The sequence below is a fragment of the Calonectris borealis genome, chromosome W (genome assembly GCF_964195595.1).
Source record: "Calonectris borealis chromosome W, bCalBor7.hap1.2, whole genome shotgun sequence".
Taxonomy (NCBI): domain Eukaryota; kingdom Metazoa; phylum Chordata; class Aves; order Procellariiformes; family Procellariidae; genus Calonectris; species Calonectris borealis.
The window spans coordinates 28,954,430-29,026,518 of NC_134351.1; positions in this window are offsets into that span (position 1 = coordinate 28,954,430).

Below are 72,089 nucleotides of genomic sequence, written 5' to 3' on the forward strand. Positions count from 1 at the left end.
CAGCCGTCGTCCAGGCGAGCACATTGTCACCTGGCTGCTCCGATGCTGGCATAATGGGGCCAGTAGCCTGGAATTAGAGGGGAGGGAAGCCAAGCAGCTGGGATCCCTTTCTAGGGAAGGGGGCATTGACAAAGCAATTGGACAAGGGGCACAAGTCCTCAGCCTCTGGAGGCGACTGCTGTCAGGCGTGAAGGAAAGGTATCCCTTCAAGGAAGACGTTATATGTCACCCAGGCAAGTGGACTACCATGGAGAGAGGTACCCAGTACCTGAGGGAATTAGCTGTGCTGGAGGTTATTTATGATGACCTGAACAACGAGCAGTTGCGCAAAGATCCAGATGAAGTCCAGCGCACGTGACCCATGTGGCGGAAGTTGGTATGGAGTGCACCAGCAAACTCATTGCAATAATGACCTCGAGAGACGGAGAGGAACAAACAGTGGATGAACTGGCTGACCAACTCCAGCAATATGAAGAAAGTCTCTATTCCTCCCTATGGTCCTGCATCTCAGCTGGGGAGAAACTGCCGGACATGCTAACCGAGAAACTGCCCCGGGAGTTCCAGCGTTTCAAAGACAACATTTCCTCCTGCCCACCTGTACAGACCAGTATCTCAGCCATTAGGAGTAAGCGTCCGTCTGCTCAAGAGAGAGGATATAGAAGGTACACACCACGGGGCACACTGTGGTTTTACCTGCGTGACCACGGAGAGGACATGAGGCAGTGGGAGGGAAAATATGTATGAGAAGCATGGATATAAACAGAAAGGTGACTAGACCAGGTGTGCTTGATTTGTGGCAAGTCCACCGAGCACCCAGGCCTGAATAAAACAATATCTCTCCTGAGCGTGTGGAATTGGTTACTTGCACGCCGGGCACGAATCCGCTTTTCGGACAACAGTTTTTGGCGACCCAGATGGGACTGCTGTGAAGCCTTGCCCGGATCGACTCGCCGGCTCTCGGTGGGGAGACCCTGCTCTCCGGACTCCAGCGCGCACCGACCTTTTGATCGGGGACTCCGTGAGTATTCTCCCCAACCAGAGCAGGTGAGCGACTCAACGGTGCAACGCTAAGGTAAATGAGATATTGTTCTGGGGTATAAAATTGTGCATGCATTTGGTAAGGAATTGTGGCCACAGGTAAAGAGGTATATTCATATGCGTTTGACAGTGACGACTGGAGTATATGAAGTTGTAGGCGCCAGGGGTAAACCAGTATATTCATATGTGTTTGACAGTGACGACTGGAGTATATGAAGTTGTGGTAAAGAACATTCTTTTTTGGTAAAGATATGGGAGCTCAACCATCAAAAGTAACACCTTGTTCCCCCTTAGGATGCATCATTAAACATTGGGGAAAATTTGGGGGTGATCCTTTGAGAAAGGATAAATTAATTGAATATTGTACTAAATGGTGGCCAATGTATAAATTAGAAGATGAGGAAAAATGGCCAGAATTGGGAACCTTGCAATATAATACTATTTTACAATTAATGTTATAAGGTACCTTATGTAATTTGTTTTTTTTCTTTAAGAAATGATCATGAAATTTGGAAAAAATGTAAACTTCTAGAGTTAGATTTTAATGTGGTGATGATGATGATGGAAAATAAGGAACCAAAAGTGCATTGTTGTTCTGCTTGTAGCATAGGAAAATGATGTTTAAAACTAAGAGAATAAGAGAAAGATACACAAATGTTAGTACCACCAAATGAAAATGAAACTTCTGAAACCGAAGCAAGAAGAAGCAATACTTTTAGTCCAATAGCTGGCAGGACTAGAACCCAGCAAGGGTCTGTATTGTTAGCACCCCTTCGCCAGGCAGTGGGCCCAAGGGGGGGAGCCAGTATTTGTGAAAGTACCATTTACAACTTCTGATTTAATGAATTAGAAAGAGTTAGCAGGATCATATAGAAAGAATTCTGAAAAGGAGTATAGACCTTTTCAAACAGTTATTGAAAATCATAATCCAAATTGGCAAGATATTAAAATTCTTTTGAATAATTTGTTTACTCCTGAAGAAAAGAGGGTAATATTAGAAAAAGCAAATATAGAAAATGAGAGAATAAATGCAAAAGAAGATCCTGCTCATTTTATGCTAACTCAAGACCCAAATTGGAATCCTAATAGTAATGATGGGAAATTGATGATTAAACAGTATCAACAATTAATTTTGTATGGAGTAAAGAATGGAATATCCCGCCCAAAGAATTTGGCGAAATTGACTCAAATAATTCAGGGAAAAACAGAGGACCCATCCACCTTTTATGAACGATTATGTGAGGCAGCTAGGAAATGGACAGACTTAGATCCTGAGAGTGATGAGAAAAGAGCAATATTTACTACTTTGTTTGTAGGGCAAGCTGCTCCAGATATTCGAAAGAAATTGCAAAAAGTGGATGGGATTACAGGAATTACTATATCACAGTTAATTGAAATTGCTTATAAGGTGTATAACAATAGGGAAGAGGAGGAAAAGAAAAATCAAGAAAAAGAAAAAATAAAGAACAGGAAACAAAAAGCTGCTATTCTAGCAGCTGCTTTTCTAAAAGCCCAAGGATCAGCTGGAGGAAGAGGTAAAAGATATTTGAGAGGTAGAAGTAGAGGGTATTTGAGAGGCTGTAATTTGGAATACTTACTCCACGTAGCATCGGTTGCATGATGTGTAGAGGGGACGCTCCCTTTGAACATCCAGCCCAGCACCGGCAGTCGGGGTGCCAGGAGGAGCTGTGCTTCAGTACCAACCACTTCCGAAGCAGCTCGAACCCCTTCATATGCTGCCAATATCTCCTTCTCAGTTGGAGTGTAGCGGGCCTCCGATCCTCTGTATCCCCGACTCCAGAACCCTAAGGGTCGACCTCGAGTCTCCCCTGGTGCTTTCTGCCAGAGGCTCCAGGTAGGACCATTCTCCCCGGCTGCAGCGTAGAGCACATTCTTTACATCTTGTCCTGCCCGGACTGGCCCAAGGGCTACTGCCTGAACTATCTCTTGTTTAATTTGTTCAAAGGCTTGTTGTTGCTCAGGGCCCCATTTGAAGTCGTTCTTCTTCCAAGTCACTTGATAGAGAGGGCTTACGGTCAGGCTGTAATTTGGAATATGCATTCTCCAAAAGCCCACAACGCCTAAGAAAGCTTGTGTTTCCTTTTTGCTAGTTGGTGGGGACATGGCTGTTATTTTGTTGATCACATCCATTGGGATCTGACGACGTCCATCTTGCCATTTTATTCCTAAAAACTGGATCTCCTGTGCAGGCCCCTTGACCTTACTTTGTTTTATGGCAAAGCCAGCCTTCAGAAGGATTTGGATTATTGTCTTCCCTTTCTCAAAACTGTCTTCTGCTGTGCTGCCCCACACGATGATGTCATCAATGTATTGCAGGTGTTCGGGAGCCTCACCCTGTTCCAGTGTGGTGTGGATCAGTCCATGGCAAATGGTAGGGCTGTGTTTCCACCCCTGGGGCAGTCGGTTCCAGGTGTACTGGACGCCCCTCCAAGTGAAAGCAAACTGTGGCCTGCACTCTGCCGCCAAAGGGATTGAGAAGAACGCATTAGCGATATCATTTGTGGCGTACCACTTGGCTGCCTTTGACTCCAGTTCGTATTGGAGTTCTAGCATGTCCGGCACGGCAGCACTCAGTGGCAGCGTGCCTTCGTTCAGGCCATGATAGTCTACTGTTAAAGGGTGAGCGAGTCTTGCTGATCACTCCTTGGCTCTCCAGTTGACGAATCAGCTTATGGATGGGAATCATGGAGTCTCAGTTGGTGCGATATTGCCTCCGATGCACCGTTATGGTAGCAATCGACCCTCAGTAACCCCATAACAGAAGGGTCCTCTGAGAGACCGGGCAAGGTGGACAGCTGTTTAATTTCCTCCGTCTCCAAGGCAGCTATACCAAAAGCCCACCGGTACCCTTTTGGGTCCTTGAAATACCCTCTCCTGAGGTAGTCTATGCCAAGGATGCACGTAGCCTCTGGGCCAGTCACAATGGGGTGCTTCTGCCACTCCTTCCCGGATAGGCTCACTTCAGCCTCCAGTACAGTTAGCTGTTAGGATCCCCCTGTCACTCCAGAAATACAAATGGGTTCTGCCCCTTCACAGCTTGATGGCATCAGGGTACACTGTGCACCGGTGTCCACTAGAGCTTTATACTCCTGTGGGTCTGATGTGCCAGGCCATCGAATCCACACAGTCCAGTAAACCCGGTTGTCCCTTTCCTCCACCTGGCTGCAGGCAGGGACCCTCTAGTCCTGGTCATAGTATTCGTTACCCACTTCTTGAAAGTATGAATTAGAAGTGCCTTTGTTAAATTTGGAAGTGACATCAGCCCTTCTACTCTGTCTGGGCAACTGTTCAATGGAGACTGGAGCAGCATTTTTCCTGGGAGAACCCCCTTGTGTGATTGTTTTCCCTTGCAACTCACGTACCTGTGCCTCTAGGGTCGAGGTAGATTTCCCATCCCACTTCCTCATGTCGTCTCTGTGGTCACGCAGGAAAAACCACAGGGTGCCCTGGGGTGTGTATCCACGACATCCTCTCTCTTGAGCAGAGGGATCTTTACTCCTAATGGCTGAGATACTGGTCCGTGAAGGTAGGGAGTAGTACGTATCCTCTTTGAATTCCTGGACCTCCATAGCAGAGACACAGGCCCGTAGGGAGGAAGAGAGACTTTCTTCATATTGCTGGAGTTGGCCAGCCAATTCATCCACCGTTTGTTCCTCTCCGCCTTTCCAGGTCATTATTGCAATGAGTTTGCATGTGATGCTGGTGTGCTCCGTACAAACTTCTGCCACATGGGTCACGTGCGCTGGACTTCATCTGGATCTTTGGATAACTGCTCGTTGTCCAGGTCATCATAAATCACTTCCAGCACAGCTAATTCCCTCAGGTACTGGATACCTCTCTCCATGGTGGACCACTTGCCTGGGTGGCATATCACATCTTCCTTGAAGGGATACCTTTCCTTCACACCTGACAGCAGTCACCTCCAGAGGCTGAGGACTTGTGCCCCTTGCCCAGTCGCTTTGTCAATGTCCCCTTCCCTAGAAAGGGATCCCAGCTGCTTGGCTTCCCTTCCCTCTAATTCTAGGCTACTGGCCCCGTTATCCCAGCATCGGAGCAGCCAGGTGACAATGTGCTCGCCTTGACTACAGCTGAAGTCTTTTCGCATATCTCGCAGCTCACCCAGGGATAGGGATCGGGTGGTTATCATCTCATTTATGGCTTCTGCCTCTTCCTCCTCCTGTTGTCGTGATGGCCCTGGTTCATCTTCATCCCTTAGTAAACGAGCTGATTTTCTTGTGCATTTCTTCTTCTGTATAAGGGCGACTGATACCGGCACAGGTTAGTCCTCTGGTTCAGCTGCAGTGACTGTTGCTTGGGTTTGCTTAGGTGCAGTGCCTGTTGCGGGGGTTGGAGTAACTGTAGTGACTGTTGCCGGGGTTTGAGTGGCTGCAGTGCCTGTGACGAGGGTTGGAGTACCCGCGGTGTCTGTCGCCGGGGTTTGACTAGCCGTAGTGCCTGTCGCAGGGGCTGGAGTAGCTACAGTGCCTGTCGCGGGGGTTTGAGTAGCCACCGTGTCTGTTGCCGGGGTTGATCTCTGGACGGTATTCCTGAATAGTTATTTAACCCTAAACAAGACCTGAACCACATTCAGGAGACATAGCAATATGAGCATACTTGCTTGAACATCCCAAGGATATTCAAAATTCTCAGGAACTGTTGTGGAGGGCTTCATTAAGAGGATAGAAGAAAAAGGAGTTTCTGAAGATATGGAAGTGAAGATGAAGAAGTGGGGGAAAATGTCCCACCCTTTCTCCCCCCTAAATTCATTTTCTGAGGAGAAAAAAGTGTAATTACTAATAGTTTCTAAGAGGTGGTTCATGAGTTACAGAGATGACGGCAATGCTGAGTTCAAATACCAGATTGGATTCACGATCAATGATTTTATCATATCATGAAACAGTGTTACACAGTGCAGCAAAATGATAACCTTGACCCAGCTCCGAGCAGTGATAAACAACACAACAGGGAATATATACTGCAAGTAAGGTATTACATAACCCAACATTGAGAGCTAGCCCCACAATTTTGAGAGCCAATAAATAAACATTGTGACCAGCGACTATTAAACCAATATAATGAATGCTTATAACCAGTTTTGCCTTAACACTCTTTGGTCAGATCTATCATTATCTCAACCCTTCGAGCCCCACGTTGGGCGCCAAAAAGGACTGTCGTTGTTTATCCCGGCAGGCAGCCAAACACCACGCAGGCGCTCGCTCACTCCCTGCTCCCCCAGTGGGACGGGGAGAGAATCGGAAGTGTAAGAGTGAGAAAAACTTGTGGGTTGAGATAAAGACAGTTTAATACAACAGAAAAGGTAGGGAAAATAATAATAATAATAATAATGATGATGGTGATGATGATGATGATGATAATGATAGAATATACAAAATGAGTGATGCACAATGCAATTGCTCACCACCTGTGCTGACGGATAACCAAGTAGCGATTGCTACTTTCTGGAACACGCCTACCATTCATATACTGAGCATGACGTCACATGGTATGGAATACCCCGTTGACCAGCTGGGCCAGGTGTCCTGGCTATGCACCCTCCCATCTTCTTGTGCGCTTGGCAGAGCATGGAAGCTGAATGTCCTTAACTAGCAGGGCACTTAGCAACAACTAAAAACATCAGTGTGTTATCAACATTCTTCTCATACTAAATCCAAAACACAGCACTAGGAAGAAATTTAACTCTATCCCAGCCGAAACCAGGACACGCGGTCAGCGGTCGGTGAGCAGTTGCATTGTGCATCGCCTGCTTTGTATATTCTGTTATTGTTGTTGTTATCATTGTTATTATTACTGTTCTACTTTTTTTAATTTCCATTATTAAACTGTTTTTATCTCAACACGCAAGTTTCCCTACTTGTGCCCTCCCGATTCTCTCCCCCATCCTACAGGAGGCGGGGGTGCGAGCGAGTGGCTTCGTGGTGTTTAGTTGTTGGCTGGGGTTAAACCACAACACCTCCGCAAGGTATTCGGCGGAGGAAACAAAGAATGGCACCTTCACCACCATCTTTTGTGTGGTATATGTTTTCTCCCTCGTGCCAATAACTCTTCAGTATCTTGAAAAAATATGCCTATTGCTACTTCTCAAGTATATTGTTTTTGCTTTTTCTAAGGTTAACCAACTATTTAGGAATATCACCCAGGGTTATGTCCAGAGGCAGTGTGGTTATGGGTGGCAAGGCATGTGGGAGAATATGGGCAGGTACCTAGAACAGTTGACACCTCCGATGGTCTGGGACTTCACTCCCAAACAAGTGTGGGATCCTGATGAAGTGACGGAATGTTTGGTAAAAGGAGGCCCTGGCTATTCCAAAGAAACACAACTTATTGCACTGTGCTGGGGCCTGGCCTATGCCTACCGAACACTGTTCAGCACTATTCAGCACCCTGATGGAGAAGAGAGGGTCTCTGGATCTGAAGACATAGAAACAGACACTGTGGCTAAACCAGAGACTCAGCCCTCGACTATATCAGATGCCCCTATAGTCAAGTGAGGAGGATGTGAGGACTCTTTAACCCACCCATTGGCTGATTCCTAGCCAGCTAGTCCTCTAAACCTTTCTACCTCAGGCCTACTTTCTCATACAGGAACTGACATTGTGGCATCTGGTCCAGTGGTATAAGTTCATTTCATACGCACATCATTTTTTTTTCCCACACTAGATAAATGAGAGATATGTGCCAAAGGCTCATTTTGGTTATGCATAAAGATGAGGCCTTGTGATCTAACCTGTAATTCAAAAATGTTACTAAGTAGTACTAATCAAATCTGCTATTTATACAAGAAAAAAAAAGTTTTAAAATTATCCACTAGTAAAAGCATATAGAAATAAATTCCTAAGCAACCTGACTCGACTGCCAGAGCATAATATTACACTGATATTGCATTATTACTCTATTATTCTAGAAAGCCTTCCATATCTACAGCTACAAATCTGTCATAGTTTCTGTTGTTATCCCTTATTCTGAGATATTTGCAGCTTAATAGTTAAAATTTGCCTATGGCTAAAACTTGCCAGTCTGAGAAAAAAGGACATTTTTTAATAGTGAGAAAACAATTGAATAGGACGTCTCCTTGGCCCTGGCACAGCATCTCTGCCGTCCTTTGGAAGCACAAGACAGCTATGACACTGTGGAAGGATGGGTGTAGGATTTCCATCACTGCACTCACCCAGCTCTACAGCACAGAGCAAGTAACTGAAAAGTCTGCTACGCAGGCAACCAAGGGTAAATAAGAATAGCCCTGAAGCACATGTAAGGGTGTGTTGCACATTACTATTCCTTCAGCAGATCGCTCAAAAGCAGTTTAAATCATTCTTGACACCCTGTCATTCCCCTGCCCTGTGCTTTTCCCTTCTGCTCTTCCCACCCCAGCCCAGGGTTTGCCCTCTCAGCTCCTCCACAGTGTGAGGCCAACTGGGCTAACTGGGTGGCTCTACCCTACCTCCAAGCTGGGGAAGGATAGAATCAAACCCCCCCCCCCGCCCCCAACTCCTCCCCCCATCATATCATCACATTTGGGAAGGTTTTATTAACAACCACAGATCTCCTTTAGAGTTTGGCCATGCTGACAGCTGAACTGGGATATCGAGCCTCCGGGAAAATCGAACGATACAATGGGCTGCTAAAGACTACGCTGAGAGCAATGGGTGGTGGGACATTCAGGCATTGGGATACACATTTAGCAAAAGCCACCTGGTTAGTCAACACCAGGGGATCTGTCACTCGAGCTGGCCCTGCCCAATCAAAACTTCTGCGTACTGTAGATGGAGATAAAGTCCCTGTCGTGCACATAGGAAATATGCTGGGGAAGACGGTCTGGGTTACTCCTGCCTCTGGCAAGGGAAAACCCATCCGTGGGATTGCTTTTGCTCAAGGACCTGGGTGCACTTGGTGGGTAATGCGAAAGGATGGGGAAGTCCGGTGTGTACCTCAAGGGGATTTGATTTTGGGTGAAAATAGCCAATGAACTGAATTGTATGATGTTAATTGCTATATAATACTATATGTCATCACTACTAAGGTTGCTATCAACAGTATTGCAGTAAAAATCACCCAGATTAATGAAGAATGAACTCCGATGAAACTAAGCAAAGAGCAACGATGATAGAACCGGACGAGCGCAGCAATACTGGAATCAGAACTGGCTTCAGGATGCAACAGTCCAACACCACACACCATCTCTCCTGCCCTGAAAGACTGTTATGACAGATGGAGCCCAAAGTCATGGACTAAATGAACTCAATGGACATTTTAGAGGGATGGCCCATAGACTAAGGGAATGATATCTCTGTGTGTATATATCAAAAGGCAGGAAAAGTGGTGATGATTAATTGGAATGTATTGGAAAGTGTGAGACCTGGGCATGACATAGATGGTGTAGAATAAGGGGTGGATCCTGTCCTGGTTTCGGCTGGGATAGAGTTAAATTTCTTCCTAGTGCTGTGTTTTGGATTTAGTATGATAAGAATGTTGATAACACACTGATGTTTGAGTTGTTGCTAAGTCACCTGCTATTCAAGGACATTCAGCTTCCATGCTCTGCCAAGCACATGAGAGGCTGGGAGGGAGCATAGCTGGGATAGATGGCCCAGCTGGTCAATGGGGTATTCCATACCATATGACGTCATGCTCCGTATATGAATCATAGAATCATAGAATCATAGAATCATACAGGTTAGAAAAGACCTCTAAGATCATCGTGTCCAACCGTCAACCCAACACCACCATGCCCACTACACCATGTCCCTAAGGGCCTCATCTACACGTCTTTTAAATACCTCCAGGGATGGTGACTCCACCACTTCCCTGGGCAGCCTGTTCCAAGGCCTGACCACTCTTTCAGTAAAGAAATTTCTCCTAATGTTCAATCTAAACCTCCCTTGGTGCAACTTGAGGCCATTTCCTCTTGTCCTATCGCTAGTTACTTGGCAGAAGAGACCAACACCCACCTCGCTACAACCTCCTTTCAGGTAGTTGTAGAGTGCGATGAGGTCTCCCCTCAGCCTCCTAGTCTCCAGGCTAAACAACCCCAGTTCCCTCAGCCGTTCCTCATAAGACTTGTGCTCCAGGCCCTTCACCAGCTTCGTTGCCCTCCTCTGGACACGCTCCAGCACCTCCATGTCCTTCTTGTAGTGAGGGGCCCAAAACGGAACACAGTATTCGAGGTGCGGCCTCACCAGTGCCGAGTACAGGGGCACGATCACCTCCCTACTCCTGCTGGCCACACTATTTCTGATACAGGCCAGGATGCCGTTGGCCTTCTTGGCCACCTGGGCACGCTGCCGGCTCATGTTCAGCCGGCTGTCAACCAGCACCCCCAGGTCCTTTTCCTCTGGGCAGCTTTCCAGCCACTCTTCCCCAAGCCTGTAGCGTTGCATGGGGTTGTTATGGCCGAAGTGCAGGACCCGGCACTTGGCCTTGTTGAACCTCATACAGTTGGCCTCAGTCCATCGATCCAGCCTGTCCGGGTCCCTCTGCAGAGCCTTCCTACCCTCGAGCAGATCAACACTCCCACCCAACTTGGTGTCGTCTGCAAACTTACTGAGGGAGCACTCAATCCCCTCATCCAGATCATTGATAAAGATATTGAACAAGACCGGCCCCAATACTGAGCCCTGGGGAACACCACTCGTGACCGGCTGCCAACTGGATTTAACTCCGTTGACCACAACTCTCTGGGCTCGGCCGTCCAGCCAGTTTTTTACCCAGCAAAGAGTGTATTTGTCTAAGCTGTGAGCCGCCAGCTTCTCTAGGAGAATGCTGTGGGAGACAGTGTCAAAGGCTTTACTGAAGTCCAGGTAGACCACATCCACAGCCTTTCCCTCATCCACTAGGCGGGTCACCTGGTCATAGAAGGAGATCAGGTTGGTCAAGCAGGACCTGCCTTCCATGAACCCGTGCTGGCTGGGCTTGATCCCCTGGTTGTCCCGCATATGCCTTGTGAGCGCCCTCAAGACAAACTGTTCCATAATCTTCCCTGGCACCGAGGTCAGGCTGACCGGCCTGTAGTTCCCTGGATCCTCCTTCCGGCCCTTCTTGTAGATGGGCGTCACATTGGCAAGCCTCCAGTCGTCCGGGACCTCCCCTGTTAACCAGGACTGCTGGTAAATGATGGAGAGTGCCTTGGCAAGCTCCTCTGCCAGCTCCCTCAGTACCCTCGGTTGGATCCCATCCAGCCCCATAGACTTGTGAGCATCCAGGTGGCGTATCTGGTCGTTAACTGCTTCCTCTTGGATTATGGGGGGTTTATCCTGCTCGCTGTCCCTGTCTTCCAGCTCAGGGGGCTGAATACCCTGAGGATTATTGGTCTGACTATTAAAGACTGAGGCAAAGAAGGCATTAAGTACCTCAGCCTTTTCCTCATCCTCCGTGGCAACGTTCCCCCCCGCATCCAATAAAGGATGGAGATTCTCCTTGGCTCTCTTTTTGTCGTTAATATATTTGTAAAGACATTTTATGTTCTCTCTTATGACAGTGGCCAGATTGCATTCTAGCTGGGCTTTTGCCTTTCTAATTTCCTCTCTGCACGACCTAACGAGATCCCTGTACTCTTCTTGAGTTGTCTGCCCCTTCTTCCACAAGTGATAAACTCTCCTTTTTTTCCTGAGTCCCAGCAAGAGCTCCCCGTTCAGCCAGGCCGGTCATCTTCCCGGCCCGTTCTTCTTACGGCACATGGGGAGAGCCTGCTCCTGTGCCTTTAAGACTTCCTTCTTGAAGAACATCCAGCCTTCCTGGACCCCTTTGCCCTTCAGGACTGTCTCCCAAGGGACTCTCTCAACCAGTGTCCTGAACAGGCCAAAGTCTGCCCCTCTGGAAGTCCATGGCAGCGGTTTTGCTGGCCCCCCTCCTTACTTCACCAAGTATCAAGAATTCGGTGACGCATGCTGAAGAGGCCCCACTGTATAATAAACTACCAGAAAATGAGAAGCAATATGCCCTGTTCACTGATGGGTCCTGTCGCCTTGTGGGAAAGTATCGGAGGTGGAAAGCTGCTATATGGAGTCCTATACGCCAGGTCGCAGAAACTGCTGAAGGAGAAGGTGAGTCGAGCCAGTTTGCAGAGGTGAAAGCCATCCAGCTGGCCTTGGATATTGCTGAACGCGAAAAATGGCCAGTACTTTATCTCTGTACTGACTCATAGATGGTGGCAAATGCCCTGTGGGGGTGGTTGCAGCAATGGAAGCAGAGCAACTGCCCAACAAGGTATTCCATACCTTATCATGTCCTGCTCAGTATATAAACTGGGGGGTTGGCTGGGGAGGGGCGATCGCTGCTCGGGAACTGGCTGGGCATCGGTCGGCGGGTGGTGAGCAATTGCATTGTGCATCACTTATTTTGTATATTCTATCATCTTTATTACTATTATTATTTTCCCTTCTTTTTCTGTTCTATTAAACTGTCTTTATCTCAATCCACGAATGTCATGGTTTAACCTGGCAGGCAGCCAAATACCACGCAGCCGCTCACTCACTCCCCCCACCCCCAGCGGGACGGGGAGAGAATCGGAAGGGTAAGAGTGAGAAAAACTCGTGGGTTGAGATAAAGACAGTTTAATAGAACAGGGAAAAAAAGGGAAAATAATAATGATAATGATAAAATAGACAAAATGAGTGATGCACAATGCAATTGCTCACCACCCGCGCTGACCGATAACCAAGTAGCGATCGGTACTTCCTGGATCACGCCTACCCTTCATATACTGAGCATGACGTCACATGGTATGGAATACCCCATTAGCCAGCTGGGCTGGCTGTCCTGATTATGTTCCCTCCCACCTTGTGTACCTCGCTCAGTCAGTAGGCATGGGAGCTGTCCTTGGACTAGGAGGGCACTTAGCAACAACTGAAAACATCTCTGTGTTATCAACATTCTCCTCATTCTAAATCCAAAACACAGCACTAGGAAGAAATTTAACCCTATCCCAGCCGAAACCAGGACAGCTGAAGGTGAAGGTGAGTCGAGCCAGTCTGCAGAGTTGAAAGCCATCCAGCTGGCCTTGGATATTACTGAACGCGAAAAATGGCCAGTACTTTATCTCTGTACTGACTCATAGATGGTGGCAAATGCCCTGTGGGGGTGGTTGCAGCAATGGAAGCAGAGCAACTGGCCAACGGGGTATTCCATACCATATCATGTCATGCTCGGTATATAAACTGGGGGGTTGGCTGGGGAGGGGCGATCGCTGCTCGGGAACCGGCTGGGCATCGGTCGACGGGTGGTGAGCAATTGCATTGTGCATCACTTATTTTGTATATTCTATCATCTTTATTACTATTATTATTTTCCCTTCTTTTTCTGTTCTATTAAACTGTCTTTATCTCAATCCACGAATTTTACTTTTTTTTTTCAATTCTCTCCCCTATCCCACTGTGGTGGTGGGGAGTGATCAAGCGGTAGTGTGGTGTTTGGCTGCCTGCCGGGTTAAAGCACAACTCCTGTCGTCTTTGTTTTCCCTATAAGCTATAGTAAAACCTGCAGCCATATATTCATACCGTTTCCAACAAAAAAAGCACCATGAATTGCTTAGCAAGTATATCTAGCCTCAACAAATGCCTGCTAGTTCTGGAATGAACTTGAGCTGTGAAACAGTTAACAATATTGCTAATTAAGTGGTCATAATTAGACTTCACAGTTTAAATCCCATGTATGGGAGAAATTCACACTATTTACTCTTGTTGTTTCAATCTGTTTGATTGCCAGCTCACAAGATAGAAGTGCTTCAGTTTGCACTGTCATCAAGGACAGATGAAAGCATTGAGAGGTAAAGGGCTTCACACAGAAAGTTGCCCAAATATCTGTGGCAGAGCTGGCAAACAAAGCCAGTTTTCCCAGCTGCCAGTCCAGCATTGGGCACTAGGGTGCAGAAGCACTAGAATAGAAATGTATCAAATTATGTGGGACCTGAGCATGATGCATATGGAATGGAATAAGGGGTAGAGACTGTATTGGGTCTGGCTGGCATGGAGTTAACTTTCCCCATAGCAGCCCTCATAGTGCTCCGTTTTGTATTTGTAGCTAGAAAGGTGTTGATAATACACCAATGTTTTGGCTACTGCTGACCAGTGCTCACACAGCATCAAGGCTGCCTCTTCAACATTCCCCCCCACCCACAAAGGCCAGTAGGCTGGGAGTGGGCAAGAGGTTGGGAGGGGACATAGCCAGGACAGCTGACCCAAACTGATGAAAGGGCTATTCCATACCATATGACATCGTGCTCAGCAATAAAAGCTAAGAGAAAGGAGGAGGAGCTGGGGGGCATTCATTATTAAGGCATTTGTCTTCCGGAGCAACTGCTAATGTGTTCTGAGGCCCTACTTCCCAGGAAGTGGCTGGACATCACCTTTTTGCTTTGCTTTGCTTCCGTGCATGGCCTTTGGGTTGTTTTTTTTAAAATTAAACTGCCTTTATCTCAACCCATGAGCCTTTCATCTTCTTTTCTTCCCCTGGCCCGCTGAGGAGGGGGTGTGAGAGAGCAGCTTGGTGGGCACCTGGCAGCCAGCCAAGGTTAACCCACTACAGGGTGCAAGGCCATAGATATGAAAGTCTGCCAGAAAAAGTGGGACTGCATTCCTGTGCAGGTCTTCTGAATTCACTCTAGTAACAACCAGTACATTTCTACTTTTAAAAAGTTGTGGATCCATTTCCTTAAATAACAGAAGCTTTCTCATACCCTGATTTTTAGTTATTTTCTTAGGGGAATCATTGTTACCAGCTTCTTTTCTACCTGTGACTATTTGTTATTGATAGAACAAGTAGGCATAGTGTGTTCTCAGCATCCCTTAGAAGCCTTACATTTCTTCAGGCCTTAAGCTTCCTTTTCCACCTATTTTTATACTGGCTGGTTTGCAGTTAGTGGAAGAACTCAGCAGCAGTTTTAATAAACATTTATCAGCATAAAATATTTCCCCATCTGTCTGCACGCTATTGTGGGGGTGTGCATTCCATCTGTAATTTAGACATACCACAGAAGATCTGGTTCTTTACCATTTTGTGCTTTCTGTGGATATTTTGATGAGGACAAAGCAAGAGTAAAGTTTGATACTTCTCTTAAGCAGCTCCTGCCTCCTTATTCATACTCCTGTGCTCCTATCTTACTTGTGCCATTGCAGCCATTTGTACAGTCATGCAAATAACTGATTAGAGTTAAAAATAACTGGTTTTACCAATTTATTTTTAACCTGTGTCAATTACTTGACCTATTTTAACCTGCAGCCCATAAGCAATTGTACCATCAAAACTGAAAGGTTGACATGGGACAGGAACAACCGAAAGGAGAAAGATGAAGGAGGAGAGAGTCTCTTTAAGACAATTTTACTGCTGAAAGAAATGTTCATCCACTTATGGACTGAACAAAAAGCATAGCCATTTTGATGTGGCAGTATATGCCCTACCTTTGGGTAGGTATAAATAATATTAGAGCTTCAAAAGCCATCTGGACATGGTCCTGGGCAACCGGCTCTAGGTGGCCCTGCTTGAGCAGGGGGGTTGGACAAAATGACCTCCAGAGGTCCTTTCCAACCTCAACCATTCTGTGCTTCTATGAGTGCATTGCACTTTGTATTGCACTGGATAATCAGATCTGCAGCTGATTATTTTTGAGCAAGTGTGGATCTATGACTGAAGAGGCTCCCAGTACAATGATCACTGAGATTATGAGCACACCAAGGGGTATCCTGAAGCAAAGTAGGGATAAATATTCTGGACAAACCTGCACTGTCATAGTTTCCCTTGCACAAGCTCTTGTACAGTAATCCAAGGTAACATACTCCCTAACTGCAAGAGGGATGAGTTACCTCATATATAATGACAGGAAAGGGTATGCCATAGGCAATTTTCACAGAGTAGTTGATTTACTAGAAATTCACATACTAACTTTTGTAACAATAACCCATTCATGTACCAGTACCCTCACTGAGCAGCAGGCAGTATAGCCTAAGGACATCTCTACACATGAAGGTAATTTTAGAATATGGCAGTGTATGGAAATAAAGTAGAATAGCTATATCAAATTGATTCCACAGGTCCCCCTCATTCCCAGTAAAAATGCCACTGACGTTGTTCACTGAAAAATGAATTAAGGTAATTTATGACGGAACATTCTTATTGCACATTAAGAGTCTAGAACCAGATTTTTTTTCTAAGTTGTTATGCAATTATTTTTTTTGTGTGTGAAATAACCTAAGTTTCAGGAGGTATTGTGCTTTCCAAAGTTGTGAGCATATTGCAATATCACATTTTAGAAGGGGGATAACCGACAGCATCCAGCATTCAGATGAATCAGATTTGCCTGCTTGATGTCTAGAAATATTTGGAGGAAAGGGAAAATGAGAATGGATCTGGCCCGACAAAGCTGTACTTTTCCCTGTTTTCATATCAGCTCAGTACAGATTGACCTAGGCACTGAAAAATGTTAATTCATTGCTGAGAGTTAAGGCAGTAAAACCATAAACATATGGATACAACTGTGGTTAGACTTGAAATGCAAGACTGCTTTCTTTTTCTCTGTCAATGACCACAGATCTCATTTCAACTTTATTTAAGCAGATTGCTAAACAAACACTCTCTTCCTTTTACCTATTTAAAATCAATAGCTTAATTGCTGTTCAACTGTATCTACTAATTCCATTGAGAAGTAACGCAAAGTTTTGTTCACAAGTGTTGTTTACTTTGCTTCGCAACAAAAAAATACATGTTTAACAGGTAGACTGCACGCTGATTAAGAGTAATTAGTCATCAAGAAGTCAGAACGACATAATCACAGATAAGAAAGCTGCCATTATAGAAAGACAGCATTTTTAGCACAACTTTTCCCTGCTAAGAACATCATGTCCCGTGCCTCCATACTTTCAGTTTAAAAGGTGATGGGGAATAGAGTTCACTGAAATTATTTAATGAATATCTTGGGAACAGATTGTTAAATTTCTTAGATTCTTGGGTTAAAGAATGGCTCTTTCTACAGTATTCAATAGTGACTACTCAAGAAGTGGCCCACATTTAGCAAAGACATTATAATAGATCCAAACAGCCTGAAAGCAAAACCTAAAGAAATAGAGTGGGAACGAATTCTGATGATATGGAACAAGACTCATGTAGTCAGTTAATCTTTTTTCCTGTAGGACTCACTTTAACCAGAAAAAACCACTTCCCTCAGGAGCTCTGAATTAATGAATTTTTGATTGTGACCTGTCATTCAGAGGAGAAATGGACGAGTTATTTTCATCATTATTTAATTGATCTTAGCTAAACTCTACCTACAGAAGTTTAATCACAACCTAGTAAAGTCTGTGGTTGCTATCAGCAGCTGTGACTTTGCCTTCTGAGTCATGACTTTTGATGTTAATTAGCACCAAGTTCAAATAGTAGCACACCTTACAGATTTGTTTCATGTGCCTTTAGCAAACACCTACTGTAGTTTAAGGCATAGCAGCTCACAGTCGCTTTTGTTACCATTCTCATTATAGAACCCTCAGAACAGAATGCATGTCTCTACCTTGACCAATTTAGCATATGTAGCAAGCAGCTGTGTGGTGCTTAGTTGCTGGCCGGGATTAAACCACGATGGTCCTTTTTAGTGCCCAACATGGGGCTTGAAGGATTTGAGATAACGACAGATTTAACCAGAGCATATTAGAGGGAACTTGTAATTATTATATCTGTTTAACAGTCGCTGTTCACGATATTGACTTATCTGTTCTCAACATTAATTTATCTGATCTGTGCCATGCTCCCTTTTTCACTGTACATGTTAAAGACCGGTTTTGGCTTTTGCAGTTTGCTGTTCGCTGTAGCGCTTAGAGTGTATTGCCTGGGAGAATTATTATAAAAGCACTGGCCTTGAGCTTAATCTGGTATTTGGGCTCTGCACTGATGCCATTACTGTAGTTCGGGAACCATCTCATGGAAACAATTAAAAATTACACTTTTTCCCTTTTCTCCTCCTGTCCTGGTTCTGGCTGGGACAGAGTTAACTTTCTTCCCAGTAGCTGGGGGGGTGTGTGTGCTGTGTTTTGGGTTTGGTATGAGAGGAGCGTTGATGGCCCATTGATGCTTTGGTTGTTGCTGGGTGGTGCTTGCACCGGGGACTTTTCGGCCTCCCATACTCTGCCAAGTGCAGGGGAAGCTGGCAGGGGTGGTTGACCCAGCTGGCCAATGCGGTATTCTATAGGGTGTGACGTCATGCTCAGTATAAAAACTGAGGGGGGGGGGGGCGAGTCCCCCCCCAGTTCACGACATGTGGTCAGCGGTCAGCGAGCAGTTGCAATGTGCATTGCCTGCTTTGTATATTCTGTTATTGTTGTTGTTATCATTGTTATTATTATGGTTCTACTTTGTTTTATTTCAATTATCAAACTGTTTTTATCTCAACCCACGAGTTTTCCTACTTGTGCCCTCCCGATTCTCTCCCCCATCCTACCGGAGGAGGGGGTGTGAGCAAGCGGCTGTGTGGTGTTTAGGTGCTGGCTGGGGTTAAACCACAACAGTCCTTTTTGCCGCCCAACGTGGGGCACGAAGGGTTGAGATAACAACAGATTAACTAGAGTGTATTAAGGATTTATATCTGTTAACAGTTGCCGCTCACAATATTGATTCATCTATTCTTGATATTAATTTATCTGATGTGCACCATGTTCTTGTTTTTGCTGTACCTGTTAAAGATTAGTGTTAGGTTTTGCAGTCTGCTGTGCTCTGCAGTGATTAGTGATGTTTTGCCTGGGAGATTTGTTATTAAAACACTGGCATTGGGGGTTATTTGGGATTTGGGATTTGTAATGAAGCCGTTAGTGTATTTAGGGTACCACCTCATGGAGACCATTAGCAATTATACCTCTTCCCCTGAGAGATTTTTTATGGAGGAAATAGAGAATGGCACCCTCACTACCTTATTCTATGATGTCGTCTCCTTCGTTACAATAACTTGTCAGTACCTTGAACATCCCTGGGTAGTTAAGATACATCTATTGGTACTCCTTGGGAATATTGTTGCGGTTTTATCCAAGGTTAGTAAGCAATTTAAGAATGTCATCCAGAGATCTGCCCCAAGGCGGGATAGTTATGAGTGGCAGGGTGAGTGGGATAGCATGGGCAAATGCCTAGGACGGTGGGCACCCCCAATGTTTTGGAACTTCACCCCTGAACAAATACAGAATCCTGAAAAACTAGTAAAATATTTGGAAAAAGTATGCTGTCACCCTGGCAATTCGAGGGAGACACAAATCACTGCAATGTGCTGGGGCCTGGCCCATGCCTACCGAGCCCTGTTTAACACCACTCAGAACCCCCAAGGTAAAGAAAAGGTCTCTGGATCTGACAACAAAGCAACAGGCCCTGTGGCTACCCCACCCCCCACGGCAGGCACTGCGGCTACTCCACCTCCTGCGTCAAAGAACCAACCCATGCTGATATCAGTAACCCCTATATAAAAAAGAAAATACACAAGAAAATCAGCTCGTCTAGTAAGGGATGAAGATGAACCAGGGCCATCACGAGAACAGGAGGAGGAGGAGGCAGAACATGTAAATGAGATGGTAACCACCCGATCCCTATCCCTGAGTGAGCTGCGAGATATGCGAAAAGACTTCAGTCATCGTCCAGGCGAGCACATTGTCACCTGGCTGCTCCGATGCTGGGATAACGGGGCCAGTAGCCTGGAATTAGAGGGTAGGGAAGCCAAGCAGCTGGGATCCCTTTCTAGGGAAGGGGGCATTGACAAAGGGATTGGACAAAGGGCACAACCCTCAGCCTCTGGAGGCGACTCCTGTCAAGTGTGAAGGAAAGGTATCCCTTCAAGGAAGATGTTATATGCCACCCAGGCAAGTGGACCACCATGGAGAGAGGTATCCAGTACCTGAGGGAATTGGCCGTGCTGGAGGTGATTTATGATGACCTGAACAATGAGCAGTTATCCAAAGATCCAGATGAAGTCCAGCGCACATGACCCATGTGGCGGAAGTTTGTACGGAGCGCACCAGTGTCACATGCAAACTCATCGGCAGTAATGACCTGGAAAGACGGAGATGAACGGTGGATGAATTAGCTGGCCAACTCTGGCAATATGAAGAAAGTCTCTCTTCCTCCCTACGGGCCTGCATCTCAGCTCTGGAGAAACTGCTGGACATGATAGCTGAGAAACTGTCCCGGGAGTTCCAGCGATTCAAAAAGGATATATCCTACTCCCCACCTGTACGGACCAGTATCTCAGCCATTAGGAGTAAAGATCCCTCTGCTCAAGAGAGAGGATGTCGTGGATACACACCCCAGGGCACCCTGTGGTTTTTCCTGCGTGACCACAGAGACGACATGAGGAAGCTGGATGAAAAACCTACCTCGACCCTAGAGGCACAGGTACGTAAGTTGCAAGGGAAAACAATCACACAAGGGGGTTCTTCCAGGAAAACTGCTGCTCCAGTCTCCATTGAACAGTTCCCCAGACAGAGTAGAAGGGCTGATGTCACTTCCAAACTTAACAAAGGCACTTCTGATTCGTACTTACAAGAAGTGGGTAACGAATACGATGACCAGGACTAGGGTATAAAAACTAGGGGGGTTGGGGGCTCGCCCCAACCCGTTCGTGACACATGGTGTCGTGGTTTAAACCGACAGGCAGCCAAACACCACACAGCCGCTCACTCACTCCCCCCCGCCACACACAGTGGGACGGGGAGAGTATCAGAAGGGTAAGAGTGAAAAAAACTCATGGGTTGAGATAAAGACAGTGTAATAGAACAGAAAAGGAAGGGAAAATAATAATAATAATAATAACAACAACAACAATAATAATGAGATAATATACAAAATGAGTAATGCACAATGCAATTGCTCACCACCCGCGCTGACCGATAACCAAGTAGTGATCGGTACTTCCTGGAACATGCCTACCATTGTGGTGAACGGAGTAAAATCCAGTTGGCGGCCGGTCACGAGCGGTGTTCCCCAGGGCTCAGTTTTGGGGCCGGTCCTGTTCAATATCTTCATCAATGATCTGGACGAGGGGATCGAGTGCTCCCTCAGTAAGTTTGCAGACGACACCAAGTTGGGCGGGAGTGTTGATCTGCTCGAGGGTAGGAAGGCTCTGCAGAGGGACCTGGACAGGCTGGATCGATGGGCCGAGGCCAACTGTATGAGATTCAACAAGGCCAAGTGCCGGGTCCTGCACTTCGGCCATAACAACCCCATGCAACGCTACAGGCTTGGGGAAGAGTGGCTGGAAAGCTGCCCGGAGGAAAAGGACCTGGGGGTGCTGGTTGACAGCCGGCTGAACATGAGCCAGCAGTGTGCCCAGGTGGCCAAGAAGGCCAACGGCATCCTGGCCTGTATCAGAAATAGTGTGGCCAGCAGGAGTAGGGAGGTGATTGTGCCCCTGTACTCGGCACTGGTGAGGCCGCACCTCGAATACTGTGTTCCGTTTTGGGCCCCTCACTACAAGAAGGACATGGAGGTGCTGGAGCGTGTCCAGAGGAGGGAGAAAAGGAGGCTCAGGGGAGACCTCATCGCACTCTACAACTACCTGAAAGGAGGTTGTAGCGAGGTGGGTGTTGGTCTCTTCTGCCAAGTAACTAGCGATAGGACAAGAGGAAATGGCCTCAAGTTGCGCCAAGGGAGGTTTAGATTGAACATTAGGAGAAATTTCTTTACTGAAAGAGTGGTCAGGCCTTGGAACAGGCTGCCCAGGGAAGTGGTGGAGTCACCATCCCTGGAGGTATTTAAAAGACGTGTAGATGAGGCCCTTAGGGACATGGTGTAGTGGGCATGGTGGTGTTGGGTTGACGGTTGGACACGATGATCTGAGAGGTCTTTTCTAACCTGTATGATTCTATGATTCTATGATTCTATGATTCATATACGGAGCATGACGTCATATGGTATGGAATACCCCATTGACCAGCTGGGCCATCTATCCCAGCTATGCTCCCTCCCAGCCTCTCATGTGCTTGGCAGAGCATGGAAGCTGAATGTCCTTGAATAGCAGGTGACTTAGCAACAACTCAAACATCAGTGTGTTATCAACATTCTTATCATACTAAATCCAAAACACAGCACTAGGAAGAAATTTAACTCTATCCCAGCCGAAACCAGGACAGGATCCACCCCTTATTCTACACCATCTATGTCATGCCCAGGTCTCACACTTTCCAATACATTCCAATTAATCATCACCACTTTTCCTGCCTTTTGATATATACACACAGAGATATCATTCCCTTAGTCTATGGGCCATCCCTCTAAAATGTCCATTGAGTTCATTTAGTCCATGACTTTGGGCTCCATCTGTCATAACAGTCTTTCAGGGCAGGAGAGATGGTGTGTGGTGTTGGACTGTTGCATCCTGAAGCCAGTTCTGATTCCAGTATTGCTGCGCTCGTCCGGTTCTATCATCGTTGCTCTTTGCTTAGTTTCATCGGAGTTCATTCTTCATTAATCTGGGTGATTTTTACTGCAATACTGTTGATAGCAACCTTAGTAGTGATGACATATAGTATTATATAGCAATTAACATCATACAATTCAGTTCATTGGCTATTTTCACCCAAAATCAAATCCCCTTGAGGTACACACCGGACTTCCCCATCCTTTCGCATTACCCACCAAGTGCACCCAGGTCCTTGAGCAAAAGCAATCCCACGGATGGGTTTTCCCTTGCCAGAGGCAGGAGTAACCCAGACCGTCTTCCCCAGCATATTTCCTATGTGCACGACAGGGACTTTATCTCCATCTACAGTACGCAGAAGTTTTGATTGGGCAGGGCCAGCTCGAGTGACAGATCCCCTGGTGTTGACTAACCAGGTGGCTTTTGCTAAATGTGTATCCCAATGCCTGAATGTCCCACCACCCATTGCTCTCAGCGTAGTCTTTAGCAGCCCATTGTATCGTTCGATTTTCCCGGAGGCTCGATATCCCAGTTCAGCTGTCAGCATGGCCAAACTCTAAAGGAGATCTGTGGTTGTTAATAAAACCTTCCCAAATGTGATGATATGATGGGGGGAGGAGTTGGGGGCGGGGGGGGGGGTTTGATTCTATCCTTCCCCAGCTTGGAGGTAGGGTAGAGCCACCCAGTTAGCCCAGTTGGCCTCACACTGTGGAGGAGCTGAGAGGGCAAACCCTGGGCTGGGGTGGGAAGAGCAGAAGGGAAAAGCACAGGGCAGGGGAATGACAGGGTGTCAAGAATGATTTAAACTGCTTTTGAGCGATCTGCTGAAGGAATAGTAATGTGCAACACACCCTTACATGTGCTTCAGGGCTATTCTTATTTACCCTTGGTTGCCTGCGTAGCAGACTTTTCAGTTACTTGCTCTGTGCTGTAGAGCTGGGTGAGTGCAGTGATGGAAATCCTACACCCATCCTTCCACAGTGTCATAGCTGTCTTGTGCTTCCAAAGGACGGCAGAGATGCTGTGCCAGGGCCAAGGAGACGTCCTATTCAATTGTTTTCTCACTATTAAAAAATGTCCTTTTTTCTCAGACTGGCAAGTTTTAGCCATAGGCAAATTTTAACTATTAAGCTGCAAATATCTCAGAATAAGGGATAACAACAGAAACTATGACAGATTTGTAGCTGTAGATATGGAAGGCTTTCTAGAATAATAGAGTAATAATGCAATATCAGTGTAATATTATGCTCTGGCAGTCGAGTCAGGTTGCTTAGGAATTTATTTCTATATGCTTTTACTAGTGGATAATTTTAAAACTTTTTTTTTCTTGTATAAATAGCAGATTTGATTAGTACTACTTAGTAACATTTTTGAATTACAGGTTAGATCACAAGGCCTCATCTTTATGCATAACCAAAATGAGCCTTTGGCACATATCTCTCATTTATCTAGTGTGGGAAAAAAAAATGATGTGCGTATGAAATGAACTTATACCACTGGACCAGATGCCACAATGTCAGTTCCTGTATGAGAAAGTAGGCCTGAGGTAGAAAGGTTTAGAGGACTAGCTGGCTAGGAATCAGCCAATGGGTGGGTTAAAGAGTCCTCACATCCTCCTCACTTGACTATAGGGGCATCTGATATAGTCGAGGGCTGAGTCTCTGGTTTAGCCACAGTGTCTGTTTCTATGTCTTCAGATCCAGAGACCCTCTCTTCTCCATCAGGGTGCTGAATAGTGCTGAACAGTGTTCGGTAGGCATAGGCCAGGCCCCAGCACAGTGCAATAAGTTGTGTTTCTTTGGAATAGCCAGGGCCTCCTTTTACCAAACATTCCGTCACTTCATCAGGATCCCACACTTGTTTGGGAGTGAAGTCCCAGACCATCGGAGGTGTCAACTGTTCTAGGTACCTGCCCATATTCTCCCACATGCCTTGCCACCCATAACCACACTGCCTCTGGACATAACCCTGGGTGATATTCCTAAATAGTTGGTTAACCTTAGAAAAAGCAAAAACAATATACTTGAGAAGTAGCAATAGGCATATTTTTTCAAGATACTGAAGAGTTATTGGCACGAGGGAGAAAACATATACCACACAAAAGATGGTGGTGAAGGTGCCATTCTTTGTTTCCTCCGCCGAATACCTTGCGGAGGTGTTGTGGTTTAACCCCAGCCAACAACTAAACACCACGAAGCCACTCGCTCGCACCCCCGCCTCCTGTAGGATGGGGGAGAGAATCGGGAGGGCACAAGTAGGGAAACTTGCGTGTTGAGATAAAAACAGTTTAATAATGGAAATTAAAAAAAGTAGAACAGTAATAATAACAATGATAACAACAACAATAACAGAATATACAAAGCAGGCGATGCACAATGCAACTGCTCACCGACCGCTGACCGCGTGTCCTGGTTTCGGCTGGGATAGAGTTAAATTTCTTCCTAGTGCTGTGTTTTGGATTTAGTATGAGAAGAATGTTGATAACACACTGATGTTTTTAGTTGTTGCTAAGTGCCCTGCTAGTTAAGGACATTCAGCTTCCATGCTCTGCCAAGCGCACAAGAAGATGGGAGGGTGCATAGCCAGGACACCTGGCCCAGCTGGTCAACGGGGTATTCCATACCATGTGACGTCATGCTCAGTATATGAATGGTAGGCGTGTTCCAGAAAGTAGCAATCGCTACTTGGTTATCCGTCAGCACAGGTGGTGAGCAATTGCATTGTGCATCACTCATTTTGTATATTCTATCATTATCATCATCATCATCATCACCATCATCATTATTATTATTATTATTATTTTCCCTACCTTTTCTGTTGTATTAAACTGTCTTTATCTCAACCCACAAGTTTTTCTCACTCTTACACTTCCGATTCTCTCCCCGTCCCACTGGGGGAGCAGGGAGTGAGCGAGCGCCTGCGTGGTGTTTGGCTGCCTGCCGGGATAAACAACGACAGTCCTTTTTGGCGCCCAACGTGGGGCTCGAAGGGTTGAGATAATGATAGATCTGACCAAAGAGTGTTAAGGCAAAACTGGTTATAAGCATTCATTATATTGGTTTAATAGTCGCTGGTCACAATGTTTATTTATTGGCTCTCAAAATTGTGGGGCTAGCTCTCAATGTTGGGTTATGTAATACCTTACTTGCAGTATATATTCCCTGTTGTGTTGTTTATCACTGCTCGGAGCTGGGTCAAGGTTATCATTTTGCTGCACTGTGTAACACTGTTTCATGATATGATAAAATCATTGATCGTGAATCCAATCTGGTATTTGAACTCAGCATTGCCGTCATCTCTGTAACTCATGAACCACCTCTTAGAAACTATTAGTAATTACACTTTTTTCTCCTCAGAAAATGAATTTAGGGGGGAGAAAGGGTGGGACATTTTCCCCCACTTCTTCATCTTCACTTCCATATCTTCAGAAACTCCTTTTTCTTCTATCCTCTTAATGAAGCCCTCCACAACAGTTCCTGAGAATTTTGAATATCCTTGGGATGTTCAAGCAAGTATGCTCATATTGCTATGTCTCCTGAATGTGGTTCAGGTCTTGTTTAGGGTTAAATAACTATTCAGGAATACCGTCCAGAGATCAACCCCGGCAACAGACACGGTGGCTACTCAAACCCCCGCGACAGGCACTGTAGCTACTCCAGCCCCTGCGACAGGCACTACGGCTAGTCAAACCCCGGCGACAGACACCGCGGGTACTCCAACCCTCGTCACAGGCACTGCAGCCACTCAAACCCCGGCAACAGTCACTACAGTTACTCCAACCCCCGCAACAGGCACTGCACCTAAGCAAACCCAAGCAACAGTCACTGCAGCTGAACCAGAGGACTAACCTGTGCCGGTATCAGTCGCCCTTATACAGAAGAAGAAATGCACAAGAAAATCAGCTCGTTTACTAAGGGATGAAGATGAACCATGGCCATCACGACAACAGGAGGAGGAAGAGGCAGAAGCCATAAATGAGATGATAACCACCCGATCCCTATCCCTGGGTGAGCTGCGAGATATGCGAAAAGACTTCAGCTGTAGTCAAGGCGAGCACATTGTCACCTGGCTGCTCCGATGCTGGGATAACGGGGCCAGTAGCCTGGAATTAGAGGGTAGGGAAGCCAAGCAGCTGGGATCCCTTTCTAGGGAAGGGGACATTGACAAAGCGACTGGGCAAGGGGCACAAGTCCTCAGCCTCTCTGTCTCCCTGGGAACATTTAGGCCAGATCTGGTCTACAGAAGACTTCCATCTGCCTTTTTCTTCAGAAGAGACAGAAAGATTGTCCAGGAAGTGCATGTAACCTCTTTCAGTGTCTGACCATGAGTCACACCCATATGAGAGGAAGAAGTCAGAAGCATGACTTCACCTGTGCATGTATGCACAGAGCTAGAAGCTATTCTACCTGTCCAAAAGGTAATGCCAATACTAGAAAACAGCATCCTTAGCTACAAGAGCTGACCTGAAGGGATGGAGGTTTCGGTAGGTTGGTAGGTTTCTCTGAGAAACAATCTCCTCCAGAGCACTTCACAGGAGATATGTATTCTCTTAACATTCTTATTGCAAGTCAGCAAACTGAAGGCAAAATCTGCTTAGGTAGATGTCATTCTACAAACAGACATGGTGAATTTCAGGACATTAAAAGAAGATTAAAATTAAAAAGCTCTTCATCTGGGAATTTATTTTCCTTAATTTCCAGTGTTTGTGCAAATGCTATAAGGATTTTTCCTTTCATATAAAACTGTCATATGAGATATAGATATTTCTACATTTGCATGTCCTAAGACACAAAGTAATAGCGTACAGCTTTGTTCTCTTTACACAACTGGGAGGTTACTCACTTGTTTTCGAGTTTTGTGTCATATCTAGGAAAGGGATCGTGATCGTTGTCATTGAAATCATAACTTGCCTTTGGATCCTATGTTTAAGAAATACAATTAATTGTGATGACTAAAAAATACATTTGAAAATGGTTAAAGAAAGGGGTTCTAGTGTCTGTATTTATTTGGTGTGCCTCATGTTGACAGCAATCAAGTTGGTAGAATTTGATAAGCATTAACAATTCCATAAACTTTTCATGGTACTAGAAACGTTTTAATAATTCAGCATTAAACCATTGTATACAAACATGCCTGGGAACTAAAACGACTGAGGGAAAAAAAAAAGCTATCTTTATTAAGTAATATTTAGCTTCCTGTGACACAGACCAGGTTACAAATTACACCCGAGGCAAATATTTCAGTCTCTGTCATGTAGAAGCTGCCTTACAGAACAGAGAACAAGCTGGAGAAGAATGTCTGTATATCAAATTTACAATTGATTAATTTATTCCATAATATTCTAATGCCCAAACTTACATAGTTAGCGTAGATGTCAGTGTGATTCCACTCCAAGCCATCGTCTAGTACTGTGATGACAACACCTTTGCCTGTAATTCCTTTTTGCCAAATAGGAATAACATGGAGATCCAGTTTGGGAAGGGATGGAGTTATTCTTGTGTCTTGCTGGAGAACAGAAAAGGATTACAAATATGTCAACATTTTTATCCATGTATATTACACAGGTCCAAAGTTATATTTTAATTACTTGAATACATTACTTGAAGCTCCTTGAAGACCACCCCTGAAAAAAGAGAATCTTGTATTTATTAGAGGTGGGCAACAGAAACACGGAATGGTAGGGATGTACTGATGATCCTTGGAAAGTCAAGTTAATAATCTGACCTACTAATGTTTTCACCTGATGAGAAGCCAAGAGAGTATAATGAGTTATGTTTTCTCCAAATGTGTTTTCTCCTTCGAAGTCCAAGTTAGCCAGAGCAAAATAATGAATGGATAAAAAAATTCAAGTATGGTTATGAACAACTGTGCTGAATCACAGCTTTCTCTTTACTACTTTCATTATTGTTTCTGTGGAAAATCAATTGGAAGCATGAATCATCTACAGCCTTCTCTTCCAGAGGAAGTTCTTTGAAGAGTAGCTCCTAAATGGGTCATTTTTCTCTCTAATATTAAAGATGCAGTTCATACATCTAATTTAGAAACTTTGCTTACTAGCCCCATAAAAACATAGATGTGAAAACTAGAATTTTCTTTGGTTTTCCCTGTGCATAATTACATTAGTCAATCACAGGTTTTTCATCTTTGTTTCCAAAAGAATGTTGCATAAAGTATGAGGCTTAGATAAAGAAATATATTATGGGAATGACCTTTCTTTCATTTTACGCTTTCTTTTTTTGCTGCTGCAGTTCAGGGAATTATTTAAGGTCTCAAGTCTCGAGTTTTATTCTCTAGAATCCATCAAATAATCATTTTTTCTGGTGATGTGTGGAAGGCATACTGAATGGAGTTAAAAACCATTGCCATCAAATCAGATAATAATAATGTATTTGCTACATTGCAAGGGAAATATTTTGAAAGAAAATATTTAACACATTTATGTATTTAATTTGAAAATTTCAATGTGCACTGCAAACAAGGGTAAGCATTGTGTTATCTGTTTCTCATGTGGGAAAACAAGTGAAAACCATGCAAAGCTAGAAAGAGGAACTATGTCTCCTGGAGAGCAGTACATTGCTTTTTTCACAAAGCTGCTTTTTTCTTACTCTGTGTGTATTTGTCCAATACAAACATCTTGGAAATTCCCTGCTTCCTGTTGGAAATGGGCACAGAAGCAAATACAGATTCAGCTTCAAACAAATGTAAAATTCTTACAGATATCCATTTTTGTGTTAAGAGGAAGTTTGCAGGAATCTTCATGGAAATATTTTATGCTACGTGTTTTATAATTTATTTTTTCTAACTCAAACAAAGGAAGGAGAGTGAAAATCATTATACAAACAGCCTAGAGTTTGGTCTGCTTCCTCTAAGCTGAACTGGAGAAGAAAAAAATATTTCCAGCCACTTGGGCCATGTTTGTGCTTGATTATTTTTCTTTGTTATACCCATCTTTAATCCCATCCCTATTCTGAGTGAAAGCAATGAAGCCTAGACTAAAGGTGCAGCTAGATGCATAGTGGAAATGCGGATTCTCTAAAGAAACCATATAAACCACAAATGATCAACTGTATTTCTGAGTTGTCACTCAGACAGAAACTATAGAGGTCAAGAAACTTCTTTTTCCTTGAGGTTTTGAACATGTAAGCTGTAGAGAACCTCTTCAATTTAAATCATAGTCCAAAGAGGGTGAAGGTGCTTGTCATATACATGACTGAGACTTTGTTTTCTTCTGGAGTATGTACTATACGCTACCAACTTTATTAAAGAAATACATGGCCAGCTTCAAACATGATATGGAAATCCTTAATATGACAACAGCAAATATTTTAAAATTATTAGAAAGGTGGCTTTTAGCTATTATACTGCTTTATAATATCAACCACCATCCTGAACAGCAGCAGCAGCCTGAATTGGCTTCTAGTATCTTTGCACAAACTATGCTTCAAAAAAGACAGAAGGTTCAGAAGGTTTCCTGGAAATATCACGTACAGAGATCTCTCATTTTTATAGCCTATACTAATGAGAGGGACTCTTTATCTACTCCCTTCAATGCAATCACTCCGATACTAGTAAAATTATACAGCTGATCAGTACAACTGAAATTCATCATCCCCAGTTCCACAATGAAACAAATTCTTACCAGATACCACTGCTGATTCCACATAGGATCATTGAAAAGATTTTCTGCTGAGTCTCTCAGGATGGCACGCTTAGTTCGCTTTTTTTCATACTGCTGCTCTGCCCATGACACCTACAATTATTTGTATAAACATGACAAGTAAGCCCCTACAGGTTAGGAGTTTCTTAATCTAGAGGTTGAGGAGTTTCCTTGCACAGCAAAATTTTGATACCTAAAGGAAAACGTGGAACATTTGATGCAGAGAGGAGGATTATTTATACTGTAGTACAGTGTACTTTATGGAAGAGGGAAGAAATCACGATACTATAGAATCAATTCATATAAAATCATTAATTACAAGTTAACAGTGGAACTCCTGTGAATGCAACACAGTGCGGGCTTTTATGTTGAATGTGTAGCATGGTTAGAAGGTTATCTAAGCTGTGATGGTTATTCAAACAAGCAAAACCACTGTTTGCTTCTTTTCCCTACCTACATTCTAATGCCTATGTGAATATTGGGAATTTACAGAGGAGAAAGATTCATTCTGGCTTTAGTCTAGCAGTCTCATTGATGCTGTTACTCACAGTCCAGCTGGACCTTCAAGTCTCCTTTCCCAGCAGTGTTTTGCAGTGTGATCAATTAGAAAGCTATGAATATTGAACTAACTTTACCACTGGCATAATTCCATTTAAGGCAACTGGAAGCCAAAATGAACCAGTGTGTTTTGCTAATGTGTCTATGCACAGAATTGCATAGCATTTATGCATGAACATGGTGATCTCTAAGTTACTAGGTTGCATTTTGAAAATGTTTCCAGCTTTGCTCCCTTGAATGCATTACTAAACCCAATTCAAATCAAATCAAGATACTGATACTCCTTTCTGTGCTGTCTGCTCCTTTTGGAAATGGGAATAAAATGTTACCCACTGCTACTACCTGGATGTTCACTCTGACACAGACCAGGTTGGTACTTTTCATCCCAATTTCCAAACAAACAAACAAACCTCAAGTTCAGTAGATTGCCAAATTCCCGCTATAAGCCTCAGGCAGAGGATGCCTTTGGATGTAACCTTTTGCTTTAAACCTCTGAATAGATTTCAGTATTTTTCTCTACTGTCATCCAATGGCTTTATGATTCCTACATCTATCACTGTATATGAGATAATAAGAGTGACTCAGAAATTATTATAATAAAGAAATGTACAGATTTGATTAAAATACATTTTCCTAATTGAGAGCCTAATGGAAAGTCACTACAAGAACATAAACCCTTAAAAATGGAAGCTACTCCACACATGTAGTTTGAAAGCTTTCAAATAACACAGCTTTCAAATAACACTCACTTTGCTATATACTTAGTGCTAAAAACTCTACAAACCAGTTACTCACAGAAGATGAACATACCTATGCAAGTATAAGTATTTTAAACTGCCCAATCGCTATCCAAGGCTATATATACTTGTGCACAGGTTAAAGCAATTATCTTTCTCTCTCTTCCCTGCCCACAGCAAAGTTTGACCTCTTCATCACCTAATGGTAATTAACAATTGACATCTTCCATGCTTGTTATTTTTGTTATCTGGACAACTGCTCTGTGGAAAATGAGCTGAAAGTACCAAGCACATACATCAGATGAGCCAAATGTTTGTCACTCAGCAGCTGGGCTAGGTTCGAACTACCATCTTTTACAAAAGCTGAAGGCCCTATGCCATATCTCCAGTCACTGATATATCAAGTAGTGAAAATTATTTTGGTTCAAGTACCTTGCAAGAAAGTAGATTTGAAAGCTAGTACAAATATTGGAAGAAGTTAGGGAACCAGGTAATTATATCCTTTCAAAATGTTCACAGCCATTATCCATTTTACAGCAAACATTGGAATATCTATAGGAAGCAGATAAATATTCATATTAGAGCCAAGTTTTGCCCCAGCTTTCACAGTTAACATACCGTATAATTCATGAAGGAGCTATACAAACAAAAGCAGGATTCTCTTCTTTCTCCCTTTTTAAAAGAATGAATTTAAGTCTTTTGAAACTGGCTGTTGCTGAACAAGTGTAGCTCTTTGGAGTAAAGGTCAGCCCAAAAAAGGGAGGAACTGCAACCAAGACTATGTTTCTGAACATTATATTATGACAGCATTGAAAATATGAACATAGGTCTGGGTATAAATTAGAACATGCAACCTTTATTTATAATTGTCTACAGTAAAATTGTGGCTTTGAACATCCCCAATTTAGAATGATTTCACCTAGCAGACTTTAACTGTTAAACCAAAGTTTACAATGAAATAGATGGGAATGTACAGTTTTGAAACAGAATAGGCAAAACAAAGCATTTCCTGTCTGTCCCCCTCCTTTTGTTCTTCTAGCTACACATAGAATATTTCCTCCTGACATTTGCATCCCAAAACTTTACTTGAATAACCAATCACTTGTTCTCAAGTGATTCATCCTTAAATGCTAAAATGATATTTTTCACAACTAGATTGCTTAATGTTTTGGACCACTCATATTTTGACTTTGGTTGCTGCAATAATGCTAATTTGAAATTCAAATTTCATTGTTCTGAAATTTGACAGGAATTGTTTTTGAGGGGCTGACAGGATTCTGCTCTGTTCCTTAAATTTGCCACCCACCTCGCTTCCCCAGTATGTTTACAGACAGACATGCTTATCTCTTAAATAAAGTTAAATAAATGGGGAGTCTGCTTTACCAATGGATTGTACCTAAGATCATAAAAGCCTTGGCAGTCTTAACTCCTCTACAATTTCAGTAGAATCCTAGAGTACCAAAAGACTACAAGTCTAGACCTTGTGATGGATCCTATTTGAGAAAGGGTTTTAGCTTGTCATAGAAGTGAATCCAGAAAAATCTCAATCCTTTTTCCTTGTTTTTTTTCTAATATTCAATCACTATAAATCAAATCTAATTTCCATAGTAATTGCACAGACATGGTCTGATTAATCTCACTGAATCCATGGATTTTTACTTTGAATTGAGCCCTGTGGTTCCTCATTCATATTTTCATTAGTGACACACTGACATCTGAAATTCCAAACCTTTGCAATGCTGCATATCTTAAGTTTTAATTTGAAAAACACTTGCAAAAAATATGGTAAGACAGGGTCAGATTCTGCCTGCTAATGACAGAATAATAAAGTATTATTCAACACGAGTATGGTTGGCTGAATATATTAGACTTGCAAAATGAGTAAAGCATGCCTGTGACCTCATTAGAAAGCTAGCAATAAGCTGATAGCATAAACAGAGGGCATGAAAAAGAAAAAAATGTAACACTTACCCGCTTATCGTCAGAAAGTCTTTTAGTGATAGAAATGGCACTTCTTCGAGACCGTCTTGGATAGCTTTTATGTCTGAATAAGTAGTGATTTTTGAGTGATCCAATCTGTAAGACAGAAGCATACTTTAAATATTGAGTTATTTCTCCACTGCAAACAAATATCAACAATCATAACCTGTCAGAAATTATTCTACTTAAAAGATGAAAGAAAAGAGAAAGAAACTAGTCTTTAGATATTTTAATCTAAACTAAAACACTTTTCAAGAAAGAAGTGCTTATCACAGCCTGCATCTTAGAAGGAACTGGGGAAATAATTTGATTTAAGCTAATGTAGTACTCCCATTACTACCATAGTACTCAGCAATGTAGTACTACTCTTGTAGTAGCCACCAGTATAAAGACACACTACTCATACATATCTTGACATGGTCACATTTCAAAGGACAGGTTTTATGTTTGATCACATTACACAATTTTATCTTCTCTTCCTGGGGTTCAGATAAACAGATGGAAAAAAAGCTTTATGTGCCTTCACAAACCTTATTATGGAATTTGCTTTTTCTAAGCATTTACTGAACTGGCATCTTCACAATAATTAATCACTTGGAGAGCTGGGCACACACAGTCTGGTTTAAACATTCCTCTTCCCTAAGCAGATGCTGTTTGAAATCGGTGGAAGTGAATCCACTGACTTCAAAGACAGCAAAATCAAACCTTGCTTACGGATGTGGGATTGCATCTAAATTTTAGAGTCCAAAGAATGTAACTGTTCCTGGGATGTGGGGCCACCCTTCCCACACATCAGCTTGGGCAGGAGGCCAGGAAGGGGCTACCTGCATGGCACCTGGAGCCCATCTAAGGAGAGGTGACTTCTACCCTAGGCTCAGCCTTCTTCTGGGCTTCACAAGTGCCATGCACAGCATGGGTGGGAAACAGCTGTGCTGATGCTCTAGACCTTGCAGAGGAGTTTGGTCCCCAGCACTGCCAAATGCATTGCCTGGCACAGGACCCTTGGCTGGAGGTAGAATTAAGTTATTATGTAACAACGCTGACGTCATGGCATCCCAAAAAAGAGCAAGGGCCTGCTGTAAAGAAACCCCGCAATAGCAACTCCGGGGGGTGGGCTAGCTAGCGGAGGTGCCCGGGCAGCGGGACAGGCCCCGCGGCGACAGGACAGGCCAGGCCGGGCCGGGCCGGGCCGCCTCCCCACAGCACCCCTCTGTGGCGGGGGAGCGGCCGCTGGGGGGGGGCGGGAGGCAAGAGCTGCCCGTGTTCCTCGTCCTGCCCAGCTCCCCTCAGCGAGAGCCGGCCCTGAGGGTGCAGGGCGCTTCGCCATATTGCGACCCCGATGCTGCCATATTGGAAAGAGACGCGGGCTGGGGGGCAGCGGGAGAAGAAGGTGAGTCAAACTCCTGGGAGCCGGCATAGCTCTGCAAGCGGCAGCTGGACACAAATTTAACGGCAGCCCTGAAGAGAGAAGAAGGGAGAAAGGGAAACAAGCCTCCACGGAGCCGGAGGCGGTTCGCCCCGTGCTCGGAATGGGGAGCTCCCGAAGGAGCCAGCCAGCCGCGGCCGGGCCGGGTCGGGCCGACCCTCCCCCGCCCAGCGGGAAACGCCCGCCGCTCGTACCTGCCCCACAAGGTGGTACTCGAGCTCCTCCGCGACGACTCTGGCGGCGTCAAGACCTGCCGGGATCTCCGCCGCCCATTCGTTGAGGAACTGCCGTGCGGCGCTGCTGCCGCGGGCGACACAGCAGGCGGAGAGGAGCGCCAGAGCCATGCACCGGCCGGCCCAGCGGCACCCTTTCATGGCTACGGGGCACACGGGCCGGGGAGAGCGGCGTCCAGGAACGAGGCGTGGTGGGAGGAGAGGTTGTGGGGGGCACGGACAGCTGGAGCGGAGATACGCGCTGGAGCGCCCGCGTTGCTAGGTGAGCACAGGGGAAGGGGGCGGCAGCGGCCCCGCTGGAGGAGTGCGCTAAAATAAGCGGGAGGGACGCGCGTATATGGAAACGGAAGGGGCAGAGGCAAAACCTGCACTGCCGGCCGCGGATGACCTTCCTGGGCCGTATCTGCAGGACGGTGCCGCCCCTCAACCGCGTGCCCGCGGTGCGCAGTGGGACCCGGGCGCCCGCCGCCTTCACGGGTGTGGTGGTGCATTCATACCCCCCTTCTTCCCTGGGCCACTTGTTGATCTGGGCCGCTTGTTGATCTCAGAAATTTCCATGAAACCTCGGCCTTGGTGTATTGAGTCTGGCAGTTGAGCACTCCTTGACTGTATCAGAGGCTCTGCATAGCTGAGGCTGGGAACATACTCCCACTGTCCGGCCCAGGTGTCCAGCAGAACAACACCGAAACCTTGAGAATTCTTTAGTAATTACCACCTGGGACTGTGGCCAGAGTGGAAATTTACAGATGACTAAAAGCCAACCATCTTGTGAGCCTATAAACGGTGGTCCTAAGTGAGGCCCTTTGAGCTCTCCTGGACCGCAGCGGGCTGCACCCAGCATCTCCCTCTGAGTGGGACGCCTCTCAGAGCTTGCGATCTTTCAGGCCTACGATATTCGGAGGACCGCTGGGTCCTGGGTGAGTCCCTTTCGAAGCTCAACCGTTCGCCCGTTGAGAGGGAATGCCTAGACATTCGACGTGAGTATTTCTTCACTGAAATCGAGGGGAATTTTTAACAGGTATACCTTCTGTACATAATATATATATATTTCTCTGTGTGTGCACTAATAGTAAGCATAATCTGTAATTAAGTTGTGATTGTAGTAGACTTACTAACCTACTTTGCAAATAGTGAATAGTTGATGATTAAGTGTTACTAAAGTTTGTTAATGATTAGTTGATAATTAAGTGTTGCTAAATTGTGAATGAAACCTAGACTGTTCCTAAAATATAAACCCTTAGACGATTTTCTTTATATATTTCACCCGTGTAATAAGTAATAGAGTGAACTTTGCCATCGAATCCTATTAGGTCGCACCTTTATAAATCTCTATTAAAATCACTTTCTGCTGATTTCTTTGACGGTGATTCTTTAAGCGGCCTCTAAACCACTCATTCGCGACAACGGGAAGGCGCTCCGCCCCCGCCCCCCCCAGCAGCGGGTCTCGTACAGGGTAGGGGGAGCAGCAGCCGCCTCCTGCAGCCAGCGGCGGCTCCCTGAGAGAAGAGGCCTGCAGGTTCCAGAAATGCCAACTTAGTTGACTTATTCCCCCACGGGTGGCTGCCTGAAATAGAGATTTTTGGCAGGGCTGGAGCAGAGGCACGACAGGGTCAGTGACGCAGGTGTTTATGGGGTGATGCTGCTGCTTTCCAGCTGCTCGCAGATGGAGAGAGAGAAACATGTACGAGGTTTTACCCTCTGCCTCCCCGGGAACTTTCTGTGCTAACCAAGCGTACCAGGGCAGTCACACCGTCTCCCCACTCATCCTCATTCCTTGTGGGCTGCTTCGTGACCGTCTCTGCCAGTGACTGGCAGGGTTCCACAGGGCCAGGCCTTCAGTGCACGCCATGGTACCCAAGCCCAGGGGCTTGGCTGAGGGGCTTTGCCACTCTTGTGGCTTCTCATGGGCTGTGGCCAGCTCCCTCGGCAGACGGTTGTCCCTGTGCAGGTGGCCTGTGTGCAGGTGGCCCTGGGGTGGCAACGGTGAGGGGGGAGGTGGTGAAAGGCCCGGTGGGGTGGCTGTGAGGGGCCTGCTAGTGAGGGGCTGGAGCAGCCCAGCGTCGCCACTCGCCAGCCTCCCTTCCCACAGCATGCGTTCAGCTTCAGGCACGGCAGAGGCGCTGTCCTTCCTCCCATCAAACTGGGGCCATGTGTGGTAGCAGGCTGCTGGCAATGTCTGCTCAAGAAGGACATATGGCTGCTCAGTGGTTTGGTTTTTTTAAATAGTATACACAATCACCAAGATTCATCCTGAGCTAAAGATTAGAAATGAGTAAAGATTTTGTAATCTCATTAAAACCAAACCCTTCATGGTGTGATTTTTTTTAGCTCTTAGGTGTCATTGAGAGGAGCTGTGCTCAAATCTGATCATCAATACAAGAGGAAAGCTGAGAGAATAAAACATTTTTCAGTTAAGATAATAACCTGGGACCTATTGTGAAGTAATGTTTGATAAATGCACATTCTCCTCTGATACTTCCAACACACCATAGGTAGGCTGCATTAATCAGCACTGCTACCCAATCTGATTATATAACAAATATTATTATTCTGAAATAAGATTATTAATAATTTTAAAATCTGTTTTTTCACATGCAATGGTCTGCATGTTGCTGTTTCTCAGAAAATATTGGAATTTGTTAAATGTTAATTCATTTCCATAATTTCATTTTCGATCTACATCTCCCCAGCTCCTTTTATTTTATTTAGCTTTCCTGCTACTGTTTCATTGTCTTTTTTCTCCTCACATTACAGTAAACTTCTTTAAAAATTTACTAATATTCCCTAAATGCACTTGCTTCTACTTCCAAAATTAACCTTTCAGCACTTTCAATTTATAGTTAACTACAATTAACTGCTTGATTCTTCCAATTTATTTACGTTTATATTATAACGTAATTATTATATATGCGTTTATGTGGCAAGGTTTTGGTAGTGGGTGGTGGCTGCAGGGGTGGCTTCTGTGAGAAGACACCAGAAGCTGCCACTATGTCGGACAGAGCCAATTCCAGCCAGCTCCAAGACAGACCCGCCATTGGCCAAAGCTGAGCCAATCAGCGACGTTGATAGCGCCTCTGTGATAACATATTTAAGAAAGGGTAAAAAGCACTGCATAACAGCAGCTGTGAGAGAGGAATGAGAATATGTGAGAGAAACAATCCTGCAGACACCAAGGTCAGTGAAGAAGGAGGGGGAGGGGGTGCTCCAGGCACCAGAGCAGAGATTCCCCTGCAGCCCATGGTGAAGACCATGATGAAGCTGGTTGTACCCCTGCAGCCCATGGAGTTCCACGGTAGAGCAGATATGCACCCTGCAGCCCGTGGAGAACCCCACGCCAGAGCAGGTGGATGTGCCCTGAAGGAAGCTGCAGCCTGTGGAGAGCCCATGCTAGAGCAGGCTCGTGGCAGGACCTGCGGCCCATGGAGAGGAGCCCACGCTGGAGCAGGTTTTCTGGCAGGACCTGTGACTCTGTGGGGGACCCACGCTGGAGTACTCCATTCATGAAGGCCTGTACCCTGTGGAAAGGACCCACGTGGGAGCAGTTCGTGAAGGACTGTCTCCCGTGGGAGGGACCCCACACTGGAGCAGGGGGAAGAGAGTGAGGAGGAAGGAGCAGCAGAGACAAAGCATTATGAACTGACCGCAACCCCCATTCCCCCCGTCCCCCTCCGCTGCTCAGGGGGAGGAGGTAGAGAAGTCGGGAGTGAATTTGAGCCTGGGAAGAAGGCAGGGGTGGGGGGAAGGAGTTTTTATATTTGTTCTTATTTCTCATTATCCTACTCTGGTTTGACTGGCAATAAATTAAATTAATTTCAACCCACAAGCTTTTTGTCATTTATTCTTCCTCCATCCTGCTGAGAAGGGGGAGTGATAGAGCAGCTTGCTGGGCACCTGGCAGCTAGCCAAGGTCAACCCACCACATTATGTCAAAGAAAATACTCAATATAGGGGTATACTTCTCCCAATTTGTTGCTCACTTCTCAAAACAATACAAGTGAACATTTCGATTCAGGCCTGCCATTGTGTCCTGGTTTCGGCTGGGATAGAGTTAAATTTCTTCCTAGTGCTGTGTTTTAGATTTAGTATGAGAAGAATGTTGATAACACACTGATGTTTTTAGTTGTTGCTAAGTACCCTGCTAGTCAAGGACTTTTCAGCTTCCCATGCTCTGTCAGGTGCACAAGAAGCTGGGAGGGAGCATAGCCGGGACAGCTAGCCCGACTGGCCAACTGGGTATTCCATACCACGTGACGTCATGCTCAGTATATGAATGGGAGGCGTGTTTCAGGAAGTACCGATCGCTACTTGGTTATTGGTCAGCGTGGGTGGTGAGCAATTGCATTGTGCATCACTCATTTTTCTATATTCTATTATTATTATCATCAGAAGTAGTAGTAGTAGTAGTATTTTCCCTTCCTTTTCTGTTTTATTAAACTGTCTTTATCTCAACCCACGAGTTTCTCTCACTCTTACCCTTCCGATTCTCTCCCCGTCCCACTGGGGTGGGGGGAGTGAGAGAGCGGCTGTGTGGTGTTTGGCTTCCTGCTGGGTTAAACCACAACAGTCCTTTTTGGCGCCCAACGTGGGGCTCGAAGGGTTGAGATAATGATAGATCTGACCAAAGCGTGTTAAGGCAAAATTGGTTATAAGCATTAATTATATTGGTTTAATAGTCGCTGGTCACAATGTTGATTTATTGGCTCTCAAAGTTGTGGGGCTGGCTCTCAATGTTGGGTTATGTAATATCTTACTTGCAGTATATATTCCCTGTTGTGCTGTTTATCACTGCTCGGAACTGGGTCAAGGTTATCATTTTGCTGCTGTTTTATGATATGATAAAATCATTGGTCGTAAGTCTAATCTGGTATCTGCACTCAGCACTGCCATCATCTCTATACCTCGGGAACCACCTCTTAGAAACTATTAGTAATTACACTTTTTTCTCCTCGGAGATTAAATTTAAGGGGGAGACAGGATGGGACACTTTCTCCCACTTGTTCATCTTCACTTCCATGTCTTCAGAAACTCCTTTTTCTTCTATCCTCTTCGTGAACCCGTCCACAATATTCCCTGAGAATTTTGAATATCCTTGGGATGTTCAAACAAGCATGTTCCTATTCCTATGTCTCCTGAATGTGGTTCAGGTCTTCTTTAGGGTTAAACAACTATTCAGGAATACCGTCCAGAGATCAACCCCGGCAACAGACACGGTGACTACTCAAACGGTGACTACTCAAACCCCCGCGACAGGCACTGTGGCTACTCCAACCCCTGCGACAACCACTGTGGCTACTCAAACCCCGGCGACAGACACCACGGGTATTCCAACCCTCATCACAGGCACTGCAGCCACTCAAACCCCAGCAACAGTCACTACAGTTACTCCAACACCCGTCACAGGCACTGCAGCTGCCCTAACCCCAGCAACAGGTACTACAGCTGAACCAGAGGACCAAACCTTGCTGGTACCAGTTGCGCCTGTACATAATAGGAAATCTTGGAAGCGGAAGTCAGGTCGTTAAGAAAGGGATGATGGAAAAGCACGGCCATCACGAGGAGGGGAGGACGAAGAGGAAGAACTCATAAACGAGACGGAAACCACCCGATCCCTATCCCTGAGTGAGTTGGGATATTCCAAAATCTTTGCCTTCTGGACAGTTCGTGATCACTTCCAAGATGCCTGGGCGACTGGGGTTTCCTATTCGGGCCCGTTGTGTGTTCACTGCGACCCACTTAATCCACATAGCATCGGTTGCATGATGTGTAGAGGGGACCCTCCCTTTGAACATCCAGCCCAGCACCGGCAGTTGGGGTGCCAGGAGGAGCTGTGCTTCAGTACCAACCACTTCCGAAGCACCTCGATTCCCTTCATATGCTGCCAATAGCTCTTTCTCAGTTGGAGTGTAGCGGGCCTCAGATCCTCTGTATCCCCGACTCCAAAACCCTAAGGGTCGACCTCGAGTCTCTCCTGGTGCTTTCTGCCAGAGGCTTCAGGTAGGGCCATTCTCCCCGGCTGCGGTGTAGAGCACATTCTTTACATCTTGTCCTGCCTGGACTGGCCCAAGGGCTACAGCATGAACTATCTCCCGTTTAATTTGTTCAAAGGCTTGTCGTTGCTCAGGGCCCCATTTGAAATCGTTCTCCTTCCGAGTCACTTGATAGAGAGGGCTTACGACCAGGCTGTAGTCTGGAATATGCATTCTCCAAAAGCCCACAACACCTAAGAAAGCTTGTGTTTCCTTTTTGCTAGTTGGTGGGGACATGGCTGTTATTTTGTTGATCACATCCGTTGGGATCTGACGACGTCCATCTTGCCATTTTATTCCTAAAAACTGGATCTCCTGTGCAGGTCCCTTGACCTTATGGCAAAGCCAGCCTTCAGAAGGATTTGGACTATTCTCTCCCCTTTCTCAAAACCTTCTTCTGCTGTGTTGCCTCATACAATGATGTCATCAATGTATTGCAGGTGTTCTGGAGCCTCACCCTGTTCCAGTGCGGTGTGGATCAGTCCATGGCAAATGGTAGGGCTGTGTTTCCACCCCTGGGGCAGTCGATTCCAGGTGTACTGGACGCCCCTCCAGGTGAAAGCAAACTGTGGCCTGCACTCTGCCGCCAAAGGGATTGAGAAGAACGCATTAGCGATACCATTTGTGGCGTACCACTTGGCTGCTTTTGACTCCAGTTCGTATTGGAGTTCTAGCATGTCCGGCATGGCAGCACTCAGTGGCGGCATGACTTCGTTCAGGCCACGGTAGTCTACTGTTAGTCTCCACTCTCCATTGGACTTTCGCACTGGCCATATGGGACTGTTAAAGGGTGAGCGAGTCTTGCTGATCACTCCTTGGCTCTCCAGTGGACGAATCAGCTCATGGATGGGAATCAGGGAATCTCGGTTGGTGCGGTATTGCCGCCGGTGCACCGTTGTGATAGCAATCAGCACCTGTTTTTCTTAGACCCTCAGGAACCCCACAACAGAAGGGTCCTCCGAGAGACCGGGCAAGGTCGACAGCTGTTCAATTTCCTCCATCTCCAAGGCAGCTATACCAAAAGCCCACCGGTACCCTTTTGGGTCCTTGAAATACCCTCTCCTGAGGTAGTCTATGCCAAGGATGCACAGAGCCTCTGGGCTAGTCCCAATGGGGTGCTTCTGCCACTCATTCCCAGTCAGGCTCACTTTGGCCTCCAATACAGTTAACTCTTGGGATCCCCCTGTCACTCCAGAAATACAGATGTGCAATTGTTTTTCCTTGAAACTCACGTACCCGTGCCTCTAGGGTCAAGGTAGGTTTTCCATCCCACTGCCTCATGTCCTCTCCGTGGTCACGCAGGTAAAACCACAGGGTGCCCCATGGTGTGTACTTTCTATATCCTCTCTCGAGCAGAAAAACGCTGACTCCTGATGGCTGAGATACTGGTCTGTACAGGTGGAGAATAGGACATACCCTCTTTGAATTGCTAGAACTCCCGGGACAGTTTCTCCACAGCTGAGACAAGGGAGGAGGAGACAGTTTCTTCGAAATCCCGGAGTCTGCCAAGCACATCATCCACTGTTGGTGCTTCTTCCTCTTTCCAGTACAGTACTGCCAACGAACTGGCATACGTCGCTGGTGCGCTCCGTACCAACTTCCGCCACATGGGTCACGTGCACTGGATGTCATCTGGATCTTTGGGCGTTTGGTCGTTGTCCAGGTCACTATAAACCACCTCCAGCGTTCCTAATTCTCTCAGGTACCGGATAACTCTCTCCATGGTGGTCCATTTGCCTGGGCCATATATCACATCTTCCTTGAAGGGATACCTTTCCTTCATGCCTGACAGCAATCGCCTCCAGAGGCTGAGGGCCTGTGTCCCTTTTCCAATTACTTTGTCAATGCCCCCTTCCCTAGCAAGGGATCCCAGCTGTCTGGCTTCCTTCCCCTCTAATTCCAGGCTACTGGCCCCATTATCCCAGCATCGGAGCAGCCAGGTGACAATGTGCTCGCCTGGACGATGGCTGAAATCTTTCCGCATATCTCGCAACTCACTCAGGGATAGGGATCAGGTGGTTTCCGTCTCGTTTATGAGTACTTCCTCTTCCTCCTCCCCTCCTCGTGATGACCATCCTTTTCCGTCATCCCTTTCTAAATGACCTGACTTCCGCTTCCAAGATTTCTTCTTCTGTACAGGGGTGATGGATACCAGCAAGGGTTGGTCCTCTGGTTCAGCTGTAGTACCTGTTTCTGGGGATTGGGTGGCTGCAGTGCCTGTCGCGGGGGTTGGAGTAACTGTAGTGACTGTTGCCGGAGTTTGATTGGCTGCAGTACCTGTTACGGGGGTTGGAGTACCCGCGGTGTCTGTCGCCGGGGTTTGACTAGCCACAGTGGTTGTCGTGGGGGTTGAAGTAGCCTCAGTGCCTCTTGCCGGGTTTGATCTCCCGCTGCCCGCCGCCCCTGGGACCCGCCGCTCCGCCCGCCCCGACGAGGCGCCGCCATTCGCCCTCCCTCTTTTCTTGTTCCTGAGGGTTGATCTCTGGACAGCATTCCTGAATAATTGTTTAACGCTAAACAAGGCCTGAACCACATTCAGGACACATAGCAATATGAACATGCTTGTTTGAACATCCCAAGGATATTCAAAATTCTCAGGGAATATTGTGGACGGCTTCGTGAAGAGGATAGAAGAAAAAGGAGTTTCTGAAGACATGGAAGTGAAGATGAACAAGTGGGAGAAAGTGTCCCATCCTGTCTCCCCCTTAAATTCATTCTCCAAGGAGAAAAAAGTGCAATTACTAATAGTTTCCAAGAGGTGGTTCCCGAGGTACAGAGGTGATGGCAGTGCTGAGTAGAGATACCAGATTAGACTTCAGATCAATGATTTTATCACCTCGTAAAACAGCAGCAAAATGATAACCTTGGCCCAGTTCCGACTAATGATAAACAGCACAACAGGGAACATATACTGCAAGCAAGGTATTACATACTTCAACATTGAGAGCCAGCCCCACAACTTTTAGAGCCAGTAAATCAACATTGTGACCAATCAATATAATGAATGCTTATAACCAATTTTGCCTTAACACGCTTTGATCAGATCTATCGTTATCTCAACCCTTCGAGCCCCACGTTGGGCGCCAAAAAGGACTGTCGTGGTTTAACCTGGCAGGCAGCCAAATACCACGCAGCCGCTCACTCACTCCCCCCACACCCCAAGTGGGATGGGGAGAGAATCAGAAGGGTAAGAGTGAGAAAAACTCGTGGGTTGAGATAAAGACAGTTTAATAGAACAGAAAAGGGAAAATAATAATTATAATGATAGAATATACAAAATGAGTGATGCACAATGAAATTGCTCGCCACCCGTGCTGACCGATAACCAAGTAGTGATCGCTACTTCCTGGAACACACCTATCATTCATATACTGAGCATGAGATAACATGGTATGGAATACCCCATTAGCCAGCTGGGCTAGCTGTCCTGATTATGTTCCCTCCCATCTTGTGCACCTAACTCAGTCGGTAGGGTATGGGAGCTGTCCTTGGACTAGGAGGGTACTTAGCAACAACTGAAAACATCAGTGTGTTATCAACATTCTCCTCATACTAAATCCAAAACACAGCACTAGGAAGAAATTTAACCCTATCCCAGCCAAAACCAGGACAACTGAGAGCACTGTGTGGTGGGACATTCAAACATTGGGATACACATTTAGCAAAAGCTACCTTGTTAGTCAATACTAGGGGATCTGTCACTCGAGCTGGCCCTGTCCAATCAAAACCCTTACGTACTGTAGATGGAGATAAAGTCCCTTTAGTGCGCATAAAAAATATGCTGGGGAAGACAGTCTGGGTTACTCCTGCCTTGGGCAAGGGAAAACCCATTCATGGGATTGCTTTTGCTCAAGGACCTGGGTGCACTTGGTGGGTAATGCAAAAGGATGGGGAAGTCCGATGTGTACCTCAAGGGGATTTGATTTTGGGTGAAAATAGCCAATGAACTGGATTGTATGATGCTAATTGCTACATGATATTTTATGTCATCGCTTCTATGGTTGCTATCAATGGTATTGCAGTAAAATGAAGATTAATGAAGAATGAACTCTGATGAAACCGAGCAAAGTGCAACAATGATAGAACTGGACGAGCGCAGTGATAATGGAATCAGAACTGGCTTCAGGATGCAACAGTCCAACACCACACACCATCTCTCCTGCCCTGAAAGACTGTTATGACAGATGGAGCCCAAAGTCATGGACTAAATGAACTCAATGGATATTTTAGAGGGATGGCCCATAGACTACGGGAATAATATCTGTGTGTATGTATCAAAAGACAAGAAAGATGGTGGCGATTAATTGGAATGTATTGGAAAATGTGAGACCTGGGCCTGACGTAGATGGTATAGAATAAGGGGTGGATCCTGTCCTTGTTTTGGCTGGGATAGGGTTAAATTTCTTCCTAGTGCTGTGTTTTGGATGTAGTATGAAAGAATGTTGATAACACACTGATGTTTTCAGTTGTTGCTAAGTACCCTCCTAGTCAAGGACTCTTCAGAGGCTGGGAGGGAGCATAGCTGGGACAGCTAGCCCAGCTGGCCAACGGGGTATTCCATACCATGTTATGTCATGCTCAGTATATGAATGGTAAGTGTGTTCTAGGAAGTAGCAATCACTACTTGGTTATCGGTCAGCGCGGGTGGTGAGTAATGGCATTGTGCATCACTGATTTTGCATATTCTACTATTATTATTCTTAGTAGTAGTAGTAGTAGTAGTAGTATTTTCCCTTCCTTTTCTGTTCTCTTAAACTGTCTTTACCTCAACCCACGATTTTTTCTCACTCTTACCCTTCTGATTCTCTCCCTGTCCCACTGTGGTGGGGGCGAGTGAGCGATCGGCTGCGTGGTGTTTGGCTGCCTGCCGGGTTAAACCACGACACATTGCCATGGTAAGATTACAGATATGAAGACAATGAGGAATACCAGGAGATGAATAAGAAAATAGTATCTCAGGTTATCAGACTATATCCATGGGATATCAAAGGGTACTTGTAAGGGTATGTGGAAGGAGAGTGCCTGCTGCTTTAAGGGTATCTTTTGAAAGGAGTCATAAACAAGAACATACGGAGACACAAACCTGACTGACACATAGTAAGGGAGGTTGTGATAACAACAAACCTGGTCAGTCACACTAATTGATGGGCTATCAAGAAACTGCAGGCAAACCAGGCCTTTGATAAGGATGCCAACCTGAGGGTCCAGGATTTTGGAGGGGGTCCTGTGGGACTATGCAAACTGATGAGGCAATGTGCAGGGGAAGGGGGAACAGGGAGGAACAAAGAGACAGAAAGGGGTCTGACTGAGCCCTGCGCCTAATCCCCGCAGTCTGTCCTATCTTCTTATATCTTCTTATTAAATTTTTCTTAACTACCTCTGCGTAATCTCACTCCCTGTCCTCTGTGTGTGTGTGCTGCAAGGATTAAGTGTCAGCTACTGGTGAGACCTCTATGTGTGTGAGTGAAATTTGGTGCCAGCTACTGGAGTCAGACCAGGGGTGTAGGCACTTCTGGCCTGTGGTGTCAGCTACTGGAGCAAATGGGGTTTCAGCATCAGCTACTGGAGCAAATGGGGGTCTTTAACCTCCAGCCACTGGGGTGGGAAACGGTGTGTGTCCTGAAAAACAGCTACTGTGGGGACTGATGTGAGTGAGGCGAGTGAGGGGCTCAGCACCAGTGTTGTCCGAAAAGCGGATTCATGCCCGACGTACAAGTAACCAATTCCACACGCTCAGGAGAGATATTGTTTTATTCAGGCCTGGGTGCTCAGTGGACTTGCCACAAATCAAGCACACCTGGTCTAGTCACCTTTCTGTTTATATCCATGCTTCTCATACATATTTTGAATTTCCTTGTTACATATTCATTACATTTCCGAGAACTAATTATAATATTACATCATCTTAAACACATGCGCACTAAAGCCTTTAGGGTCTTCTTGGGGGTCTCGAGTGGTCTCTGGTGGTCGGCAGGGTAGTGAACTCTTCATGAACTTATTTCCTCTTTACCTTATAGGGTCGCAATTTGTCCCTGAGCCATGCTTGGACCACGTCTGTTTATAGTTTCCATAGCTAAAATTAATTATCACTACTTCTAAAACACACACCTGTTAGTTACCTAACTTCTAAGCAACAAGTCTTCATTGTTTAAAATTACAGAAGCGGACAACATAGAATCCACAACAAACCAAACCATCCATCACCATAGTGCTCTTAAATTAAAACACATACATCTTGATCTCCTCCAATCAAACACCCACTCACTAGTTTCATCATTCTGGTTTCTTATTAACTGGTCTTTTGTCGTGGTTTAACCTGGCAGGCAGCCAAATACCACGCAGCCGCTCACTGTGATCAGTGCGACCCACTTACTCCACGTAGCATCAGTTGCATGATGTGTAGAGGGGACCCTCCCCTTGAACATCCAGCCCAGCACCGGCAGTCGGGGTGCCAGGAGGAGCTGTGCTTCAGTACCAACCACTTCCGAAGCAGCTCGAATCCCTTCATATGCTGCCAATATCTCCTTCTCAGTTGGAGTGTAGCGGGCCTCGGATCCTCTGTATCCCCGACTCCAGAACCCTAAGGGTCGACCTCAAGTCTCCCCTGGTGCTTTCTGCCAGAGGCTCCAGGTAGGACCATTCTCCCCGGCTGCGGTGTAGAGCACATTCTTTACATCTTGTCCTGCCCGGACTGGCCCAAGGGCTACTGCATGAACTATCTCCTGTTTAATTTGTTCAAAGGCTTGTCGTTGCTCAGGGCCCCGTTTGAAGTCGTTCTTCTTCCTGGTCACTTGATAGAGAGGGCTTACGATCTGACTGTAATTTGGAATATGCATTCTTGTGTTTCCTTTTTGCTAGTTGGTGGGGACATGGCTGTTATTTTGTTGATCACATCTGTTGGGATGTGACGACGTCCATCTTGCCATTTTATTCCTAAAAACTGGATCTCCTGTGCAGGTCCCTTGACCTTACTTTGTTTTATGGCAAAACCAAATTTCAGAAGGATTTGGACTATTCTCTCCCCTTTCTCAAAACCTTCTTCTGCTGTGTTGCCCCATACGATGATGTCATCAATGTATTGCAGGTGTTCTGGAGCCTCACCCTGTTCCAGTGCATAGTGGATCAGTCCATGGCAAATGGTAGGGCTGTGTTTCCACCCCTGGGGCAGTCGGTTCCAGGTGTACTGGACGCCCCTCCAAGTGAAAGCAAACTGTGGCCTGCACTCTGCCGCCAAAGGGATGGAGAAGAAGGCATTAGCAATGTGAATTGTGGCGTACCACTTGGCTGCCTTCGACTCCAGTTCGTATTGAAGTTCTAGTATGTCCGGCACAGCAGCACTCAGTGGCGGCGTGACTTCGTTCAGGCCACGGTAGTCTACTGTTAGTCTCCACTCTCCATTAGACTTTCGCACTGGCCATATGGGACTGTTAAAGGGTGAGTGAGCCTTGCTGATCACTCCTTGGCTCTCCAGTCGATGAATCAGCTTATGGATGGGAATCAGAGAGTCTCGGTTGGTGCGGTATTGCCGCCGGTGCACTGTTGTGGTAGCGATTGGTACCTGTTTTTCTTAGACCCTCAGGAACCCCACAACAGAAGGGTCCTCCGAGAGACCAGGCAAGGTGGACAGCTGTTTAATTTCCTCTGTCTCCAGGGCAGCTATACCAAAAGCCCACCGGTACCCTTTTGGGTCCTTGAAATACCCTCTCCTGAGATAGTCTATGCCAAGGATGCACGGAGCCTCTGGGCCAGTCACAATGGGGTGCTTCTGCCACTCATTCCCGGTTAGGCTCACTTCGGCCTCCAATACAGTTAACTCTTGGGATCCCCCTGTCACTCCAGAAATACAAATGGGTTCTGCCCCTTTATGGTTTGATGGCATCAGGGTACACTGTGCACCGGTGTCTACGAGAGCCTTATACTCCTGTGGGTCTGATGTGCCAGGCCATCGAATCCACACAGTCCAGTAAACCCGGTTGTCCCTTTCCTCCACCTGGCTGGAGGCAGGGCCCCTCTAGTTCTGGTCATAGTATCCATCTCTCACTTCTTGCAAACGTGAGTCAAGAATTTCTTCATTGCAATTACAATCCAAAGTAAGATCAGCCCTTCTACTCTGTCTGGGGAACTGTTCACTGGAAACTGGACCGTCGTGAGACAGGGTTTTCCTGACAATTGGAGCAGCATTTTTCCTGGGAGAACCCCCTTGTGTGATTGTTTTTCCTTGCAACTCACGTACACGTGCCTCTAGGATGAAGGTAGGTTTTCCATCCCACTGCCTCATGTCCTCTCCGTGGTCACGCAGGTAAAACCACAGGGTGCCCCGTGGTGTGTACTTTCGATATCCTCTCTCTTGAGGAGAAAAACGCTGACTCCTAATGGCTGAGATACTGGTCCGTACAGGTGGAGAATAGGACATATCCTCTTTGAGTTGCTGGACCTCCCGGGACAGTTTCTCCACAGCCGAGACAAGGGAGGAGGAGATAGTTTCTTCAAAATCCCGAAGTCTGCTAACCACCTCATCCACCGTTGGTGCTTCTTCCTCTTTCCAGCACAGTACTGCCAATGAACTGGCATACGATGCTGGTGCGCTCCGTACCAACTTCCGCCACATGGGTCGGGTGCACTGGACGTCATCTGGATCTTTGGGTGTTCGGGGGTCATCCAGGTCACTATAAACCACCTCCAGCACGCCTAATTCTCTCAGGTACTGGATACCTCTCTCCATAGTGGTCCATTTGCCTGGGCGATATATCACATCTTCCTTGAAGGGATACCTTTCCTTTACGCCTGACAGCAGTCGCCTCCAGAGGCTGAGGACCTGTGTCCCTTTTCTGATTGCTTTGTCAATACCCGCTTCCCTAGCAAGGGATCCCAGCTGTTTGGCCTCCTTCCCCTCTAATTCCAGGCTACTGGCCCCATTATCCCAGCATCGGAGCAGCCAGGTGACAATATGCTCGCCTGGACGACGGCCGAAATCTTTCCGCATATCTCGCAACTCATTCAGGGATAAGGATCGGGTGGTTTCCATCTCATTTATGAGTTCTTCCTCTTCCTCCTCCCCTCCTCGTGATGGCCCTGCTTTTCCATCATCCTTTTCTACACGACCTGACTTCCGCTTCAAAGATTTCTTCTTCTGTACAGGGGCAACGGATACCAGCGACGGTTGGTCCTCTGGTTCAGCTGTAGTACCCGTCGCGAGGGTTTGGGTAGCTGCAGTGCCTGTCGCGGGGGTTGGAGTATTTGTAGTGACTGTTGCCAGGGTTTGAGTGGCTGCAGTGCTTGTCGCACTGGTTGGAGTAACTGCAGTGACTGTTGGCGGAGTTTGAGTAGCTGCAGTGCCTGTTGCGGGGGTTGGAGTAACTGTAGTGACTGTTGCCGGGGTCTGAGTAGCCATAGTGGTTGTTGTGGGGGTTGAAGTAGCCACGGTGGTTGTCGTGCGGGTTGAAGTAGCTACAGTGCCTGTTGTAGGGGTTTGAGTAGTCACTGTATCTGTTGCTGGGGTTGATCTCTGGACAGTATTCCTGAAGAGTTGTTTAACTCTAAACAAGGCCTGAACCACATTCAGGAGACATAGCAATATGATCATGCTTGTTTGAACATCCCAAGGATATTCAAAATTCTCAGGGAATATTGTGGATGTCTTCATGAAGAGGATAGAAGAAAAAGGAGTTTCTGAAGATATGGAGGGGAAGGTGAACAAGTGGGAGAAAGTGTCCCATCCTGTCTCCCCACTAAATTCATCCTCTGAGGTGAAGACGTAAGAAGTGTAATTATTAATAGTTTCCAAAAGATAGCTCCCAAAGAACAGAAATGATGGCAGTGCTGAATACAGGCTCGTGACCAATAATTTTATCATAACATAAAGCCAGGTCACACAGTATAGCAAAGCAATGACCTTAATCCATTTCCCAGAGATGACCAACCCCACATACAAACTATTAATCAGCAGTATAGACAGCCAGTAAGGTGCTACATACCAAAACTGCAAGAACAGATCCAAAAACTCTGAGAGCAAATAAATCAACATTGTGAACATCGAGTACTAAACTGATATAATGAATGCTTATAACAAATTTGTTTTAACCTGTTCGGGTCAGATGTGTCGTTATCTCAACCCTTCGTGCCCCACGTTGGGCGCCAAAAAGGACTGTCGTGGTTTAACCTGGCAGGCAGCCAAATACCACGCAGCCGCTCACTCACTCCCCCCACCCCCAGCAGGATGGGGAGAGAATCGGAAGGGTAAGAGTGAGAAAAACTCGTGGGTTGAGATAAGGACAGTTTAATAGAACAGGGAAAAAAAAAGGGAAAATAATAATGATAATGATAAAATATACAAAATGAGTGATGCACAATGCAATTGCTCACCACCCGCGCTGACCAATAACCAAGTAGCGATCGGTACTTCCTGGATCACGCCTACCCTTCATATACTGAGCATGACGTCACATGGTATGGAATACCCCGTTGGCCAGCTGGGCTGGCTGTCCTGATTATGTTCCCTCCCATCTTGTGTACCTAGATCAGTCAGTAGGCATAGGAGCTGTCCTTGGACTAGGAGGGCACTTAGCAACAACTGAAAACATCAGTGTGTTATCAACATTCTCCTCATACTAAATCCAAAACACAGCACTAGGAAGAAATTTAACCCTATCCCAGTCGAAACTAGGACATCTTTTAACCCAGTTCTGGGTGAGGGCTATACACAGGATGATAACACTTTGAAGATTAATGTTGATTAAGATTAACATTAACACCAGCAGCTGGAGCAGGACCGCAGGTCACAGCCTGTGTGCCTGGTGCCAGCTGCTGGCTGGAGGGCTGAGTGTCTATCTTCCCCAAACCTGGTGTGTGTGGGGGTGTGCATGTGTATTCACTAGCAAACTTCAGGCTGGACTAGCTGGTGAGTAGGAGGTCCTTGTGTCCAGGCAGGGGTATCAGGAGGGCAAGGGTCTGTGCAAGTTGCCCAGGGGGACTTGCAAGTGTGGTGTGCCTGTGGGACAAGTGTGTGCGTGTTTGCTAGCAAGCATCAAGCTGGACTAGGCAGCGAGTAGGGAACCCGTGAGTTGGGTAAGAGGTCCCGGGATCTGGGCAGGGGTACCAGGCAGACAGAGGGTGCCATGCCCGTACTGGAGGGTCCCGCAAATGTGCATGTGTTTGTGAACCTAGAGAGTGTCGTGTGTGTGCTTTCACTCATTACCTTCTATCTCTACCAGCTGAAGAGGAGGAGGGGACTTGGCTGTCTATACTTATGTTTTATGTGGGTCCTATATGTAGGTGCTTTTGAAGGCAGTGCTTTGTCTGTGATAGTCTGTGTGACCAGCTGTGTCAGTGTCCTGTGTGTGTCCTCTGTGTGTGTGTCCCTCTGGGATACGTGCTCAGCTTCGCTACTGGTTGAACCTGCAAATGGGAAAATGGCAGCTGCATCCCTCAGCCTGGGCAGAGACCCCGGGTCCCCGAGCACCGGGCTGGGCTCCAGCAGCTGGGCAGGAGGGAGTCGTGGGCTAGAGTGGCTGAAGGAGGCGGCCACTCTTAACATCCCTTAACTTAACTGAGATTATTTATATGGTATATTTTTGCATATGTGGCCCATATCATCCTAACACTGCTGTTCTGAGGTAAAGGCGAAACTTGGACCTCAGTATAGATTCCTTTGATGTCAGGACAGCCAATAGAATATGATGCAAGGAAATACAAAAGTTGCATTTAAATATTAGAGTTGTGCTTTAATACTGTTTTCCTTCTGTTTTATAGAATGACAAATATGCCTGCCCTACTCTTCATTGGCTTCTAAAATAGGCAGATAATGGAAAAAATAAATACAAAACAATGAAGAGTAGAAAATATAGGAATTCTAAAAGGCTAGCATTTTAGTATCTGACAACCCAGCCCTGTAAATCATTGTACCAGAATGGGTACAATTCTTAGACCCCCATGAGGACCCATGAGTTCCTATGGGGAACAGGGGATTGTTAGGATCACAACTGAAGTATGGGCCATTACAGGAGGCCAAAATAATAGGTATTCCAATGGATCAAGTGGGAGGAAAAGGGATGGTGTAATGAATATACTAGAAATGCCAATAAAATATCAATAAATATTGATATAGAATAAAATATCAATAAAATCATAATACAGCACCATTCTGGTATTCACCAATGCTTACTTTCTGCAACATGGTAATGACAATACAGGGTTTGTAAAAGTCAAGCCAAGGACCAGGATGTTTTCTGTTCATTTTATTCTATTGTATTTGCTGCATGATTTTCTTAGTGTTCATTCCCAAAAATTTATTTTCTTCACTTTCCCAGACAGATGCCTTAAAGAACCCTCTGTTCCATTTTTAGCACTGTATTTCTGAGGCTTTCTTTAAATGTGGTTGTCTCACCAAGCAATTTCTGGGTCCACACAGGTCTTTCCTGTGTCAGTTTTATCAGTACTGTTCTATTCAAAACACAAAGGGCTTTACCTATCATTTCTCATCACTGAGACTGCAACTTAAGTTTTACATTTAGTATCAAGCATCTGTGCAGAAACATTATCTACATATAAAAAATGAAATTAAAGCCATATATATATAAAGACAATTTATATTCCCAAGTCTTAAATAAATGGTATGTAGAACATCTAAATGCCTAAGACTGTTTTGAAAATCTCAGTACTATTTTCTAAATTATTAATTCATTCAAATGTGGTTATTTATTGGGATATCCTTTTGTTTAGGACTTCAGTTAGATTGCCTGTAAGTATTATAGGTACCACTGATATACAAGATAAGAAGTGACAGGTGCCCCACCCCCAGCCTCTGGCAGAAATCCTGCCCCCTCCCAGCAGCCTCAGGGGCCATTTGCCCTGGAAGTCACTCCCCACTTCCAGTCACGTGCTCTGTTGAGATTGGCTATGTGAAAGGCAAGGCGCTAACTGCAATACGACTTGCTTAGAAGAACGAACACTACCTGGGACTAAGAGCTTTTACCTCAGGGTCAACGTGACCTGAAGACTCAACCTAAGCCAGCTCTCACCGGCTGAGAACGCCCCATACCGATGATAAAACAATAATAGATTTGCCTTAAGAAACCAGGTGTATAACCACAGCCAGAACAGCAACTGACCAGAATCCAGTATAAAACCACTCCACCTGCATGGGACATCGGTTTTGTTAGGAAAATCTCATTCCCTAACTATTGTACCAATTAGTCTTTATAGTATGAAAATGTATGAACTTTCTTAATAGTATGAAATTGTATTAACTTTCTTAAGAGATATATAGTTTACATTGTATACTGCATAGTCATGCTTAAGTAAGGATGACTAAAAGACCCCAGCTCATTGCAAGGAGGAGAAGGACAGCCCCACCCCGAATATAAGGACCTCTGTTTCTCGGAATCTTAAAGCCGTCCACAAAGGATAAAGGATACCCCTGGACTACTGAGATAACACTTCTCAGAATAAACAGTTCTTAGAGAAAATTTCCCACCAAAAGGCAGCCGAGAGAAAGAAGACAGCTCTAAACCCAGCTCCCTGAGCAAGGGATTCTGGGCTGGCACCTTTCTCTGAGCTAAAAAAGAGAGAAGGAAAGAGACCTTAATTTCTCCAACAGGGTAAAGTGGCAGAGACATTCAAGCAATTGATCAGGGTTTCAGCCACCTCACTTTTTTTTTTTAATGAGCTCTGTGAGATTCTCTGTGCTGCTGCTTTAGCAGCTTGGAGACTGCTGTATGACTGCTGTAATTCTCTCAGCCTTGCTGCTCTCCTGGTGCCCAGTTCCCCTTCTGGATTTTGGGGCACTTGTATGGTTGCTGTTTATCTCCTCTAATAGCTGTCTGTGCATTGTTCCTCTCTCCTCTCCTCTCCTCTCCTCTCCTCTCCTCTCCTCTCCTCTCCTCTCCTCTCCTCTCCTCTCCTCTCCTCTCCTCTCCTCTCCTCCTCCTTTCTTCCCTTCTCTCCCTTTACTGATGAAATTTTAGAGATTTTGAATCAGAATCTTGATATTTTAACAGGTTGCTTCCTTCTACAAAAAGGCATCCTGTACCCAGAGTAATAAATGTTTCCAGACAGGCAGCTTAGTATCTTGTTTATCTGTGCCATACTCATCAGAGTTTGCTCTGAAGACAGTAGCATACACCCACATTGTTAGCAGATTGTTATCATACCTCCATGTGTATATTTCTAAATGCCTAATCAACTGTGGTTCCAGGACATATGCATTTCTTTGGAAAGGCAGTAGTGTAAGAGTTTGTCAATGTCCATTTCTGACACGAAGTTTCTACCTCTCCTTTTGACTTCTACAAAAAATGAAAAGGAACTAAGAACACTAAAACACAAAGTTGCTATACAGAAGCTGTGATAAGAATCATAGAATCATTTAGGTTGGAAAAGACCCTTAAGATCATCGAGTCCAACCGTTAACCTAACACTGCCAAGTCCACCACTAAACCATGTCCCTAAGTGCCACATCTACACGTCTTTTAAATACCTCCAGGGATGGTGACTCAACCACTTCCCTGGGCAGCCTGTTCCAAGGCTTGATAACCCTTTTGGTGAAGAAATTTTTCCTAATATCCAATCTAAACCTCCCCTGGCGCAACTTGAGGCCATTTCCTCTTGTCCTATCGCTTGTTACTTGGGAGAAGAGACCGACACCCACCTCGCTACAACCTCCTTTCAGGTAGTTGTAGAGAGCGATAAGGTCTCCCCTGAGCCTCCTTTTCTCCAGGCTAAACAACCCCAGTTCCCTCAGCCGCTCCTCATAAGACTTGTTCTCTAGACCCTTCACCAGCTTCATTGCTCTTCTTTGGACACGGAAGTCTCACAATGTTGTGCAAGTAAAAAAAAAAGCCTCAGACCTATTCAGACCTGAGGTTCCACCATGTGTTTTGAAATCAGTTTGTCAGGGTTTAGATTAGAAAAAAAAAAAAATCAAAATCATAGACCTATTTCAGCTGAAGAAAATAATGAAGCATGTTCTGATTTTATAAATGCAAACAAAATAACGAGAAGAAATTCCAAAACTTTTTAATATGTATTCTGATGCTCTCATGTAATTTCCATTGGGAGAAAGATAAATTAGAAGACCTAGCACTAATAGAGCATGATTCATCAGCTTATGCTTTACAATGAAGATGAGAATTGCTATTCCTTTTTTATACAATGGGAAACTGGAGGAACAGCGAGATGCAGTGACTTACCAAAGACCATGCAGCAGGGTGGACAAAATCTAGGCATCCCAAAATTCAGTCCAGTGCTCTATCCAGACACTGGGTTAAAATAAAAATTCAGAATGCTTTGCATTTCTCATATTCATTGTAAGTCAGTTTTCAAGCACTGAAATAACTTAAAATTTTCTTATTTTTTCCTCTTGGAAAAAGTTAGCTTGCTCTCCAAAGGGAGGACAAGATAGATATTTAGTGATAAACAACAATCATCACTGTTCAGCACTTTTAAATCCCTTTTTCTCCTAAGCACTTTGCAAATACCTAAAACAAATGTGAACATAGGTCTACAAAACAGCAGCAATAAATTCCAGTTTGGGGGAAAAAAGCATTAGTACCTTCTTTAAGTGTTTAAGGAATTATTTTATTTGCAGAAAGACACAGAATGTGTATGATATACAGAAAAATCTCATATAATCTAAAGTTCTCCTTATTACACAATATCTTTAGCATAAGTTCCACCAACTTCATTGCATTTACCCTGAGCTTCACTAGTGACAAAGGTAAATAATCAACAGACACCTTGCAAACCTTGCTGCTGCAATTTAAGACATTGCAGCTCCACTATCTGCCCCATTCCTATGATGGACGTTATCTTTCCTGTAACAGAGTTGGTATTAGGGAATGTATATTCCTGCCTCACTTCAGTGCAAAATTGAATGATTCAGATTAACCTGCTGAGAAAAGTGTATCTTACTGCTACAGTTCTTTGCTAAGGGAGAGCAACTCAGACCTGAGTCAGCTCCAGTTTCTGAGATGACTGCGATAACCTAGATCACTAAAACATTTTCTTCCCTGTGTCACAATAAATAGATGGAAACAGGAACCACAGAAACTAGCTGGTTGATCATATACATAAGCTATTAGTATAGGGATTAATTTATTTAATATAAATTCAGATTTAATTATTGTTATTTAAGGTATGTACATCTCCATCTCTAATTTCTATGATTCCTTAAAAATCTTATTTAAGCTTTAATAAAGGCAAGAGGTAAAATATTGTAGATATGCTGAGTCCCATCTCTGAGTCCCATCTCTGTCTTTGACCAAGACATTTAGGCATCATTTCAGGGAAAAGTGAAACTGGAATTGATTTACTCCTTCAAATGTGTATGTATGTGTCCTAAACAAATGAAAATGTTAATTTAAAAGAGGGAAAATCACAGCTATGTCACATCAGTAGGAACCCTGTGCAGTTTTTTCACTGGTGTTCTCAGGCAGAGCACATGTAAATGGATCTGTAAAAAAGAGGACAGGGCAGAGGGTGTCAGAGACAGAATCCCCCTTTCCCATCCTCTGGAGAGATGCAGCTGGCTCCATGCAGCAGGTATTAGTAGGTTTTCAGGAGCATGTGTGGCCTATTTCCTAATTGTGGTACACCAATTCCTCCTCTCTGGGCTCTGCTGCAGTGGTTGCCATAGAGTTATTCACTGCATATGATAAGCATTGATGTTGTGTGGCCAGAACAATGCTGTTGAGTTAGAGGTTTCTTGTAGTCCCTTCTTGAGGCAGCTGTATAATTGTGAGCCTATTTTCTATCTATATGCTGCACTTATCTAACAAGAAGAGGTATTTGATCCTGGTGCTTTTTTGAATGACACGTTGTACTCTCTCCTGGCAATTTGGTTATTTCTTCTTTTTCTCTTTTCTTTGATCTGAAATAGATGAGAATCAAAATTACATTCTGGCTCTTTGTCTATGAGAGGACTCAACGCTGCTGTGTTCATAAGGGCTTGAAAACAATGCAGAAGTAGGAAAGAAGAAAAAACATGCATGTGAAGAAGCAGGACCCCTTAAGGCAAGTTTTTCATGTCAAAACACTTGTTGGCTGCTTGTTTTGATACTTTCAATTTAAACAGTATATGAAAGGCAGTAGTCTGAATCCTTTCAGTTGGAGCTTTAGGGAGATCAAGGGTTTTTTCTTTTTTTTCCCTTCACTTATTAAACTGTCTTTATCTCGACCCATGAAGGGTTTTTTCTCGCTTTTGCTCTTCCAATTCTCTCCCCCATCCCACTGTTGGGGGAGTGAGCAAGCAGCTATGTGGGGGCCTACCTGCCAGCCGAACACACATCCTAATTGCAGTTACCTTGTTTCAAAAGTGTCATTGTCTTCCCAATTGGAAATCAGCCTCAGGGTTTGATTCCCATCCTACTTGCTCCCTGACAGGACCTGGGAGGCTTGCAGTCAAGTTTTGAATTTTGTTTCCCTTCTCCCAAGCTGGCAGCCTGGTTCAGATGGTCTGATTAACACTGAAGAAATTATTTTTGCAAGGTTCCTATGAGCAAACCAAAGACACAACTCACAGACCCCTGCATGCTAGCATTACAGCTGACAGGCTGTGACATACTAGCTTCTCAGTGTTACAGTTCTCTTTGGCTTTCTAATTAAAAAAAAAAAAAAAGCAGTGAGGAAGCTTTCTGCATACTAAACACTCCATTTTTCATCATGGATGCAAACACATTTCTGAATGTTCCCCAAGAATGGGAAAGTAGAATTGTAGTCAAACACAGCTTTGAAAGCAGAGCCTTTCTGAAGTCAGTGGGAGATTTCGCCTTTGACATTTACAGGGCAAAGGGTTTGCCTATAGTTTTTATTCAGCAGAACTCCTGGTAAGAACAGCAAGAGACTTCCCTGAGTAAGGATGGCAGGCTGAATCCTTGGAGGGAGACTGAGTCAAAGTTAGGTATACAGTGTGACAATATAAATCTAAGGGGAACAATCCTAGAATGGAATTAGAAAGAAAGTAAGATAAAATAAAGGTCAAGGCTCTTATTAAAAGTGTATTGGTTTGGTTCTCATAGTCTTTTCACCTCTAACTCTCCACTCATTCTGTAGATTCGCTGCTGATTTATAGCAGTGCAAATGAAAGGAGCACTGAGCAATCTTTATGTTAATGGGAATGTTACTGATAATAGTTAACAGAATTTGATATAATTGATTGAGATTTGGAGCTGTCTTTCAATAGCTGAAAATAGCTTTCGTGTTCAAGCTCCAAAGGCTAGTGGGACAGGACATATGCAACACATTTCTTCAAGCCTTTAGGCAAGAGGTTACACAACCATTTCAGTCCAGAGCTGCCTTTTCACTCCCTTCCACATTTCCTTTGTAAGGAAAAAAAACAACAAAGAGAGAGGAAAATAAAAGCCAAGAAAAACAAGTGATGCAAAAGAAAACAATTGCTCACCACCAACCGATCAATGCCCAGCCAGTCCCCTAGCAACAGCAGCCCCCGCCAACCTCCACCCCCCAGTTTTATTGCTGAGCATGACGTCATATGGTATGGAATATCCCTTTGGTCAGTTGGGGTCAGATGTCCCAGCTGTGTCCCCTCCCAACTTCTAGTGCACCCCCAGACTACTCGCTGGCGGGGCACAGTCTGAGAAGCAGAAAAGGCCGTGACTCTGTGTAAGCACTGCTCAGCAATAACTAAAACATCAGTGTGTTATCAACACTATTTTCAGCACAAATGCAAAACATAGCACCATACCAGCTACTATGAAGAAATTTAACTCTATCCCTGCCAAAACCAGTACAATCATAGAATCATAGAATGGTTTGGGTTGGAAGGGACCTTTAAAGATCATCTAGTTCCAACCCCCCTGCCATGGGCAGGGACATTTTTCACTAGATCAGGTTGCTCAAAGCCCCATCCAACCTGACCTTGAACACTTCCAATGATGGGGCATCCACAACTTCTCTGGGCAACCTGTTCCAGTGTCTCACCACCTTCATTGTAAAGAATTTCTTCCTTATATCCAACCTAAATCTCCCCTCTTTCAGTTTAAAACCATTGCCTCTTGTTCTGTCACTACAGGCCCTGGTAAAAAATTTCTCTCTGTCTTTCTTATAAGCCCCCTTTAAGTATTGAAAGGCTGCAATAAGGTCTCCCTGGAGCCTTCTCTTCTCCAGGCTAAACAACCCCAACTCTCTCAGCCTTTCTTCATAGGAGAGGTGTTCCATCCCCCTGATCATTTTCATGGCCCTCCTCTGGACCTGCTCCAACAGGTCCATGACTTTCTTGTACCGGGGACCCCAGAGCTGGATGCAGTACTCCAGGTGGGGTCTCATGAGAGCAGAGTAGAGGGGGAGAATCACCTCCCTCGACCTGCTGGCCACGCTTCTTTTGATGCAGCCCAGCATACGGTTGGCTTTCTGGGCTGCAAACGCACGTTGCCGGATCATGTCCAATTTTTCATCCACCAGTATCCCCAAGTCCTTCTCCGCAGGGCTGCTCTCAATCCATTCATCCCCCAGCCTGTATTGATATTGGGGATTGCCCTGACCCAGGCGCAGGACCTTGCACTTGGCCTTGTTGAACTTCATGGGGTTCGCACGGGCCCACTCCTCAAGCCTGTCCAGGTCCCTCTGGATGGTATCCCTTCCCTCAAGCAAATCAACTGCACCACTCAGCTTGGTGTCGTCTGCAAACTTGCTGAGGGTGCACTCAATCCCACTATGTCGTTGATGAAGATATTAAATCATATTGGTCCCAGTACAGACCCTTGAGGGACACCACTCCTTACTGGTTTCCACTTGGACATTGAGCCATTGTCTGTAACTCTTTGGATGCGGCCATCCAGCCAATTCCTTATCCATCTAACAGTCCATCTGTCAAACCCATATCTCTCCATTTTAGCAGCAAGAATGTTGTGGGGGACCATGTCAAAGGCCTTACAGAAGTCCAGGTAGGTGACATCCGTAGTTCTTCCCTTGTCCACCAACGCAGTCACTCTGTCATAGAAGGCCACCAGATTAGTCAGGCAAGACTTGCCCTTGGTGAAGCCATGTTGGCTGTCTCTAATCACCTCCCTGTCCTCCATATGCTTCGACATGTCTTCCAGGAGGATCTGTTCCATGGTCTTACTGGTCAGGGAGGTGAGGTTGACTGGTCGGTAGTTCCCAGGGTCCTCCTTTTTACCCTTTTTAAAAATGGGTGTAATATGCCTCAGCAGACTATCTGCAATCTATCTGGGAGGGGTTTTAAGGAGGCTGTGTAGCCTTGTGGCCTCAACCACATGGTGTGAAGTGTGAGTGTATACAGTTTCACATAGAACCAGTACAATTAAGTTGTGCCTGTTTGATACTTGTACAAATGCCCTGTCAGTACATTTTGGTTCCACAGTCATACAAATAAAAGACTCCACACAATAGCTACTGAAGGTAGGTGTGAAATGTGTTCACTTGATTCGTGTCAATATGGAACAATGCTAGGGCCGCATGGTGAAATGTGACCCTCTCTGTATATGTAATCTTTAACCATTCTGATTGTTCTTGTATAGCCGCAGGCTAGTGGTTGCCCTGAAAGGAAGATAGTTCATCGGGTCTGTTCCAGACGGACTGTCCTGATGGTGCCTTGGGGGTTGTGTCTGCGGGGCCTCTGCATCCTGGTTGTTTGGGTGGAGGAGCCCTATCTTTGAAACTAAGTTTCAACTTCTGTTCTTGCCTCTTGCAAAAGCAGCCAATCCGGTTTTGTTGCTAAGCAAGAGGGCATGTCTTGCCTCTTGCAAAAGCCACCAAACCGGTTTTGTTGCTAACTGCATAGTGATAAGCAAGAAGGCATGCGCCGAAGAAGATACGCCATTCGTGGAATAGTTATGAATATGTATTAGCAGATGGGATATAAACTGAAGGCGGGAACTGTACGGTGTGCGCGTCTTGGTGGAGCAGAGACTCCCGGCGCACCCAGTGCTGTTTGCTTGCCTCTATTCGTTTAATAAATTGTTAACTTAAATTGGAATCCTGTTTGGGACTAAATCATTTATAACATAGGTAAGAAAGAGCAGCATTTTCAAGTAGCTTTCAGAAAAAATAGCCAGCAAAATCCTCCTTGAAAGGTTTGGTTGCATTCATGCTTAGAGTTCATATTCTGCTTTAAAGTGTTTTACGAGCTCACAGGCATGCTAAGGAACTGCAGAGTGCCTAAGGATTTTCTGTCTCTAGTAAATGTCCTACACAAGTGTTCTGCACCAGGGTAATGAAAGAAAGAGAGACAGTGCTGGGTTCTTTCTGGATCTCAGTAAGAAAGGCCCAACAGCAAATGGCTTAATAAAATAGCTGTTTTAATAAGATAGAATAAGAAGAGGAATATAGATAGCGAATAAATCTTATGTTCCTTCAGATGCTGGGCACTCCACATTCGTACAGGATCGGACGGAGCCCGGATGGATTTTCCCACGGTGTGTTGCACAGAGCAGAGCAGATCCTGTCCATGGAGAGAAGCTCTCCCTTTTGGTCATTCGAGCTATTATATAATTTCCTTACAAGAAAACAACTCTATTCCTAAAGGATGTTCTCATGAGAACTTCTTGCTGCACTGTTAGATAAAGGCAAGGTCATGCAGGTGGCATAATCGCTGGTACCAAGTGGGAGCTGCCTGCAGGCTCCTCTGTTACAACGAGCTGGCTGAGTTTATCCTGTGGCCAAAGGATATGTGCAGCACAACACAGGCCTGAAGGCCACGCTGTACATGCAGCACAGTGCAGCACAGCGCAGCACAGCACAGGCTTGGGCCTATTCAGGTTAACTGTGTTGTGGATCCCTAATTCCTCAATATACAGCGGTCTTACAGTCAGGGTCACTACAAGAAGTGACCTGAAACAGAAATTCAGGCTTGCTTTGAAGTGGCAAGTCTCTTCAAACTGAAACCAAACTAAATGAGGGGTTGATTTCCACTATGGTTCACCATAATGATGAAATGAAAGAGAAGAAATATGTTGATGGAAAGGGGTGAATGGCATCTATGCACATATAGCCCAGCTGGAGATGCAGTGTAAAAGAAAGAGGTGGATTAATCAGAAGTTTGAAAAGGATGGTAGCTTTTTTTTCATACTAACCAACGTTCCACATAATCCAGGTGCGAAGGGAGAGAGACAGCATTGATAAACTGTATTTTCCCTTCTTTAACATTGCACTTGTGTGTAGCTTGGGGGAAGACTCAAAACTTGGACATAAATATAAATTGAGCTGGATTAAACAGATTGGCCAACCAAGTCCCTGCCTGCATTTGCCATTTGAGCTTGTTGCCTCCCAGCTGACCTGTGCCAGGGAGTTTGAGAAGAGCCTGCAGTCATATTTCTCAGTGTGCATATGACAGATGTATGCCAACAAGATCGAAAGACCAGATAGATGGAACGGCAGCATATCACAGATTTTATGATTCAGAAGTAAGGTCCAAGCAGAGACATCCAGTCAGAATCAAGGGTACTTGAAACACCACGTCTTTGCTGTAAAAAGAGTAGCACAACTGGGGGGATTCAAAAGGGAAACATTAGATTGCAAGTCCTTTTTGTGATATGACTCTCAGTGTACAGGAAGTTCTGTCTCACTGGTATGAAAAACATAAGGAGGAGGATAAGAAAAAACTGATGAAGACAGCATAGGAGTGGGGACAAATACGCCTGGGGAGAGCAGAGCAAGATTTGTGTCAAAGATAATAAGAGTACATCTTAGTTTTGCCTCAGGCAAGTGAAGCTACAGAGCATTTATGCTATGACTTGGTCTCAGATAATGGCACAAGAATAAAAAAATCTTATTTCTATACATAGGATCTGCAAATGATTTTAAAGAAAGCAAAGACTGACATGACCATTATTCATTCAGTGGATTGTTCAAATCATACCTTGTGGTAGTTCTGAGTTAGTTTCTTTGTTTTGTTCCTTAGATTGCAAACATTTCCTGAGGTATAGCCAACTATTGTTAAAACCCCATGTAAAAGGAAAGATTAAAAGACCAAAACTGAAAAATGTTTGTAGCCATTCAAGCAAAATAAGATACCGGAGAAAGCCAAATGGTTGGCAAAGTCAAGATAAGAACTTTAGTCATGAGCTACTTGAAAGCTGGGAATACTATTACTGAATAAGCTTGAGAAAGCTGTTGTCGTTTAAGCCCAGTAGGCAGCTCAGCCCCACACAGCTGCTCGCTCACTCCCCCAGAGTGGGATGGGGGAAAGAATCAGAAGGGTAAAAGTGCAAAAAATCATGGGTTGAGATAAAGACAGTTTAATAGATAAAGCAAAAGCTGTGCACACAAGCAAAGCAAAATAAGGAATTTGTTCACTACTTCCCATCAGCAGGCAGGTGTTTATCCATCTCCAGGAAAGCAGGGCTTCATCACTGTCATGGTTTAACCCGACAGGCAGCCACTCGCTCACTCCCCACACCCCAGTGGGACGGGGAGAGAATCGGAAGGGAAGAGTGAGAAAAACTTGTGGGTTGCTTGGTTTATTACAGTTCATTCTTCATTAATCTGGGTGATTCTTAGTGCAATACTATTGATATGATATACAGTAAGCATAGCACTGATGACATAGAGTATTATATAAAAATTAACATCATACAATTCAGTTCATTGGCTATTTTCACCCAAAATCAAATCCCCTTGAGGTACACATCGGACTTCCACATCCATTCGCATCACCCACCAAGTGCACCCAGGTCCTTGAGCAAAAGCAATCCCACGGATGGGTTCTCCCTTGCCAGAGGCAGGACTGTCTTCCCCAGTATATTGCTTCCCAGACTGTCTTCCCCAGTATATTATGTCTTCCCAGACTGTCTTCCCCAGTATATTGCTTATGTGCACGACAGGGACTTTATCTCCATCTACAGTACGTAACAGTTTTGATTGGGCAGGGCCAGCTCGAGTGACAGATCCCCTGGTGTTGACTAACCAGGTGGCTTTTGCTAAATGTGTGTCCCAATGCTTGAATGTCCCACCACCCATTGCTCTCAGCGTAGTCTTTACCAGTCCATTGTATCGTTCGATTTTCCCGGAGGCTGGTGCATGGTAGGGGATGTGATATACCCACTCAATGCCATGGCCTTTGGCCCAGGTGTCTATGACGGTGTTTTGGAAATGAGTCCCGTTGTCTGACTCAATTCTTTCTGGGGTGCCATGTTGCCATAAGACTTGCTTTTCAAGGCCCAGGATGTTGTTCCTGGCGGTGGCAGGGGGCACGAAGCTGGTGAAGGGCCTGGAGCACAAGTCTTATGAGGAGCGGCTGAGGGAACTGGGGTTGTTTAGTCTGGAGAAGAGGAGGCTGAGGGGAGACCTCATCGCGCTCTACAATTACCTGAAAGGAGGTTGTAGTGAGGTGGGTGTTGGTCTCTTCTGCCAAGTAACTAGCGATAGGACGAGAGGAAATGGCCTCAAGTTGCGCCAAGGGAGGTTTAGATTGGATATTAGGAGAAATTTCTTTACTGAAAGAGTGATCAGGCCTTGGAACAGGCTGCCCAGGGAAGTGGTTGAGTCACCATCCCTGGAAGTATTTAAAAGACGTGTGGATGAGGCCCTTAGGGACATGGTGTAGTGGGCATGGTGTGTTGGGTTGACGGTTGGACACGATGATCTTAGAGGTCTTTTCCAACCTTAATGATTCTATGATTCTATGATTCTATGTTTCTAACCATCCGGTGGTTGCTTCCACCATGGTGAGCACATAGCGCTTGCCGTGGCGTGTTTGTGGGAGTGTAATATAATCAATCTGCCAGGCCTCCCCATATTTATATTTCAACCATCATCCTCCATACCAAAGAGGCTTTACTCACTTGACTTGCTTGATTACAGCGCATGTTTCACATTCATGGATAACCTGTGCAATAGCGTCCATGGTCAAGTCCACCCCTCGATCACGAGCCCATCTATAGGTTGCATCTCTTCCTTGATGGCCTGAGGTGTCATGGGCCCACTAAGCTATAAATAATTCACCCTTATGTTGCCAGTCCATATCCACCTGAGCCACTTCAATCTTAGCAGCCTGGTCCACCTGCTGGTTGTTTTGATGTTCCTCAGTAGCCCGACTCTTGGGTACGTGAGCATCTACATGACGTACTTTTACAACCAGGTTCTCTACTCGGGCAGCAATATCTTGCCACAATGCGGCAGCCCAGATGGGTTTACCTCTGCGCTGCCAGTTGTTCTGCTTCCACTGCTGCAACCACCCCCACAGGGCATTTGCCACCATCCATGAGTCAGTATAGAGATAAAGTATTGGCCATTTTTCTCGTTCGGCAATGCCCAAGGCCAACTGGATGGCTTTCACCTCTGCAAACTGGCTCGATTCACCTTCTCCTTCAGCAGTTTCTGCAACTTGGCATATAGGACTCCATACAGCAGCTTTCCACCTCCGATGCTTTCCCACAAGGTGACAGGACCCATCAGTGAACAGGGCATATTGCTTCTCATTTTTTGGTAGTTTATTATACAGTGGGGCCTCTTCAGCACGCGTCACCTCCTCCTCTGGGGATATTCCAAAATCTTTGCCTTCTGGACAGTCCGTGATCACTTCCAAGACTCCTGGGCGAATGGGGTTTCCTATGCGTGCCTGTTGTGTGATCAGTGCGACCCACTTACTCCACGTAGCATCGGTTGCATGATGTGTAGAGGGGACCCTCCCTTTGAACATCCAGCCCAGCACCGGCAGTCGGGGTGCCAGGAGGAGCTGTGCTTCAGTACCAACCACTTCTGAAGCAGCTCGAGTCCCTTCATATGCTGCCAATATCTCTTTCTCTGTTGGAGTGTATCGGGCCTCGGATCCTCTGTATCCCCGACTCCAGAACCCTAAGGGTCGACCTCGAGTCTCCCCTGGTGCTTTCTGCCAGAGGCTCCAGGTAGGGCCATTCTCCCCGGCTGCGGTGTAGAGCACATTCTTCACATCTTGTCCTGCCCGGACTGGCCCAAGGGCTACTGCCTGAACTATCTCCTGTTTAATTTGTTCAAAGGCTTGTTGTGGCTCAGGGCCCCGTTTGAAGTCGTTCTTCTTCCTGGTCACTTGATAGAGAGGGCTTAGGATCTGACTGTAATTTGGGATATGCATTCTCCAAAAGCCCGCATCGCCTAAGAAAGCTTGTGTTTCCTTTTTGCTAGTTGGTGGAGACATGGCTGTTATTTTTTTGATCACATCCATTGGGATCTGATGACGTCCATCTTGCCATTTTATTCCTAAAAACTGGATCTCCTGTGCAGGTCCCTTGACCTGACTTTGTTTTATGGCAAAACCGGCCTTCAGAAGGTTTTGGATTATTTTCTTCCCTTTCTCAAAAACTTCTTCTGCTGTGTTGCCCCATACGATGATGTCATCAATGTATTGCAGGTGTTCTGGAGCCTCACCCTGTTCCAGTGCAGTGTGGATCAGTCCATGGCAAATGGTAGGGCTGTGTTTCCACCCCTGGGGCAGTCGGTTCCAGGTGTACTGGACGCCCCTCCAAGTGAAAGCAAACTGTGGCCTGCACTCTGCTGCCAAAGGGATTGACAAGAACGCATTAGCGATATCCATTGTGGCGTACTACTTGGCTGCCTTTTACTCTAGTTCGTATTGGAGTTCTAGCATGTCCGGCACGGCAGTACTCAGTGGCGGCGTGACTTCGTTCAGGCCACGGTAGTCTACTGTTAGTCTCCACTCTCCATTGGACTTTCGCACTGGCCATATGGGACTGTTAAAGGGTTAGTGAGTCTTGCTTATAATTCCTTGGCACTCCAGTCAACAAATCAGCTTATGGATGGGAATCATGGAGTCTCGCTTGTTGCAATATTGCTGCCAATGCACCGTTGTGGTAGCAGTCAGCACGTGTTGTTCTTCGACCCTCAGGAACTCCACAAGAGAACGGTCCTCCAAGAGACCAGGCAGGGTCGACAGCTGTTTAATTTCCTCCGTCTCCAAGGCAGCTATACCAAAAGCCCACCAGTACCCTTTTGGGTCCTTGAAATACCCTCTCCTGAGGTAGTCTATGCCAAGGATGCACGGAGCCTCTGGGCCAGTCCCAATGGGGTGCTTCTGCCACTCTTTCCCGGTTAGGCTCTCTTTGGCCTCCAATACAGTTAACTCTTGGGATCCCCCTGTCACTCCAGAAATACAGATGGGTTCTGCCCCTTTATAGCTTGATGGCATCAGGGTACACTGTGCACCGGTGTCTTCGAGAGCCTTATACTCCTGTGGGTCTGATGTGCCAGGCCGTCGAATCCACACAGTCCAGTAAACCCGGTTGTCCCTTTCCTCCACCTGGCTGGAGGCAGGGCCCCTCTAGTCCTGGTCATTGTATTCACTACCAATTTCTTGTAAGTACGAATCAGAAGTCCCTTTATTAAGGTCAGAAGTGACATCAGCCCTTCTACTCTGTCTGGGGAACTGCTCCCTGGAGACTGGAGCAGCAATTTTCCTGGAAGAACCCCCTTGTGTGATTGTTTTTCCTTGCAACTCACGTACCCGTGCCTCTAGGGTCGAGGTAGATTTCCCATCCACTTCCTCATGTCCTCTCCGTGGTCACGCAGGTAAAACCACAGGGTGCCCCATGGTGTGTACCCACGATATCTCCTTTCTTGAGCAGAGGGATGCTTACTCCTAATGGCTGAGATACTGGCCCGTGCAGGTGGAGAATAGGACATATCCTCTTTGAGTTGCTGGACCTCCTGAGACAGTTTTTCGGACAGTTTCTCCACAGCCGAGATGCACGCCCATAGGGCGGAAGAGAGACTTTCTTTGTATTGCCGGAGTTGGCCAGCCAGTTCATCCACCGTTTGTTCCTCTCCATCTTTCCAGGTCATTATTGCCAATGAGTTTGCATGTGACGCTGGTGCGCTCCGTACAAACTTCCGCCACATGGGTCGGGTGCATTTGACTTCATCTGGATCTTTGGGTACTTGCTCGTTGTCCAGGTTACTATAAACCACCTCCAGCACGGCTAATTCCCTCAGGTACTGGATACCTCTCTCCATAGTGATCCATTTGCCTGGGCGATATATAACATCTTCCTTGAAGGGATACCTTTCCTTCACGCCTGACAGGAGTCGCCTCCAGAGGCTGAGGGCCTGTGTCCCTTTTCCAATTGCTTTGTCAATGCCCCCTTCCCTAGAAAGGGATCCCAGCTGTCTGGCTTCCGTCCCCTCTAATTCCAGGCTACTGGCCCCATTATCCCAGCATCGGAGCAGCCAGGTGACAATGTGCTCGCCTGGACGACGGCTGAAATCTTTCCGCGTATCTCGCAGCTCACTCAGGGATAGGGATCAGGTGGTTTCCATCTCGTTTATGAGTTCTTCCTCTTCCTCCTCCCCTCCTCGTGGTGGCCCTGCTTTTCCATCATCCCTTTCTAAACGACCTGACTTCCGCTTCCAAGATTTCTTCTTCTGTACAGGGGCAACTGATACCAGCAAGGGTTGGTCCTCTGGTTCAGCTGTAGTGCCCGTCGCGGGGAATGGAGTAGCCACAGTGCCTGTTGTTTTGTTTTGTCATCAGATGCAGAGACCTTCTCTCCCCCTTGAGGGTTCTAAATAGTGTTGAACAGGGCTCGGTAAGCATGGGCGAGGCCCCAGCAAATTGCAGTGATCTGTGTCTCTCTGGAATTGCCAGTGTGACAGTATGCTTTCTCCAAATATTTTACTAGTTTTTCAGGATTCTGAACTTGTTCAGGGGTGAAGTTCCAAAACACTGGAGGTGACCACTGTCCTAGGCATTTGCCCATACTATCCCACACACCCTGCCACTCATAACTATCCAGCCTTGGGGCAGATCTCTGGGTGGTATTCTTATATAGTTGTTTAACCTTAAACAAGGCCTGAAACACATTCAGGAGACATAGCAATAGGAAAACGCTGGTTTGAACATCCCAAGGATATTCAAAATCCTCAAGAGCTGTTGTAATCAGCCTGGAGGAGAAGGGGAAGGTGAAGGAAGCTGTCTCCCTCGTAAATTGGCTCTCCAAGGAGAAGAGGTAAAAAGTGTAATTACTAATCGTTTCTGAGAAATAGCTCCTGAAGCACAGGGATGACGGCAGTGCTGAGTACAATCGCATGACCAATACTTTTATCATACCATAAGCCAGTGTTACACAGTACAGCAAAGCGATAACTTTAATCCATTTCCCAGAGGTGATAAACAGCACATAAGTACTCATAAACAGTATATACAGCCAGTAAGGTGCTACATACCAAAACTTCAAGTACAAATCCAACAACTCTGAGAGCAAATAAACCAACATTGTGACCAGTGACTACTAAACTGATATAATGAATGCTTATAACAAATTTGTATTAACCCGCTCGTGTCAGAGGTGTCATTATCTCAACCCTTCGTGCCCCACATTGGGCACCAAAAAAGGACTGTTGTGGTTTAACCTGGCAGGCAGCCAAACACCACACAGCCGCTCGCTCACTCCCCCTCACCACACAGTGGGATGGAGGAGAGAATCGAGGAAAAAAAAAGTAAAATTTGTGCATTGAGATAAAGACAGTTTAATAGAACGGAAAAGGAAAGGAAAATAATAATAATAACAACAACAATAATGATAGAATGTACAAAATGAGTGATGCACAATGCAATTGCTCACCACCTGCCGACCAATGCCCGAAACAGCGATTGCTACTTCCTGGACCACACCTCCTATATATATACTGAGCATGACTTCATATGGTATGGAATACCCCGTTGGCCAGTTGGGTTAGCTGTCCTGGCTATGCTCCCTCCCAGCTTCTTGTGCACCTGGCAGAGCATGGGAAGCTGAAAAGTCCTTGACTACAGGGTACTTAGCAACAACAAAAACATCAGTGTGTATCAACATTCTTCTCATGCTAAATTTAAAACACAGCACTAGAAAGAAATTTAACTCTATCCCAGCCGAAACCAGGACATACATTTACATATATTTCTGTCTGTGTGTGTGAACTAATAGTAAGCATAATCTGTAATTAAGTCACTGTTGTGATTGTAGTAGACTCTACTAACTTACTTCGTAAATGTTAAATTAGTTAATGATTAAGTGCTGCTAAAATCTTCTGATCCACCTTAAAACTGTGAATGTACCTTAGACTGCTGCTAAACACACATAATCCCTTAGACATAAACCGTTGACCAAGTCTGAGACTAGGGGTAGATCCAGACGCACCTAGACTCCTCTCTGAGAAGGAGTTTAGAAAGCAAGGGGGTCTTCTCTGAACCTCGTGACTCAACGGGAGGGTCTCCCTTACCCTTTTCGTCCTCGGTCTCTGTATAAATCATTCCAACTCAATTATAATACGATTTTCCTTTATATACTTCATCCATGTAGTAAGTGATAGAGTGAACCTTGCCATCGAACTCTGTTAAGTCGCGCTTTTATAAATCCCTATTAAAATCACTTTCTACTAATACCTTTGACGGTGATTCTTTAAGCGGCCTCTAAACCACTCATTCGCGACACCCCCATCCAGAAGGTTATGTTCAGATCTGCCCCCAACAGTTGCCACCATGTTAGCTGATAAAACAGCTCAAGCAACTGTGCTTTTCTGCCACTCAGGTTCCTCTCCTTCTATAAATGTTACAAGAAAAGGAAATGTTTCCATTTTTAGTGCATCCAAAATGAATGAAATTCTTTTGATTTTTTGTGGCCATTTCATCAAGGTTACAAAACAGTATATAACAAGTCTTGGGAGCTGGCGGAGGAGCTTGCCGAGCCGCTCTCCATCATTTACCAGCAGTCCTGGTTAACAGGGGAGGTCCCGGATGACTGGAGGCTAGCCAATGTGACGCCCATCTATAAGAAGGGCCGGAAGGAGGATCCGGGGAACTACAGGCCTGTCAGCCTGACCTCGGTGCCGGGGAAGATCATGGAGCGGTTCGTTTTGAGGGCACTCATGAGCCATGTCCGGGACAACCAGGGGATCAGGCCCAGCCAGCGCGGGTTCATGGAAGGCAGGTCCTGCTTGACCAACCTGATCTCCTTCTATGACCAGGTGACCTGCCTAGTGGATGAGGGAAAGGCTGTGGATGTGGTCTACCTGGACTTCAGTAAAGCCTTTGACACTGTCTCCCACAGCATTCTCCTAGAGAAGCTGGAGGCTCACGGCCTAGACAGGTACACTCT